Source organism: Dreissena polymorpha, chromosome 4, assembly GCF_020536995.1.
Source record: "Dreissena polymorpha isolate Duluth1 chromosome 4, UMN_Dpol_1.0, whole genome shotgun sequence".
NCBI lineage: Eukaryota > Metazoa > Mollusca > Bivalvia > Myida > Dreissenidae > Dreissena > Dreissena polymorpha.
Genome location: NC_068358.1, coordinates 125,356,379 through 125,428,467, shown reverse-complemented (window position 1 = coordinate 125,428,467; position 72,089 = coordinate 125,356,379). Strand labels below are relative to the sequence as shown.

The 72,089-nt window shown below is 35.8% G+C and overlaps 1 protein-coding gene across 3 annotated transcripts; it reads right to left on the bottom strand.

The window, feature by feature from the left end:
• Window positions 1-16,473: 16,473 nt before the first annotated feature.
• LOC127876016 (carbohydrate sulfotransferase 15-like) lies at window positions 16,474-66,069 on the bottom strand. Of its 3 annotated transcripts, none has more exons than XM_052420843.1 (8): window positions 65,889-66,069; window positions 27,121-27,867; window positions 26,728-26,938; window positions 26,104-26,217; window positions 25,101-25,260; window positions 24,396-24,549; window positions 23,704-23,851; window positions 16,474-18,430 (listed from the first exon to the last, which is right to left on the bottom strand). In XM_052420843.1, exons 2-8 carry the CDS (start codon window positions 27,178-27,180, stop codon window positions 18,216-18,218), a joined length of 1,062 nt encoding a protein of 353 aa, XP_052276803.1. In that variant the 5' UTR covers window positions 27,181-27,867; window positions 65,889-66,069; the 3' UTR covers window positions 16,474-18,215. The 3 variants fall into 3 exon arrangements, with proteins under 3 accessions (XP_052276803.1, XP_052276804.1, XP_052276802.1); XM_052420844.1 differs by lacking the exon at window positions 65,889-66,069 and adding an exon at window positions 33,453-33,514; XM_052420842.1 differs by lacking the exons at window positions 27,121-27,867; window positions 65,889-66,069 and adding an exon at window positions 42,590-43,261.
• Between the last annotated feature and the right edge of the window lie 6,020 nt (window positions 66,070-72,089).

The following is a 72,089-nucleotide window of genomic DNA, read 5'->3' as shown; positions in this document are numbered from 1 at the left end:
AATCAACCCTCTTTTTTAGAGTAACAAGTAGTCAAAATAGATAAGGACTTTAATAGATTAAGTGATTATTCGATTTAAGATATTAATATATATATTATTGAATCCAGCATAGATCCTTAACGCAGCTGTTGGTTATACAAACTGACTTTTTAAGTTAAAACATATATTTCACATTTTCAGTAAAAAAAGGATAACAATTAGCGGACGCTATGAAGTCAACTTTTTGATTAAATTGCCTTTCTTTTACAGAGCCAAAACAGAAAGTGATATACAACTGACAGTTACACATTAATCAAGAAGTTGTCAATGTATTATTACACGACAAGAAACAAGTATCTGACGATTGGAAACCTCAAAAGACAAAACTACCTTTTTACTTAACATGTTTACCATCATATAGACTAAACAGAATATAAACACTCACTTAAAAAAGGAAACATTAACCGCAGAATGATTTGACAAGCATATCATCAATATATATCGTGTTAAATCTGAAGACCACGTGGTTCCAGGACTCCGCGCCCATGCACGTGTTTTCTCCCAGATAGATGTCGGATGCACGTGCGCTCGGGTACACGCGTCGCAGCATGCCCATGTCCACCTGGATGTCCCAGCCAGTCTCGCTGCATCCCACTCGAATGGCGTCTTGAACGGTGTTACCTGAGTAAATATATTACAAGCAATCGCGCTGCAATCTACCATCATGGCGTCTTCCACGATGTTATTTGGTCAAACATATAACCACAAAATGACGACCGTCTCGCTGCATCCCGCTTGAATGGCATCTTGCAATGTGTAACTTGCACATAAATGTAATTATAAATAATTACCGCTGAACCATTCCTGGATAATGCTTTGAACATGTTTCCATTCTCAAATACCGTTTGAATCACACTATTATATTCAGTTCTTAACATTAAAACGTCAAATATATGACAACGATGCCATTACATTTCCATTTTTAAACGATGGAATATAAGTAAACGGAACATAACATATTGAATCGTTTAAAATCTTAAAGCCAGTTGAAAAGATCCATTTGCTATCACGCTGCTTTTATAAAAGAAAATCATGTGTACGTTTTTATTATTCAATTAATATGAAAGTAGAATCATTAGCTCACGAATTAGTGATTGGTCTTTATCCAACATTTAAAAAATGTTCTCTTTATATAGATTTTATTGCCCTGCAGAATGTGCCACCAAGGTCTGTATGTTGTCTGCCACCACGGACGTTCAGTTGTGTAATAATCCATTGTCGTCGTGTTGTACATGTATGATGTAATAATGGAAACAAGCAAAAGTAAACAAAATGGTTAACATTTCAGCTCCAGTTTCAGTCAACAAGTACCAAGCGGTGTATGTGAATGATTATAGTTAATGCAATTGGGCAAAAGTATTGGTGACTGATGTTCCAATCATTTTAAACGAAAACAAAATAGAAAAATTTTCATTTGTTTATTATGGAAAACGTAAACCAACAGTAAATAATCCGATATGTTACATAAAAAGTATCGTTAGCATGATAGTAACAACAAAATGGATATCACGTTTTCTTCATTGATTGTTAACGAAAACAAAATGGTAAACATTAATGTTTTATAAGTAATTAACAAGCATGCATGGTAACCAAAATGTATGTTTTAATTAAAGTTGTTCAGTTATAAATGTATGCCACTTGCTTACAACGTCAATCGGAAAAGGATTTTTTTTAATATAAATATATGTAATAATGTAATACTAATATATTTGATTCAAATAGCATATACAAAATTATTGGAATTATTGAGTAGCAATTATCATATAAATAATCATCAGGAGATAGTATGTTACCATAACAGTCCACCCCTGCATCCTCCGAGTGATCACAATTGTACACGGCCCCTAATATTCCACTGCACTGTCTGAGGCTTGATTCATACCCATTACATTCATAGTTCAACCAGATTCGACCGGAGCCTTGGCCAAAATGCGCACTGCCGTAAGCCTGTCCGTAACTAGAGAAACATTAGTTATCGTTCGGAAAATAATGTAAAACCGTAATGTAAAGCATACCGAAGACATTAACTAGAAACGCAAAAGGAGTTTATCAAGGTGTTGTTCATTATAAATTATAAACCACATGAATACTCAATCATTTTACATAGAAAAAAGTCGGATTTACTTCAATGACAAAAAATTAACACAATTCATATTTACTGTTATTCACATATTTTATATCAAAAATACAATATAACGCACTGCACACATACAATACGTCATGTTTATAGTAACAAAATAAATTTTACTGATTAACTGATATAAACTGACTGTTGTTTAATCATGTCGGTGCCTCTTTTAACAACTATAATAACCGTTTCAAAACAAAACAATGATTACAGTACACTAACATGTATTTTGTATTACCTAGCTCCCTGGTAAAAACCGAGCTGTCTGCAAATCACTGTGACTTCGTCACGGTCAAAGTAGTCATCACAAATGGTTCCCCATCGACCATGGTGGTAGACCTCGACACGTCCACTGTAATAGCTGGGACCGTTCACCAGCCGGACAGGAACTGTAGTAATGTACAAATAGCAGAGTATATTTTCTCGCCTGATTTTCTCATTATTAAAACAAACATTTCAAGCGTAGAAAATTTCATTACGCAACTTTCTCTTATCTCATAACAATTGTTTTTCTTATGTAAAATACCATAATATAAATAAATATAGCACATTTTGAGTTACATACATACCATGCAAAGCGTAGTTTAATATGTTAATATATATTTATATATATATAATATATATATATATATTTATATATATATATATTATTTATATTATGGTATTTTACATAAGAAAAACAATTGTTATGAGATAAGAGAAAGTTGCGTAATGAAATTTTCTACGCTTGAAATGTTTGTTTTAATAATGAGAAAATCAGGCGAGAAAATATACTCTGCTATTTGTACATTACTACAGTTCCTGTCCGGCTGGTGAACGGTCCCAGCTATTACAGTGGACGTGTCGAGGTCTACCACCATGGTCGATGGGGAACCATTTGTGATGACTACTTTGACCGTGACGAAGTCACAGTGATATGCAGACAGCTCGGTTTTTATATGTCTGTATATATATATATATATATATATATATATATATATATATATATATATATATATATATATATATATATATATATATACAGACAATTAAAGAGAATACTAGGTTTTTGTCGAAAATAGATATGTTTATTTAATGCGACTTAGAAAATCTTATTCATGAGCCTAGATGGTTGTTCCTGTTTTCAATTGTTCTATTCGTCCCAAAACGTACAGTTATCTATTTTCAAAACAAACGAAAAAAAGGGAATACTTTTCCAGAATGAATACGATCAACATCATTTGACGTCATGAAAATAAATAACATGTAATTGTATTGCGCGTGACAGCCTTATCCCGGAAAGGGTGAGATAAAGATTGTAATTGATTATTAATTTCTATTGTAAACATTTACAGCAGTAGTGAATAACAAATTTTTCTAATACGCGTTTTATCGATAACTATGCATTACCAAAATACAAATGTCGTTTATTTCCACTTATTATAGAGTGGGAAGTCGGATTACCCCGTTTTTCTCGTTAACCTTGTTTATGTTTCACACTTTCACATTATGCAATGACGTACCGAATGCTCCTTTAAACATTCTTTCTTCAGTAGATATACATTTAACGTTAGTTAAGTGAATATAATACAATGCTGAAAATAAAATTGCACACTTTACAGAAATTTTCGTGAATACTTTTGAATTAAGCCATCACGTTCTCGCATTCTACATGAAACGGTAAACATTTACGCTCCATTTATAGTCGACAAGTACCAAACGGTTTTTGTTCATATAACTCTTACTACTTGTGCAATGCTTAAGAAATATCGTATAAATGGCATTAGTAAATGCAGTCTAAGCAAAATCAATACATTGTGCATAAAATACACAGTGATATCGGATATTTTTTAAGGGTAATAACACAAACACGCATGTCCAAACACGCGTTCGAAAATGTTATTAGTTATAATATATAACACCTATTGAAATATCTATGTTCTTGTCTAAATTATTATGAAGCACAAAAACGAGCGGGCAGTACCGTTTATTCACATATAAAATGACTGCCCATGTTCACACATTGCTTATTTAAAGACTTTACTACATGATGAACGCGATCATGGGATTTTGAGGGATTCCATTAACGAAAGAAAGCTCAAAACTAAAAAAGTTCAACATCTCGTTCGGGAGGTTACGGTATTTCCGAATGTAAAGGGCTTAATGGAAGTACCGCAGAGCTCAATTGAAAATATATTTTGGTAACATGGTCGGAGCAACTGTTGTATTCAATGACATTCTCGAAAACTGAAAAATAGCCCGATGATCGATACGCGCGCCTCACACAAGTGCTTGAGAAATCTACATTAATCAATATCAAACTCAACAAGGAAAGTTTGTGTTAGTGAAACCGGAAAATAACTATGTTGAAAAGCGAAGGTATTACACCAACAGTTGATACCTGAAAACGGTGTTTTATTATACGCATGTATAGCACTTTCTCCGTCAGAACAATAAGATGTACAAAGAGGATGAGAAATTCCAAGTGTTTGCTGTATAGTACAGACTATACAGTCGAGTCGGATCAGAAAGGAGGTCAGTCCAACGAAAGCGTTCCACAGTGCTCTACTAAGAAATCAAGTGTTGATGCAATGGACTCAGCAAATTATCTTCGCATATTGCTATGGGATTAAATAATCGCAAAGAGAATTGACGAATAGTTAATGGTTTTGAAGGTAGATAGTCAGGGCCCCGTTTCATCAAAACATGCGATGCGATATCATAGCCGATCGCCGATCGCTGATTTTATACCTGCGATTGCAATATGTTTTAAAATGCGTTCCATCAAACATATCGCAGATTCTTGTCGGTAGTTTTGTGTGATAAGCGATAATCGCGCCCAGTTTACTATCAAAATAACGTCAAAAAACGGGCACCTGCCGATCTCGCGCCACCTGTCATATTTGACAGACGAGGCGTAAACAAGAATGGCAATACTCATTGAAAATAGAAGTGCCGCTTGGCAGCCACAGGAACAGCACTTTGAAGTCTTGTTCTGGAAGTTTTCCGCGAATTTATCGAAGAAGGATAAAGACCGAGCATTGAAAATTGTACAAACGTGAGTTAAAATTTTACATTGAAATGGTAATAATTTTCTTGTTCTTTTCACATTAAATATGGGGCCAGTTTGAAACATACTTACATTGGTATGGACACATTAACGTTTCAGAGGTATTGTGTAATGATTATCTAAATAATGTAAAGTAATAAGTTCAAATGCAGCATCACTGCCGTGCACAGAAAGAAAGGATTTGAAATTGTTTACTTTTCAGCATTGACATTCCTTGACATTTTGATAGGGAATATGCACACTAATTCCACTTGGTCATTTCTCCTCCTAAGTATAGTTGATTAATAATTACCCTGAAAAATAGAATTGATCTGTTAATGAAGTGTTTATGAATGAAAACTTATTTATTGTTATAACATCAAAGTGCATGTGCCCATGGAAAGATGTGACCATACCTTGTAATCAAATCAAACTGCATGTTCATGCGGAGTGACGTCCATTTGGAGTAACGACTGGTAACCTTTTGATAGTGTTGGCTTTGAATAGCCTGATATATTTCAATAATTTTAATAAAATTAAATAATTATTAAGGAAGGCCACTCTTTCCCGATTGCGAAATCTTGATTATGATAGTCCGCCCATTTTGGCGCCTTTTCAGTCGTTAGTTTGTAGTTATCCGAGGCGGACGTTGTTTTTTTTTGTTATAGACTTCCAAATGCAACTCTTCCTCACGCCCACCACTATTTTTTGTGAAAAATGAAAGAATATACTGAGATGTATTCATTTGTTTCATTTGAAACTTTTGCAGAATAAATTGCATAGGGGGCAACGAACGCAATGTAGAAGATGCCATGAAGAAGTGGTGTGACTGGAAGGTAAATATACCTTATATGTTTGTATAGGAAGAAGAATCCATAATGACATGGTAGTATTAACGTTTTAGAAATGAATAACTTAGCAGTACTTAAACTTCATCTTGCCGTAAAGCCAATAACAATTACTAACAACTATTCTAGACAGGCCCATGGTAGACATATAACAGGAATAACTTAAAAATTTAAGAGTCTATCATAAGAATCACTTTAAAGATATAACAAAAGTTAGAATCGTACTTATTTATGCAAACAATTACTAATTTGGTTATTTATACAAATAAAATGTTTTATGAATAGCAAGGAGCAAATATTCCTACTCTACGTATATAGATTAATCAATTTCAACAGGTGTGTCAACATAGAAAAAAACAACTTGTGACTGGTTAGGTTTTTTAGTCGAATTGTGATTATTTTAGTTTCAGAATATAAGTTCCAGCCCTACATAACCATTCCTTTTCTTTCCTTTTCACAATTTTTATACATTCAATAAGCACTTGACACATGGAATTTTTTGTTGAATAATCACTGAAAAAATCATATGATTAGCATTTAAATGCACGTACTTCAGTATATAATTTTTATGTAGTTGAAAGGAAATGCCATGTTACTATACTGTTACCGTTCAGAGGAAGGAGACCGTTTACTCATATTTTATGTCAAATTATCTTTTATTCATCTCAGAGCCGGACCATTATGAAGGGCGGGAAGAGACGGCGTTTTGTGGAGGGCTCTGGGGAGGCAGCTCTTCCCAAAAAACTGCACTTGGCAGTTGGAGAAAAAGGTAGTCATATAGTAAACATTACCAAATGCAAATACAATTATGATGCAGATCTAGAATTTGTCCGCAGTTCATATTATTATTTTATATTATTTTAATTTTGCACAAAAACAGCCTTTTTCAGAATGATGTATAGCCTTTTTCAGAATGATGTATAGTTGTTCACTTTTCCAGCTATTGTCCCTAGTGCCCAAAACAAGACTAGTAGATGTGCAAGGTCAAGGAGTCGATACTGGTCCACTCAAAAGATCCATGCAAGAAAATGGTAGGTAAAACATGCTTAAATTTCCACATTTGTTCTGTAAATCTTATATTATCAATTTAAATGGAATTCCTTTGTTTGGTATTTGACAGTCCACTTTAAATTCAAAAATAAATGTCATTCATAATATATGGCTTAACTTGGCATGGAATATGGCATACTAAAAGGGGGACAACCTCATTATATATATCATGCATGAATACAAGTCAACAGTGTAACACATGCTCATTAATTTTTCATATTTAATAGAAACACTATTATAAACATTTGACCAACTATATTTTGATTTTGTATATCAGATACCCAGAGGGGGTAATCACGTGATAGTCAAGATGGCGACGTCCACGCCGAGACATATATTTTTCGTCGTTTTAAACCCTTAACTACTCTTGTTTTATTGTTTAAGGACTCTCACTTTCCAGCCATATCAATTAAAAAGTGATTAGCGTTTATTTCGTATTTAAATTCGCTTGGTATCTCGACTTTACTCACCGCAAATATTCTTAGTGGAGCCCTAATTAGGTCATCCCGCTAAGAAATTTCGCACCGAGTAAAGTCGAGATTAAGAGCGAATATTACTATGAAATAAACGTCAGTAACTTTCTTGCTAATTTGTCTGAAAAGTTGGCGGAATTTAAATAATAATACAAGTTATTAAAGGGTATAAAACGGCGAAAAATACCGGCCTCGGCATGAACGTCGCCATCTTGATAATCACGTGATTACCCCCTCTGGATACCCAGGACCAAGGAGAGGGAAACCAACGCTCCAAACCGAACGGTATGTCCTTGTTATTTGTTAAAGTTATAAGATTTGTAACAACAAATATCACTCACCTTTAATTGACTGTTGACTGAGTCTTTATAATGAAATAATTACAATTGCCCTTGGTTTCACTGTTTAACATTAACATTATTCTGATTGCCTAGAGTCATAAAGCAAAAATGCGCAAAAACAGGTGCTCTTGCGATGTGCGATTTTCGCTGAAACGCAAAAAGGCCTCAATATTGGCGATGTGCGAATATCGCAACTCAAATCGGCTATGCGATATTTAATGAAACGCAAATTGCGAAGCGATAAGCAATGTGCGATGTTTGGGCAGCATAGTTGCGATGCGATCGTTGATGAAATGGGGCCCTGGCAGAACTTTAGACGCAAAAGCAGTTTTTACACAAGATGTTAAACAGTTCTAAGTGTTAGCTTAAGTGATTAGTTAAGGTTGGTAAGAAATGAAAAATGATGTACACATTGAAGCAAGATGAAGGAAGCATATTATAACCATTATGCATCGAAATGCTTAATAGTTAATAATTTGTGTTTTGAAATTTCCTACTATAGTTAGCATACAATTCACTATATATATATATATATATATCGCGCCATGAAAAAACCAGCACAAATGACATCAATCGCACATTCTCGGCCCTTTCCGTCAAACATCGGATAAGTACCTCGAAGGAGATAGTATGAATACACATTTCGGAAGCGGTATTGTGGTCTACCTACGCGGGCCTACGCGAATCAAAATTACATAGTAAAAACAAACATGGCCGGTTTTGCGAGTTGTTTACATTTTGCAAAGATGAAAATGGGGATTTTCTATGCTCTGAAGCCATAGCAAGTACATACTCTACAGGAATTATGGACGCCATCGTTGTTATTGTTTTTGTTGTTGTAACATTCTTAGAATGGTATCACGTGGGCGGGCTACTTTCAACCCGTATTTCTCCCGAGTCCGATTATGATAATCTGCGAGGGGTACCGAATGAAATGATATCGACGACGTCATTGGCAAATAGTCATTTTCATTACGTCATATAATTTTCTGCGAAAAATTGATTTGCATTTGTGCGTGAGATATTTATGTACATGTGTATTTGATTTCGTTTGAAATGTAAAAACTTATGGAATGGATGCCGAACTTGAGGTAAGAGCCTTTACACGATATAGATTCATTTATATTATGTTTTCGCACAATCGTCACTGACTATTCTTTTTTTCAACATTTAATTATTTAAATTGATTGAGAAACACGTCACGTATTGTTTTTCACTGGATCAGTGAATGAAAGAAACTTTGGTTGGCCGTAGAATAGTGTCAGAGAATAATTAGACTTTTAGTCTACGATATTTTTGAAAACAGTATTTATTGTGTAATAGTTCTATGTGCTGTTGTTTAAAAATTGTATGTAAGTTTATCCCATATTTAAAACATCTTTTAATGTGTGTTTATAATAATATTAATCAAAGTACTGACAGTACTGGTGTGACGATGCTTTTGAAGAGGATGGATATAAAACATCAATTTAAGTCTATCTATATCACCACAATTGTGTATGTTGATACGAACATTTGGGTACGATAAAAAATTTGGGTACGAAAATTTTGGGTACGAAAAAAATTTGGTACGAAAAAAATTTGCGTACGAAACATTTTTGGTACGAAAAAAAGTTTAGGGGTACGGGGAAGTAGTACCCGTAGGTAACTTGACCCATTGAGCGAAACTGTGAGGCGGGTCACATTCTTGTTCATTAAGTATGGCAATACCTTCATGATGATTCTCGAAAGTAGGTATGAGCACATAGCCGGACCATGTGAGCTCAATCGTATGATCACTTGACTATCCGAGTTCGCCCACGAACATATGGATAAGTTAACTAATAGCGAAATGACCTTATACATGTATATGCTGAAATCTAACAATCGAACGAAATATCAAACATGGTATGTACACTTAGGTGGTTGTGTAATTTCTGTTAGAATATCGTATTCAATATGTAAATTTTAAATGATTGTGCCCGCACTTGAGTTTGTTGCCTTGTTTGAGTCTATACGCGCCTAGGCTGCACCCAGTCTGTGTATTTGTGTTTTTCCAAGGTAATGAGTTTCTTCCGCGCTGAGGCTGCATAATGTTGGGACCCGGAGTGTGTCCAGCACTCCTACCTAATAAGATTAGATTGACGACAGTTGGGACGAATTTTGAATGATAGCTGCAATTTCCAGCTATTTGTTTTGTACTGAAATACTTTTTGATTAATATATGGTCAAATGCTGCGGGGGGGGGGGATGAGATTTTCCGGAAAAAAAACACCTGTCCGGAATGGTAACCACAAAACAGACAAAATATAACATTGCGCCGGGAGCGGGAATCGAACCGGTGTCGTAAAGGTGAAAAAGCGAATGTCCTTACCACTGCGCTAGCGGGACTGACATTTACGCAACGAAATGTTGTTATATGTATATATATATCATAGCAGTGCAGCGTTTACAATTTGCAGGTTCGAAATTGTTCGCATTCTTTAGTTTTGTGATCACGTAAAAAGTTAATATTACATGTTTTATTCGCAATTTATTTACTAAATCGAGAACAAATATCAAACAAAATAGAGAAAATATATAGTTGTTTCATTGGTCCCTAAAAATAAAATTGATGTAAAATTACTAATTTAAATTAACGTTCTGATACACTTATTGAATCTGTTTCCCCAGGATATGCTGTTCTATTAATATTTACCTTTATCAACACGAACGACAACTCTGCTAGGAGAATGTTATCAATGAAAATCAACGAGCAATCTCCTACGCAGTGGCGAATGCCAAGGGAAGTAACTGAAAAATCGAGTTATCTCAATCGGACTGGCTCGGTCTTTTACATAGGTTCCCATTGTGAAGATTTTTTTTACTGGTTATCAAACCTTAGACCTTTGATCTAGCGACCTGAAAATCAATAGGGGTCATATGCCAGTCATGATCGATGTACCTATGAAGTTTCATGATCCTAGGCCTAAGCGTTCTTGAGTTATCATCCGGAAACCATCTGGTGGACGGACCGACCGACGGACGGACCGACATGTGCAAAACAATATACCCCCTCTTCTTCGAAGGGGGACATAATAATTTATCGTTATTACTTAAGTTTCATCTATCTAGTTATTCATTAATCTGCAACGGACTTGTTTTTTAAAGTAAGGCCAGGCAAATGTTTGGATGGTAAATACATACGAATCTATGGATCAGTTATCGACACACGCCGAAATGTAGATAAAGACACATTACAATCGATAAAATCATTTCATATTCTTAGATAACCTGTGTTTTCACATCTGCCAGCTAATATCATGTTCAATATTCCGCAGTTAGTTCGGGAGAAAAATTCGGCGTTTTTTTAGCGCTGGAGCAAACAACGATTTACCGGAATGTTGAACGCTTTCTCAGTAGACATTTTAGGCGTTGGCCAGCAGACGATTCACTGAATGGAAAATCACGTCTGGTGAAAATGCAGACGTTCGTGGTGTTTTATTGTTTAACTGGAATGGCTCTTGAGGCTTTCGGACAAAACAAGAGCAGGTCAGTCTCACTAAAAGTATATACGAATTTATTTATTTTCATTACGTGGTGCGAAATTTCGTAGAAAACATATATTAGAAATGGCCGCTGCAGTACAAGCTGTAACTATTTTATGTGCTAATAGATTCAACACATGAAATTTCATAGCGAAGAAAAGCGCTTTGATTTTAAAAGAATGGTATTTCTAGACTTTCAACGAGAAGTATGGTGCTTATATTCCGCCCCCAACAATGTGGTAAAATATGTCATTTACGGATTCTCTACATTGGTTTGCTGAATTAAAGGTCGTTTCGTCTGCGATGTATCAAAACTATTTTTCTATCCACTTTGATAACGCCTAGGTTACTAGTTAAATGGAAATGATTCACATAGAACATGGCATTACACAAACCAGTTAACGACCAAGCCAATCCGAGTGCTATGATTGATATATAGAGTCGCGTTTTGAGAAAACTGGGCATAATGCATGTGCATTTGGGTCGTCCCAGATTAGCCTGTGCTATTTGTTTGTGTGTATCGCGCCATGAGAAAACCAGCACAAATGACACAATTTTTGATTTTTACTTTTTTCATTTTCGGTAAACTAATTTACATTTTCGTTAACCCATGTGACGCTTAAGTGAGCGTCATTACGTCGTAATTTTGACGCCGCGTCATATATAATTTCATTTCGTACATAATTATTTATTTGGAAATGTACGTCATTATTATTTAAAATTTCAAGGTTGTTGTTGATACCGATGACGTAAATGCATTACTGTTTGGTTATGTCATATAGTTTGTAAATATTAATTTATGTTTTTCTTCACGAAAATAAATAGCCTACCGTAGTTTGATTGCTAATTTAAATGAAATCGGAATGTTTATATATTTTTGTTATACAAACAAACGTACAGAATCCATAATACATTAACAATTACTGGTTAAATCAACCCTTAGCACAGTTAGAACAGTAAAAATGTCACATTCTGTCTAACACGCGAAGCCTTCCTGACCCCGAGCTGACAATAGAGGTCAAACGTTATCGCGCAAGTAGTCGCGCCGTTCTGCAGATAATGCAGGAGCGAGCAACTGCACTAGACGGTCGGTGTTCGTGAAGAGGAAACATGGGTTCTTCAATAAACACAAAGAGGTTTCTTCACCGTCGCTGCATGTCTTCGCCATGACAACGCCGGGGTAGGCAGACGACATACGGAAGTACTGATTTTTCCTGCAGCGGAAGGACACATTTTATAATAAATTTTATTATTTGTATTTTGCCCAAATCAGTGGGATTGTTATTAAACTATTTGCGTATAATATACAAGTACATTTTCTATCATGCAATAATTGCTACATACCATTATATGCCAGGTAGCGCATTGAAGTGTTCGCATATGAACGACTTCCAATTACGCCAGCACCACACTGGGTAACGAACTGCAGCGTTAGTGCTACTCGATCCGTCCACAACCGATGCCAAATCGACCATTGTCTCTACGTCGCTTCGTCTGTAAGCCTTTTTAACACAGGCAAACCCGCTGTCTACGTGACAACGCGCGTGACCTTAAACATAATAATAAGTCTTTATTTATTTTTTTCACAAAATAAAAAAGTGTAATGAAATATTTAAATACGCGTTAATCAATTGATAATGTATATATAGGTATATCGGTATATTTAAAGCAACAATGAAGTGGCAATTTAATAATAATTGAATTCTATTACATGCATATACAAGGACAAAAATGTAAGAACTTCCACGGTTCGAACCAATGATTAGATCAATCAAAAAAAATGTCAAGGTCACAGTGACTCGAAACAGTAAAACGGTTTCTGGATGATAACTCAAGAATGATTACGCCTAGGATCATGAAACTTCACAGGAACATTTATCATGACTGGCAGATGACACCTATTGATTTTCAGGTCATTAGTTCAAAGTTCAAGGTCACAGTGACTAAAAACAGTAAAATGGTTTCCGGATGATAACTCAAGAATGCTTAAGCCTAGGATCATGAAACTGCATAGGTACATTGACCATGACTGACAGATGACTCCTATTAATTTTCAGGTCACTAGGTCAAAGGTCAAGGTCACAGTGACTCGAAACATTAAAATGGTTTCCTGATGATATCTCAAGAATAATTAGGCCTAGGATCATGAAACTTCATAGGTACATTGATAATGACTGGCAGATGACCCCTATTGATTTTCAGGTCACTAGGCCAAAGGTCAAGGTCACAGTGACAAAAAACGTATTCACACAATGGCTGCTACTACAACTGACAGCCAATATTTTTTGTCCTGTATGTCTGTCATCTTGTCATTCTGTCCCAAAACTTTAAACTTGGTTAAAGTTTGATAACTTTTTATGTCTGTCGGTCCGTCCACCAGATGGTTTCCGGATGATAACTCAAGAATACTTACACCTAGGATCATGAAACTTCATATGAACATTGATCGTGACTGGCAGATGACCCCTATTGATTTTCAGGTCACTCGGTTAAAGGTCAAGATCACAGTGACTCGAAACAGTAAAATGGTTTCAGAATGATAACTCAAGAATGCTTAAGCCTAGGATCACGAAACTTGATTGGTACATTGATAACGACTGACAGATGACCCCTAATGCTTTTCAGGTCACTACATCAAAGGTCAAGGTCACAGCGACTTGAAACAGTAAAATGGTTTCCGGATGATAACTCAAGAATGCTTACGCCTATGATCATGAAACTTTATAGGTACATTGATCATGACTGGCAGATTACACATATTGATTTTCAGGTCACTAGGTCAAAGGTCAAGGTCACAGTGACAAAAAACGTATTCACACAATGGCTGCCACTACAACTGACAGCCCATATGGGGGGCATGCATGTTTCACAAACAGCCCTTGTTTATCTTCAAGTATTTAGCACTAAAACGTCCGAAGATCGATGAGCATAGATGAGCCATGATGGGAGGCGGAAAACTACAACGGGCGAGGCATGGTCAGTGGTGATAACCCCAAAAAAGGGTTAGGGTAAGGGTTAGGGTTAGGGGTCGGGTTAGGGTTAGGGTTGGGTTTAGGCTAACCCAAACCTTAACCCGACCCCTAACACTTACTCTAACCCTAACCCTCTAACCCCACCTTGCGCAATACGATACCATGCCTCGCCCGTTGTCGTTTTCCGCCTCCCGAGCCATGATACAATATATAATGACCCATGTAGCTACATGTGTACAGTTTATAACGTCATCATTAAAAAGCAAACTGTTAGCACAGTGGTTGATACACGCGCTTCCCACTCAGGCAAACCGATTTAATGCCCGATCCCGTGCTTTCGAGCCTGGTGAGTGGTCGCCATACCGAACAAGTTCGGTTTCCCCCTCCACAGCAACATTGAATATCTTCCAGTAAAACTAAATAGCTGGAAATTGCAGCTGTTTTTTAAAATTAATCACAACTTTCGTAGCTGTAGTTTAGTTTATTAGGTAAAAAAGCTGGGAAACACAACCGGTCCTCACGAAATTCACCCTCATGCGCGAAATAACCTCATCACTTTCAAAATACGCACACACACGCGCGCGCGCGCACACGCTCATTTAACAGCAGCTAACAGTAACCATAAGAACGACATTTGGGGGGGGGGGCTTCAAAAAACGTATTTCAATGTAGTTCTGATGTATATTCAACATACATCTTAACTATACGTTAACTTTAAGCGAACTTACTTTAAAAAGCATATTTCTTGTTTTTAAATGTATGCAATAAAGGCAAATGAGCGTATACATGTTACAGAGTTGAGCAAGACTTGAGTTTGAGTTTACGTGTGAAACTTAATACATGTATTAGTGTACGGATAATTGTAAATGCATTTTGTTCTAAACATGGCAACAAACGCAAACACGCATGATAATCAAACCGAACATACACAGCATAAATGCTTACAATCACAACGACCATATATTTTTTGCATATTCTATTTATTTTAAATGTCATATTTGCAAAAAATTAAAATTAATATACCATATGTTAAAACCTGAACAAACGTGTTTATCTGGTGGATTAAGGGCCACGTAAAGCTCAATAACTGTATGCGTATAGTAAACAATTATGCGAAAATCGCTTAAATATGGTTTATACTAATACCTATAATAAGCTATGCATTTCCTCTGCATTTGATTTTAAACAATAATATAGTGTTAGATTACAAATAATTAACATATTTTAGGACATTTTTCTGTATGATATGTCTAAACTGCTCATAAAATAGATAATTGTATAGTAAACAAGCGACGAGGTCGCACATACCATATACCGATACACCTCTCAAATGCGCGTGTTTGTAAAACATATAACATAGCACACATTAATCAGGGAAGTACATAAGAAGGCATTCACGCTGATTCAACCATGACGTTGATGAAATGCACTTTTTGTACAAACGTAAGGCACATAAATCTATATCTTAAATTGCATAAGAAATGGAGAATTGAGTACATGGTCTATCACGCTGACTAGGCATACACAAACACATACAGTAACACTTTTTGGGGGCCCAACAATATGTACTGTCGGCATAAAAAGAAATAAATCGCTTGTAAGACTAGAAATGGGAATATTTTTATTTGAAACAATAGGTTAAAACTTTGAAGCAAATATTGATGAACAAAATGTACATTTTTAAGGGTAAGCTAACTTTTTTTTGTATCTATTCATTTCTCCTTTTTTTGCAGAAATTTAAGAAATTAGAAAACACCTATTGCTTTTTGATTATGTGTGTTAATGTTTATAAATTTTACCTCTCTCTCATAATTAAACATTTCTCCCCTCTCTCTTTCACTCTTCAACAAAATAATATAGCATCGTCTCAAAATGTATTTTCTGGGAACAATATTAAGCATTAGCAAATAAATGCATTTATAACGTGTTATTGTTAGTATATACCAAAAACATGTGCTTGTACATAAATCGTAAATATATACGATACTTTGGTATGTATAACTATGTAACTTCATATGTATTAACTTGTTGTAATTGAGATGTATGTTGAAAATCAATAAAAAAAAAACAAGAAAAAAAAACAAAAAAAACTATAAACAAACCGCAGAGCAAACATGTATTCATAATATTGCAAAGCGTCCGACATAATAAATTATTGTTCTATTAACCAAATTTTAATCAATTTTTTCTCTTAAGGATTCGTTAAACATAGAAATTTAATGAAATAGTATCAGAAACTGGACCACAAAATGTGCGCCAAATTGGCACAATGGACCTCTTACGGCATTAAGTTAATGACATAAGTGTGTTTATTGTTTTAAGCAGCTACTTAGCACATTTGATTGTCTATTGTGAAGATAATGCTAAAATTTCAGATGCACAAGCTGGATTTAGAAAAGGATGTTCAAGTGTTGATGCTGTTTATATCTTGCTGTCTGTTGTGCAGCATTTTTTAAATGAAAACAAACGTTTGTGTGTTATATACGTTGATTTGCTCAAATGTTTTGATAGTATATATTGTAATGCATTATGGTTAAAAATGTATAAATCTGGTGTACAAGGTAAACTATTGAGAATAATTAAGAATATGTATGAAAATGTTAAATCTTGTGTTAAGTCGTGTACATCATATTCCGAATACTTTAGTTATGCTGTCGGTCTAAGAAAAGGCGAGGTAATGTCCCCGATTATTTTTTCACTGTTTGTAAAAGATTTGGAACTATTTTTACAAGATAGCACATTGTCTGGCCTTAATATAGACGACATAACCTTAATTTTATTGTTATTTGCGGATGACATGGCTTTTCTAGGTAAGTCACCAGAAGAAGTACAGAACCATTTAGATAACCCGTATGTCTATTGTAATACATGGGGGCTTAATGTTAATACTACAACAGCAGCAGTAGTAGTAGCAGTAATAGTAGTACTAATAGTAGTATGTTATGTTATATCAGAGCCTTGCTTGCTTTGACCAGCTATATATATGCGTACAGAATATTTACGCATGTTACGCAACATTTGATTGGCTGACTAACTCGGGATCTCTAGATGACGAAAATTCTCTCCTCTTTTATTTAATGCACTCTGCCTTTATTTACTGCACCGCTCTTTTTTTAATTGTTCGCCGCTTTTATTTAGTTTTGCACTCCTCTTTTTTCTATCTCGTTGCCACGACATAGCTAACTCGTGGCCAAGAGATAGAAAAAAGAGAAGAGCAATTTAAAAAAAGAGAAGCACCGCTCTTTTTTTAATTGTACGCCGCTTTTATTTAGTTTTGCACTCCTTTTTTTTATCTCGTGGCAACGACATAGCTAACGCGTGGCCACGAGATAGTAAAAAGAGGAGACCAATTTAAAAAAAGAGAAGTGAATGTCACCTCTATGCCACCGTACCATCGAGCCTTGTCGACCATATTCCACTCGGTATACGAGCTATGCTGACAGTATCCGTCGCGGTATGGGTAGTATTCCACGGGCTATGCCGCTTGTATCCCACTGAATGTCAGTCACTCATGGGCTATGCCGTAGTTATCTCAAGCGGCATATGGAAAGTGTCCAATATAAAAAGTATCACACGAGCTATGATGGCTGCGTCCCTCGTGGCGTATGGATAATATCCAAAGGAAAATGTCAACCGTATACCGCGCGGTATATGGATAGCATTCCGTGAGCTTTATTGAATGTATCTTAAGTCGAATATGGATAGTATGCTGATTATATATCACGCGGTGTATGGAAGATATTCCACGAGCTATGCTGAATGTTTTCAACGAGGTATATAGTTCATATCCAACGAGATATACCGACTGTATGCCGCGTACTATATTACTACTATTTCACAGTCTTTACGGAGGGAAACGAAGCGTCGCGCCACGTATATCTCTCGTCCCCTAGGAACGCTGCGAGCTGCTCATTGTAAGGCCGATAGAGCTCCATTAGAAGGCGCTTTGTTTCCGGAAGTATTTTCCCGGCCGACTTCCGCTTCTCCGACACGAAGAAGGGCGTCATGTCTGTCATATTGGCGACAACGCTGTCGCTCGGGACGCCTGAAATAGTAAATTTACACATGGCCGATTATTAAGAAGACCAGTCAAGATAACTATTTCACCGAGTTTGACTTTGGTTTCAAAAAGGGTCATTGAAGGGAACTTTTTACGGGATTATTTGTGAACATTTTTTAAAAAGTGTCTTCAATATTAATTGCTTAACTGTCATTTATTCTCATTCAATATATACGTACATAAATTATGAACGTTATTTTACGACATTTTATGCTAAGATTATCGCACTACAATATGTACGTCAATACGTGCCAGTATAAATCACACATGTGAACATATTGTCCTTTGTGTTAAAAAACGATAAATTCTCAACACATAAATAAATGTACAGCCGTCACAGATAAGATAAACATCTCATATGGTTGATTGGGAGTTTTAAAAAGCAGTCTTCATTAAAGGGACCGTCAACCACGAATGACGAAAAAAGAAAAGTTCTAAAATACCGTATTATTTTACAATTATTAGTTTATATTGATTAAAATATCACGACCGGTATATAAATTACTTGAACAAAGTTAATATTTTCAGTATATTCGGTAATACAATTTCGCGATGTGAAATCGAAAGTACATCGCGAAAATAGGTGACATAATGATATATACACATTTTAAATAACGCATAAAAAAGAAGATTGATGTGTGTGTGTGTGTGTGTGTGTGTGTGTGTGTGTGTGTGTGTGTGTGTGTGTGTGTGTGTGTGTGTGTGTGTGTGTGTGTGTGTGTGTGTGTGTGTGTGTGTGTGTGTGTGTGTGTGTGTGTGTGTGTGTGTGTGTGTGTGTGTGTGTGTGTGTGTGTTGTGTGTGTGTGTGTGTGTGTGTGTGTGTGTGTGTGTGTGTGTGTTGTGTGTGTGTGTGTGTGTGTGTGTGTGTGTGTGTGTGTGTGTTGTGTGTGTGTGTGTGTGTGTGTATTTCGATGTTTATGAGGTCCCTTCGCGCCTGAGGTTGCATTATATGAGGACCCGGAGTGTGTCCCAGCACTCCTTTCTAATCAGATTTTTAGACTCACGAAAGTTGGGACGAATTTTGAATCATAGCTGCAATTTCCAGCTATTTATTGTTTACTGAAATATTTTTAATGTTGAGGTGATCTTGTGCTGTAGGGGGAAACCTGAGTACCCGGAGGAAACCCCACCTGTCCGGTTTGGTGACCACCAACCAAAAGAAGATTGACCAATTTATATATACAATATATACTGTTCATTACGCATGCACAATTTGCATTCCTGTGTTTACCACGTGACGATGATGATCAATCTACTTGCGTTATTTATAGTTAACTGGTAGTTACCTGGTACACATACCCTGTAAAATTTTATTACCGTCTACATAAAAATATAAAAACTTAACAACTTTTTTAAAGTAATGTTATATACCAGTCGTGATATTTTAATCAATAAAAACTAATAATTGTAAAAATACGGTATTTTAGAACTTTTATTTTTTCGTCATTCGTGGTTGACAGTTCCTTTACGTTTGACGTCATAATGACGTTCATAAATTGTATGTGTAATCAATAAATAGCACGACAGCCAATATCTACGCACATCACACAATGAACGGTTGGGTAGGTAGGCATATTTCTTTCAGTAACATACAAGGCGTCACCTCACTATTCTGCACACATGCATTTCATCAAGTGCGTTCATATCGAATGTTTGGGTGTTTAGTCCGTTTATATTTTTATCAAGAAAACAAATACAACGATTTTTCCCTTACGTTCAAATCATGGCTAATGGCCATTTCCTCAAACTTGATTTGTGCATGTATCGATCCACAACAACATGGTGCAAAATATACCGATATATACACACTTACTCAGGCACGTATCCAGGGTTTTAAAAAGGGGGATGCGAATTTCTGCAATCGACGATTGTTATTGAGCAAAGAAGTAGCGAAGAGGGTATGTGCGGGAGGGGATGTTCTATCTGCAATCGGGGGCTTTGGAGGTCCTCCCCCTAGACAATTTTAAAAATGAAACGTAAACTCATGTATTCTGGTCGCTTTTTAACTGTATTTAGAAACTGAAGTTAACGAGCATGTTTATATGAAATTTAACTTTATTTGACCATACTCAGTGACTGATCGACAAGAATAGGATATAACATACATGTATTCCCCACCACGTTGTTCAATAACTACCTTTTTTCGATCAGTCATGGAAATACATAATTTTTTACGGTTGTTAACCCGACACACACACGTGCGCGCACACACTTTGTTTGCATATGCAACAACAAATTTATAGAATGTAAAATCAACAATAAGAACGGTATAAAATATATTGATTTACTGGAGTTTTGGAATCTTAATAAAATTGGTGTGTTTTACCATTCCAACATTCTACCATTCATATTTCGAGCAAATGTAATGGAAATAGTTGACTCTTTTTTAAAAAACAATTGTTTGTCTGCTACTTTGGATAGTGCCAGAGGCCTAGCATTGCTCTAAACGTGATAATAGTGTATTGAACAACAAACACTGACTAACAAAACTGGGTTTTCTCTAATGTGCATCAATACTAAAAACAAATCAAAATGGTATAACTGGTTGCTTTAATTTTTTTTTAACAATTTTTAACAAATTAGTTATCTTTTTTCTTTACGAATTTCAGAAACATATAACACTTTAGGCTTCATTAAGACCCTGTAACCACAAACTACTGGCCCTATGGTCTCAAAGTCCTTAACAATGTATACCAGGACGTTGAAGAAAAAAGATGTACTTATTTGCCCATTATATGCTCCAGATTCGTCACAGTTGATAAAATTAAACGTTGACGTCCATCTGATCATATGTTATAACGTTTTAAATTCTTTATAACAACTGCTTAAGAGTAGGAAACATTTTCTAGTGTCAAGTTTGACATAATTAAAACATTCTGGAAAGTTATGCATGTGGAGCAGAACAGATGCCATTAAGCGTTGGTAAACTACAAAAAAGTTACATTGCTTTGTAACAATGATTTGTTTTCTTGTCATTCAACATAAAAATTATCATGACTTGAGCATAACTGATATTTTTTGCTGGAAAACCGTTCAGGGGATCCGAAAATGGTTGTACGGGGATATAACAAAAAGACAACACAGTCTGTCGAAAATGCTGTATACAATGTGTTATTGTTATAAATCGTGGTATAATTCAAAGTTATTCACCAGTGATTCATTAGTCTTCGGCAATAGTCGAAGGGTATCCTTTGATTTCAGTCATTTTCGGAAGCTGACATAACATTCCGTTAACAATTATCAAAAATGTTTTTTTATAAGATTATTTATTTATTCAAGTTAATCAAAATGTTTTCCAGCCAGTTAGATAATTGTCGAAAAAGGTTATTGGACTGGGATTTCAACCTACATTAAGTAGGCTTCAACTTTTGTTATGATATCTATTACAGTTAAAGCTATAACAGACATTAATTACGATGACACAAGTTACAAAACAATCGTCGTGTATCAAGTATCGATTTTATACGGATTAGAGTGCCAGGTTAATAATTTTGCATTATACAGAAAACAAATATCTATTTGTAACAAATATTCCAATTCCATTTTGCGGGGACCGGCTTCTTAGATCTTCTCAATTTTTGCTGTCACAACTTCTGTTGATTTAAACAATTCTACGGGTACAACTTGTAAAAAAAAATCACGCGTTATCTTGAAAATGACTTAATCGAGAAATTAATTATATGGTGACCTGTCAGTTGCATATGGATACAATATTATTTTAACGCTTAAATACGAAGACTCACGAGGGTTCCTAGAAAAAAATAACCGTTTTTGAGTCCAATAAAGTTGGGTGCAACTTATAGTACAATTTTTTAACTCGTCCAAAAAAATTGGGTGCGAACGCACCCAACGCACCCATCCCTGGCTACGGGTATGAAACTGTATTTGATTATGGAGTGTGTAACTGATGTAACCGCGTGTTCTTTTAATAAGAGACAAAATCGTTAAACGCAGAACTTCCATTCTACGTCGTTGCAAAACGAATTGTTGCTTCAGTAAACTTTTCGAAACTGCCGATGCAGAAATGATAATTTTGTTTATGATACACTCCCGAGTTAAATAGTAATTTACATTTTATGTTGCTGTAAATGATTTTTTTGTAGATTGCACGTTGTCACTTTCGCGCAGTTTAAGTAGTATTCATTCGTTCACATGCAGGAAATTTCTCAAGATTTCATTGGACAATAACGAAGGTCGAGCGAGGTCAAAACCTATGTGAAAGGCACCCCGAAAACAAGTCGCCACAATAAGCAACCACAATTCAGTTATAAATTTACATGCACAGTTAGTTTAAAAATATAGTTTCAACATTTATTAGATGCTATCAAAAGCGGGGACACTCTTATACACACTAAACAACATTAGTTTTGACAAAGACCTATAGATAATATTCTATAGGTCTTTGGCTTTGATCATGCGAATACAGGCTGTCAGGTTGATACACGCGCTTAGACGACTTGGATTTATCCTCATTACCGGAGCGGGTAAGTCTTGATGTTGGTCAGTGGTCACCATACCGTACAGGTTGTGGTTACCTCTGCTGTACTTTAAAAATATATAACTATACTATATACTATATACTATAAAAAATAACTTTTAGATTAACATATTTACGTCAATGTTTTGCACCAATCTCCCGCACGACGGTTACATTACATTCACCTCTGTGTTGGGCTCAGAACGGACTATTGTTATGAAAGCGTCTCATTTATGTCATGATCATTCCAAGCGTTCATAATTGAGGTTACAGAATACTAAACAATCTCTTGCGCGACGGTTACATTGCATTCACTTCATTAAAGAAAACCATCTCATACCATGATATATTATATCAGTCTTAATTCATTATTATAAAATTGATATGTTTTTTTTATGTTAAGAAACCAACATACATACACACGTCGAAGCAATTCTTATTAACGTCACTAAAAAAAATATGTTCAATTGTTGACATTTGTGAAGTGCGTGGAATGATTCCATCTGCGTAAATGGGCAATAAATTAGTTCCAAAGAGTTGCATTAAAACTCGCAAGTTTTTGCACGATTTATCGTACATTTAAAAGTCATATTTCTTAATTTAATGCATGCGATCTTAAATATCCAATCAAATATACATTGAATGCGTTTGTTCGGTTTTACCTATTTTATAGACAAAATGGCCAGCTAAGCATTTCGCAGAGTTGTATGTGAGAGCAAGGAACGACAACTCTGCGTGGACATTGGTTTTGCACCGGTGTGCACCACACTCGAACACTCACCGACGTCTAAGAAGCGGAAGATGTCCGTGAGGGTGCCCATCATGTCCACCGTGTAATCCTCGTTCCGGAAAATCAAAATCTGTTCCCGGGGAAACACCTTTAGCCACTCCAACAGGTGCACGATGTAGAAGCTCGTCAAGATCGGGGCCTGCATTATAAATCGTCGAAACTTTATTTACAATCATTGTCGCGCGCTTTCGTTTTTTATTGCGTTCTATGTTCATTTTTTTAAATGCGTATTAGTTTAAACCTATTCATTTAAGCTCGAGTGCATCGAAAGCTCTCGAGTCCGTTTCCTGGGCCTAGAACCAGTACTTGGTGTCTTTGGGGGAGATCTAAAGAACGCTCCCACGGTTGGGATCGAACCCGTAACCTCCCGGACACTAGGCGGACATCTTATCCATTACACCACGGCGACAAATGCGTAATATTTGCATAAAAATTATTTTAACACCAATCTAGCAGCCACGAAACGAGCACCGGTATTTCATATGTTAGAAAGTAATTATCCCGATGTAAAGATATCAATTCATACACAAGCGTTCAAGTCAGTTACCTGATATTATTTAAATAAAATAAGAAATAAAAAAAACACCACATATTTCAATAAAACATGTATAGTATTTTAGCATTGAACTAAATATTCGAGAGACAATTGCCACAATTTATTAGCGAGGTGAAAATTGTCTTACCGGAAGGTTTTTGAACAAGGGCTGATCGTAAATGCAGTGACGAATGGTATGCGAGTTAGTGCAGTTATTCCATCGTTCGATGGAAATCACCACGTGTTCATGAAAACACTGTGCCGAGGTACCGTAGTGCAAATGAATATAGTGAGAGAACAACCTGAAAATTCGGATAAAATTCCGTCATAGGATGGGCAACGTCAATTAATTGGGTTTAAACTTGCCATACATGTCTTTAAATGATAATAAATGTGAATATACATTTAATAATATCCAAATATATATTGTGTGTGGGTGAAAACGTATTAAAAAGACAATGAGCTTGATTGATGTAGGATTAATACATAAAAGTACATCAAAGATTTATGTGCATTGAAAAGACATTCAAAGCCAATAAGTATATATACGGCGACCTTGCATTGAATAATATTGAGCCTCTCGGGGAAACTGGTCTGACATCACTGGTCGAGTAATAGTTACAAGACGTAAATAGTGAGTTTCCGTCCGTTACAGTGGTATGTTACAGGAGCGGTTATTTAAAAGTCGAAAAAGTCGGGTACTACACATAACTTTCTTAATATATGTAAATTTCAATGGCTTTAACCAATCATTATCGTGTCTTTGACCGCTAAGGACCGGAAAAAGGTTGCACTCTGGGGATTTCATGCTCATGCCTAAACTGATGAGAGGGCTCCCTCCAAACAACGTTACCTTTCGACGGGATCCCGCAGCATGAGTAGCAGCTTGACGTTCGGGTTGACGTGGCGGACGGCGTATGGCGTCGTCCAGAGTAGCTCGTCGGCGCCGGGTATGTTCTGTGGCGTGTTTCTATCTTCGAATCGGTCCCAGAAGTCCATGGGATCACCGTGACCTAGAGGCACATGGAAAGCATGCGTGAAAACTTGTATCTATATAATGGAAAAGCGAGTAGTCTTATATGTGTAACATTTTTAGTATTTGATGCCAATGCGAACTTAAAAGGGACCGTCAACCACAAACGACGAACAAATAAAAGTTCTTAAATACCGTGTTTGTTTTACCATTATTAGTTTATATTGATCAATATCACGACTGGTATGTTACATTACTTGAGAAAGTTGTTAAGTTTTCATATTTTCAGTATATTCGGTAATAAAATTTTACTGGGTACAGGTACCAGGTAACTACCAGTTAACTTTAAATAACGCAAGAAGATTGATATTTTATATATAAAATGATCAATCTACTTGCGTTATTTATTGTGTGTATATCGTTATGTCACCTATTTTTGCGATGTACTTTCGATTTCACATCGCGAAATTTTATTACCGAATATACTGAAAATATTAACTTTTTTTCAATTAATGTAATATACCAGTCGTGATATTTTAATCCATATACATGTGAACTAATAATTGTAAAAAATACGGTATTTTAGAACTTTTCTTTTTTCGTCGTTTGTGGTTGACGGTCCCTTTAAGGTTTTTTTGCAATAAAGGTTTTTTACAAGTTACTTGTGTCTGATTTCGGAAATAGAACATTACAGTTATAAATGAAACATTTGATATGGTTTCATGACGAATTAATAAACTATTACCTGAATGACTGCAATAAGTGAATTATTGAATGGATGAATGGATTAGATGAAATATGGAACTACTTTATTTGAATAAATGAATGAGTGAACGAGTGAATCCGTAAAATAAAGAACACACAAACAAATCAATGAACGAACCAGTAATTTTGTTATGTTTGCCTTTGGCATCTTTGGCTTGAAGTTCGGAAGACCGGAACTTATCAGTAAAATCCTTCAATGTCATTCCTTGGTTGAAAGTGCCGTTTATTTTCACTGTAAACCAAATAATTATGGGATTAACAAACACTAAATTATGGGTTATGCAATTATGCAATTTGAAGTGATAGTACTTACTCGAATTGACATTTTTGTGTATACAGACATAGTGACATTTGGCTGCATGAACTAATTTACGAGTACCCCGGTAATACATATTGATGTATTTCATTTCGTATTGAACATTCTAAAGTACGTTTCAATGGAATATGGATATATTATATTTCAAGGAAATGTTTAACATATTATTTTTAATGTACAGTAACATTGAGTCGTGCAAACGGTCCACTAACACGCTTTATTTTATCATACTCATATATCGCTTTAAAACAAAATTTCATTTGCTCAGAAATATTTGATGCTCAATATTGAAATCTTTAAATAAATTTAACAGAGAAATGCGTTTGAAGACGATCTTAATGTACTGTAGCATTTATATATTAAATAAACTAAAAGTATCTTCAAAGTGTTTAATATTACATCAAAAAAATCTCTATCGTGACTTACATATGTCAAGTCGCCTCCACGACCAGTACCAGGTTTCTTTATTCCCAACGCCTCTGTTCGGAATGATATCCGGGTGCATGTACAAACGCTTGAATACGTCGGAAGTTGCGCTTTTGCAGATCCCTATCAGGTGGAAGTATGGAAGGCAGCGGAACGTGTTGCCATCATGCCAGCATGGGTTCTTATAATCCGGTAGGAACTTCGGAGGTTTCTGCAAAGTACGATTTATATCAATATACATGTATGTAAATATTGCAAAATACTGGATAGGCGGTTGATTTTGCAATGATAATGCATCCTTTTGTAATTAACTGATAAACTCAATTAAAGATTTAGGCAGGTACTTATTATGGCAGATGGGGTAATATAAAACAAACATAATGCACTCCTTACCATACAGAGGATGTCCTCCACACCCGTTATACGGTTGGGGCCTACGCAGGGGTCCGGCATCCCCGGAAACTCTTGGCTCTCCTTTGCCCCTGATTCGAGTGGCTGCAGCCTTGTCAGGTTTCCCGGAAGCTTGGACCCTATCCGCAAGATTTCCGCCACTGTCAGAGGAACACGGTGATCAGTGTTAAGAACATTCCGGTCCGTTTGTTAAACTTTTGTCACGTCTTCTGTCTGCGACTCAAAGGTTTTGAACATAACTGTGTTAAAACCGTTTGCTTTCGTATTAGCTACATCGATGCTTTTATTGAACTTTGGCTGTTCATCCACCGATTGGTTAGTAAATGTCTTTTTGTTTCGCGTAACTTTTAATAGCACTGATATACTTTTAGCGAATTCGTCAGTATTCAATGTTCGGAACAGACCCGTCACGCCATTTTCAGTCTCTTGCCCTTGAATGTTGACCGGCCGGTAGGTCTGTATGACGACCACTGCGTCGTATTTGAAAGCAGTTTCGAATAGTGACATCAATACCAAGCAAATAAACGTGAACTTGGCGACAACCGTAAGCCGTATGTTCCGAAAGCACATTGCAGCCATCGAGGCCTGATAAGGGCGCATTGTTGCTCCAGTAACATCCATTGTTAATGGAGATTGCAAGTTTCAAAGGCTGAACCAATGCGCTGATCGGAATAGGTCAACTGGCCAGATGGTGAGAAAAATGATAGGAAGTTTGCGACGATTACAATTCTGAAAAATATATAATATGACATGAGGTTATTGTAATTAATAATGTAATTGTTTACTCTGAGCCTTAAATCCAAGCCTTTGACGTGCCATTAAAGTTGACATTCGGAACACCGAAGCTGTTGAAATTATCAGACTTTTCAATGCAAGAACAGGACATTGTATGCATATCAATTGACCTGGGCACAACGATTGATATATAAATGAGTCGCGCTCTTGGAAAAGCGGGCTTAATGCATGTGATGATACTTTACGCCAATGCATTACGCCCAGTTTCCTCAGAGACCGGCTGATTTATATTTCGAAGTTTATAAGACGGTATAGATGAAAGTTTAGAGCAAGCTTTAATGTAAGAATAAACCAGACATTAAATATACACATAAAGTAATTCACAGTTACAGTCCACAATGAAAAGTATACCACTCTGTGTACTGTGGTGTTAAAACGTTTTTTTGCGAATAATTCATTAAGGAAAACATCCTTTTATAACCTGTAAAATACGCCTAAACGTTAATATGATTATGGATCGTAGTGATCGACACCATGCTGATAGAACGGCTTATTCTACAGGCATTGTATTAAAAGACGATTTAACATTTATGAGATAATTAGATGCTGGTTTGGAAGAATGTTGAACTTGATACTTAATTATTTTGCAGAAAATATAATGAATAAATAGATAGGTTTTCATAATTAATAACTATTGGGCTACGAATATATTTGCTTTTCCAATTAATTGGACCAATTGTTTTTAAACATTTCTTTGTGACACAAGAAGTTGCCGGTAAGTATTTGAAATAAAAGCGCACCTTAGTTTTGATTTAAGCAAAACAAGTTGTGTTTTAATCAAAATTTGGACTTAAATTCAAAGTATCGGGTGATAAATTAAAAGTATGTTTTACAATGTAATAACCCATATCATAAACTGTCCATAGACATTTCGCAATGTTATAATTTTAGATTTAAAACTACAAAAAGAACGTCTTTAAATTAAGTATTACATCAATCAACTATCAATATATCAAAAGTCCTTATATATCCATTTAAATATGTGAACAATGCAGTCTACTTGATAAGATTCAAAATAGATATAAGTCACACCTTTAACTTCCAACAAACATTTATTCTGATCATGCCAACAGTCAAGACAATAAATTATTGCAAATAACTTCTTCCATCATGTATAAAATCAACCTATTTATGACGGGCAGGCCTTAAAACGCTTAGCTTTTAACGATGCGGAATTCAATACGGGTATTATCACGTGCCGACTACTTCTACGCTGAAGTAAAAAAGGTGTTAGGTTCAAAATTGGTCATGCGTTCACAAGAGAATCGTGTCTTGAAAACTAACAAAACGACCAATCCTTCAGTTATGAGTGCTGATTGATTAATCATCATGGGCGGGATAATAATTATTAACAAGATGGCCTTCTTAAAACACGTTTACCGATATTTACTCAGACAATTCAAACATGACACTACCGGCCTACTTCACTTAAATGTCCGCGTGGTATTTTAACTACACCATATATCACAGAGGACTCTAAATATGATTTACGGAACGTTTAGAAAACATGTCGTTTATTGTATAAGAAATAAAAATCCATTCATAGGCACGGAATATGTCCCCAAAAATCGGTTTGTTATTATACTAAAATGTAAATATATTATTGTAATGCACTCGTGAAACATGTGCATGTAATTAAAGGGATCTTTTCACGCTTTGGTAAATTGACAAAATTGAAAAAAGTTGTTTCAGATTCGTAAGTTTTCGTTTTAGTTATGATATTTGTGAGGAAACAGTAATACTGAACATTAACCATGCTCTAATATAGCCATTATATACATCTTTTGACGATTTTAAAACCTAAAAATTATAAAGCGTTGCAACGCGAAACGATTGAATAATTTGGAGAGTTCTGTTTTTGTCGTTAAATTTTGTGAAACTACGAAGATTGCTTATATATGGTATAAAATACGTCAAGAATGTGTACTCGGCGGAATAGCTCAGTAGGCTAAAGCGTTTTTACTTCAGGACTCTGGCAGGACTCCAGGGGTCACTGGTTCGAAACCTGCTCCGGGTAATGTTTTTTTCCTTTTTTAAAATTTTTTCTTGATTTTTTACTGGAGCTTTTACGATCCAATGTTTACATTTATCAATATAAAGCATTTAATGAATAAGTTAAAAAAATGCCAAAATCTGTGAAAAGGCCCCTTTAATATCACGTATACATAAGCACTAAACACCCGAGCAGGATTGGATTCACAGTTAAGAGTGTCACACAGGCAGTCCCTAAGAAAAACTGAACGAATAGCATGCCTCAATGTGCTATCATCAAAATGACCTTAGAAACAAGTCATTTTGTACAAATCGAATTTTTAATATAAGAATGTATGCATTTTTTTCATTAATATACGTCAACGTTTAATTGTTTCAATAGTTCGAAAATTAAAATTCATAATTCCTGTGCGAAGTTTATTAATTGACATATCCGTAGAAACTTTATACCGGGGTATCGTGACATATAATAGTAGTTTCCAATTTCAACTGTAAGACGACTCGAGTGATTGTTATCTGGCAATAATAAAGGGCATTGTTCGCAGTTTGACAATCAAAGTACTGGGGTGAAGATGCTTTTGAAGAGGATGGATATAGAAGCATCAATTTAAGTTTATCTACATCAACACAATTGTGTATGTGAGTACGAAAATTTGGGTACGAAAAAAAAATGGGTACGAAAATGTTGGGTACGAAAAAATTATGCCCCCGCAAAAATGTGGGTACGAAAACAAAGTTGGTACGAAATCAAATTTGAGAACCAAAAAAATGGGTAAGAAAATTTTTGGGTACGAAACAAAAATTGGGTACGAAACAAAAATTGGGTACGAAAATAAATTTGGGTACGAAAAAAATTGGTACGAAAAAAATAGGGTACGAACAATTTTGGGTGCAAATTTTTTTTTGCGTGGGGGGTGTGTGGGAAGTAGTACCCATGGGGAACCATTCTCCTAGCAGAGTTGTCGTTCGTGCCTCATCGTGAATGTAATGAACCGCAGTGTAAAAGACTGGTGTGGAACTAACTTGACCCATTCATCGAAACTGGGAGGCGGGTTACATTCTCGATCAAATCTAAAAATAACAGCATTTGGGGTTTTCCCAGCGTCACAGCGTTTGAAGTGCCACCTGGCAGTTTCGTGTCTGGTTCCTGTCCCGAACCTCTCAATAAATTTGAAAGAGGACGTTAACCAAGCTGTCTTTACCTTTATCAATTATAATCAGCGAGGTATGCCGATTGATAAAATTTAGCTAACTCAATCGGATTGGCTCGGTCTTTTACATAGGTCGCCATTGTGAAGAATTATTTCATGGTATGATAACTTAGTCAAGCTGCTTCGATGAAGCAGCATCGTCAAAAATAACAATTTTCAATAAATGTGTACAGTATTCTCAGACAAGAAAAACCACACTCCTGACTACAACAAAATATGTTTTGTTTCGAAAAATACGGTTTGTGTTGGTATTATGCATGCTTCTCGTATTTACCAGAGACAATCCGGCGATGGTTTAGCTCGAAAACAATGCTCTTTTTTTGTTTTGACATTTATATGCGCGGACAGGACAATCGATTGATTCCAAAAGATATGTATTTTGCGGGGATGAGATATGGAGAAGGATAGAGAAAGCACAGTGTTGGCAAAACATCAGTTTGACGGTAAAAATAATTGTTAACATCGTTAGATTGTGTGTAATGTATGTTCAATAGTTAGTCTTTATAGATTTTTTACTGTGTTTGTTTGGCTAAAATTATAGTTTTATTGTTTTGCTCATGACGCAAATGTGAGTACAACTGTAATACAATTATTCACTTTCCTGAACAGTCCATATGATGTGCTTGGTGTTGTTAGGGCTTTGTCGTTTTGCGTTTGACAAGAAATGAATGAAAACAATAAAGAACAAGAGATGTGTTCGTCAGAAACACAATGCCCCCTACTGCGCCGCTTTGAAATATTTTTTTGACCATTGACCTTGAAGGATGACCTTGACCTTGAATTTTCACCACTCAAAATGTGCAGCTTCATGAGATACACATGCATGCCAGATATCAAGTTGCTATCTTCAATATTGCAAAAGTTATGGCCAACGTTTATTCGGACGGATGAACAGACTGACATACTGACATACTGACTGACGAACAGTTCGAATGCTATATGCCACCCTACCCACCGGTACTTGAAATCATCGTTGGGTACCTTTACTCTTATTATATATATAAGGACCAAAAAATTGTTTCAAGTACCTGTGACCCTACCGGGTGCATAAAAAGGTTTGTGTAGGATTTTATGGCCTTATAAACGTAATGCCAAATGGTTTGATTGCATATCAGGATGTATTGACAACATAACTAGATGACTCACTATTCCTCCCTGTTTGACGAATGTTTTGCGTCGTTTCTGTTGTTTTTAAATTAATATGACATTTTTTATGTCACATATATATGGAACAAGTTTTTGTCGTAAATACGTTCACATGAATAACACATGATTTATTTGAAAATCAAGGGCTGAAGATATCCATTACAATGTTTTATCGAATGTTTGTTGTAAACACGGGGATCTTATTTTCTGTATTTTCAAACGAGTACTTTTGCGTTTCGGTATGATGGCTAGGTGGGGATGTCTGTTTAATGCAGCTGTTGCAAACTTTCGTCTTATTTATAATTATTATATTTGAAATCTTACGATTTAACTATACTATTTTAAAGGAGAACAGACATGGTTTAAAAAGCTGAAACATTCCAATTTTATGGGAGATTATAATGTGTTAAAGCATTTCCACGCCACAGTTCGCTTAAAACCATCGCATTTAGCGAGTATTCAGCCGATAATAATGCCGAATTTTCACACTTTGCGATCGAGTCGACATTTTTGTTCAAACCGGAAGTGACGTAGTCGTGAGACAACTTTCTTCCAATTCATAACAAAAGACTCGCTATCAGCGAGTGTCATTGTAAAGTTCGAAAAATTATGACCAGTTTTCGTATTATACATACAGGTCAGCGTTATTAAATGAAGTTCATTATTGAATTATGATTTAATCAAGACGGTTTTATAAATGACACTTTTTGAACTGATCAATTTAGTTATAACTAGAAACTTATCGTTTAATAATTTGTCTTTAAAAGTAATCTTGTTTTGAATTCATATTAATATGACGGAATTTAATTTTTTTATAGTACATAACACGAGCGTGGTGAATTTATATTTATTATATATATATATACTTAATAGTTAGGTTTTATTTCGACCAACACAGAAACAATGTTAATGATTTTATTGCAGTTGACCGTATTAATCGATGTTAACGTATAGGATTGTTCTGAAACAAATATTAAATAAGACAAACAAATTAACAAGAATGCATATTTTAACACAACGATAGAATAATACACATACACAAAGAGCAGGTGCGGCGAGTCAAAATACAATGAACGCATTATGTATAAGGACTGCGAACAATACCAAATAATACATACATATCATAATAATATGTTATTTAATAGTTACTAAAGAAAAGTGATAGTATACCTGAGAAAATCTATAATTTTCCTCCTACAAATAAAAATACGACCATCTATGACAATTGAAAGTTATGTGCACGTGCATCACGAGCAAGGGTTAGATAACGCTAATGTAAGTAAATCATGCACAAGGTTAAACGGTTAGGTTGCTTCCCCTTGACCAGAGAAATATATTCAAATTAATATTAAAAACCTAAGATTGAAATAACTAAATAGTATGCATGTTATGTGAATAATTTGTACCCTACGACATAAACACAACCTGTCTGGTATGGTGACCAACATCAAAACTTACCCGTTCCGGTAATGGGGTTTGAACCCAGGACGACTTACTGACCAGTCAGACAGCCTGTATTTACATGATTAAACTAGTGTTTTTTAAGTCTGCATAAGCATGTCCTCGTGAATTTGAATTAATATCTAAATTGTGATTGCTTGTTATGGCATTGTTTTCGGCGTGGCTTTCTACTCCAGGTTTTGACCTCTCTCGACCTTCGTTATTGTCCAATGAAATCTTGAGAATTTTTTTTTCCTGCATGTGGGAACGAATGAATATAAAAAAATAAATAAAACGACTGAACATCCAAACATTCGATCTAAACGCATTTGTTGGAATGCTTGTGGGCAGTTTAGTGGGGTGACACCTTGTATGTTACTGAAAGAAAGATACCTACCTACCCAACCGTTCATGGTGTAAAATGCGTAGAAATTGAATGCCGTGCTATTTATTGATTACACATACAGTTTATGAACGCCTTTATGGCCTCAAACTAAAGGAATACGTTTAAAAACTCCCAATACAAATATTTGATATTTATCTTATCTGTGACAGCTGTACATTTATTTATTTGTTGAAACTTGATCGTTTTCCTCTGTACAGACTGTGAAATAGTATTCGTATAGCTCGTGGAACACAGTCGGTAAATCTCTTTGGATAGTAACTATATACCGCGTTGAATACATTCAGCAAACAAGTGAAACACCTGTGGTCTCTATAATGTATATTTTATAAAAATAAATCATTACATATACAAAACTTTACCGAACTTGTTATTTTGAAGAGAAAAGTAGTGCTTCTAAAAACACAATCACTATAATCGTTTTTTAAACATGTCCGTGTCTTCTTTATCAATCATCCATGTATTTCAGTTTGCTCCCTCCATTCCAGTTTTACATACATCTAACTTACCTTTTTATTAGTTCATGTTTTGAAATAGTCCTCTTTTCTGCATTAAGAAAATGCTTATCAACAACTATAAAGCACGGTTAGTGGTAATTTAAAAGAAAAATTACATTTGGTTTAAACTTATTTATAACTACATAGTAACATATTCACAAGTTACATGACATTCACATAGGATTGGGCTGAAAGGCGAACCTTATTGGAGCCCTCTCCCGATAAATAATATATTTACGCATTACATTATGTCATGACGTCGTAGTAAATTGACAATACAAGATGCGCATTTACATTTAACTTTGTTAACATTCAAATTGTTTTCTATCGCAATTTCGCAAATAAAGGAAACAACTGTGCTCTCTATAATGTATATGTTATAAAGATACATCATTAAATATACAAAACGTTACCGAACTTACCATTTTGAAGAGAAAAGTCGTGCTTCTTTAAAAAAATACAATCACGATAATCGTTTTTTATATTTTGTAAAATTTCTGAAGACATTCACTCCCTTTGGCGGCCATATTTTCGAACGCTACGACAACCCTCGACTATTCGTAACTTTTACATGGGAACTTATGCATTCGTAGCAGGTGGTTGCATAAGATTTTTTTATGAAACGCTCGGATTTTCTTACGACGTTCTTAAGTATACTTACCTAAGAAAACGTGCGTACGAACTTTTATGAAATGGTCCCATTGTGTACTTGTCTATGTATTGTGTCGTGATAAGAGGAAAATCGTTTACATGTAATTATCTAACCAAAAATGTTTGTCGTTCTCGGTCAGCACGTTTGGAATTCGTTCCTGAACGCCTGAATAGGCTACCATTATTTGCCAGTTTGCTATATTAGCTCTTTTGAATTCAATTTTATTCCGAAAATCAGTGTGCTAAAATGTGCCATTTACAATTCGCAATGATATTTTGAAAGGCCGGCGTCATGCGTCAATGGGTCTTATGCAATATGGCGCAGCTATAGCACACCCAGCCCGCGCATCTCTCAGTCTGGTGAGGAGACACATATTTAGACCATTAAACATTGAGTGATTTTATAGCGGACAGCATCGCCTCTGACCAGACTGTGCAAATGCATAGGCCGGGCTTGAGCTACGCTGGTCGAAACGCTATAAGACCCATGGTTGCATGAAGCGTCTTTGAAAGAGTCATTTGAATGTGTCGAAAGAAGCTGTGTGTTTTATATTAACATACGATATGTTTCAATGGTGAAGAAATAAACTAATAATAAGCCATGTGAGGACACATAATATTATGATGTGATCTCCATTGGTGTATTTTTTTCTACTAATGTGTGGTTTGATTATAATAACTCACATCTTATGCGGTGAATATACGACTAAAAAGTGAAAAAAATAGTTAAACGTTGGTTTTTACTTTACTTATTTCGATACGTACATTTCAAATTTTATTTCAAAGTAAGCATTTCACCGAATACCTTTTTTTAAATATAGTTCTTGTTATATTTCGTAATTTTTACATTCGGTTTAAGCGATTAAAAAGCATTTTGTCGTTGTCTATAGTATACCTTTAGCTGATAAACTCATGTTCAACGTTTTATAAATTGAGAACTGCGAATATACCCGGTAAACCAACTTTACATTATACTATTGCGTTGTTATCATCCGTGCAGTTGAGAGTACAAGAGAGATCGCCGTTAACTGCTGAGAACAAAAAAACGTTTCAAAGTTAACACCGCTGTATTAGCAAGCACTATCAGCGAGGTTACGCAACATACGCTTTATAGTGTATTGGACTATCGATATCCCTTCATACTTGTTAATCAGCAGTGGTTTTATTTTCCCGTATCTACTAACAACCTCAGATTTTGAATGATTAAATAACGCTGACCTGTATGTATAATACGAAAACTGGTCGTTATTTTTCGAACTTTACAATGACACTCGCTGATAGCGAGTCTTTTGTTATGAATTGGATGAAAGTTGTCTCACGACAACGTTACTTCCGGTTTGAACAAAAATGTCGACTCGATCGCAAAGTGTGAAAATTCGGCATTATTATCGGCTGAATACTCGCTAAATGCGATGGTTTTAAGCGAACTATGGCGTGGAAATGTTTTAACACATTATAATCTCCCATAAAATTGGAATGTTTCAGCTTTTTTAAACCATGTCTGTTCTCCTTTAAAATAGTGTAGTTAAATCGTAAAATTTCAAATATAATAATTATAAATAAGACGAAAGTTTGCAACAGCTGCATTAAACAGACATCCACACCTAGCCAGTCACAGCATACCGAAACGCAAAAGTACTCGTTTGAAATACAGAAAATAAGATCCCCGTGTTTACCACAAACATTCGATAAAACATTGTAATGGATATCTTCAGCCCTTGATTTTCAAATAAATCATGTGTTATTCATGTGAACGTATTTACGACAAAAACTTGTTCCATATATATGTGACATAAAAAATGTCATATTAATTTAAAAACAACAGAAACGACGCAAAACATTCGTCAAACAGGGAGGAATAGTGAGTCATCTAGTTATGTTGTCAATATATCCTGATATGCAATCAAACCATTTGGCATTACGTTTATAAGGCCATAAAAACCTACACAAACCTTTTTATGCACCCGGTAGGGTGGCATATAGCATTTGAACTGTCCGTCAGTTAGTATGTCAGTCTGTCCGTCCGTCCGAAAAAAAAACTTAAACCTTGGCCATAACTTTTGCAATATTGAAGATAGCAACTTGATATTTGGCATGCATGTGTATCTCATGAAGCTGCACATTTTGAGTGGTGGAAGTTCAAGGTCAATGTCATCCTTCAAGGTCAATGGTCAAAAAAAATATTTCAAAGCGGCGCAGTAGGGGGCATTGTGTTTCTGACGAACACATCTCTTGTTCTTTATTGTTTTCATTCATTTCTTGTCAAACGCAAAACGACCAAATCCCTAACAACACCAAGCACATCATATGAACTGTTCAGGAAAGTAAATAATTGTATTACAGTTGTAAATAAAAACAATAAAACACTTATTTTAGCCAAACAAACACAGTAAAAAAATCTATAAAGTAAAGACTAACTATTGAACATACATTACACACAATCTAACGATGTTAACAATTATTTTTACCGTCAAACTGATGTTTTGCCAACATTATGCTTTCTCTATCCTTCTCCATATCTTATCCCCGCCAAATACACATCTTTCGGAATCAATCGATTGTCTTGTCCGCGCATATAAATGACAAAACAAAAAAAGAGCATTGTTTTCGAGCTAAACCATCGCCGGATTGTCTCTGGTAAATGCAAGAAGCATGCATAATACCAACACAAACCGTATTTTTCGAAACAAAACATATTTTGTTGTAGTCAGGAGTGTTGTTTTTCTTGTCTGAGTATACTGTACACATTTATTGAAAATTGTTATTTTTGACGATGCTGCTTCAGCGAAGCAGCTTGTCTAAGTTATCATACCATGAAAAAATTCTTCACAATGGCGACCTATGTAAAAGACCGAGCCAATCCGATTGAGTTAGCTAAATTTCTTGGTTCACGTCCTCTTTCAAATTTATCGAGAGGTTCGGGACAGGAACCAGACACGAAACTGCCAGGGGGCACTTCAAAACGTTGTGACGCTGGGAAAACCCAAAATGTTGTTATTTTTAGATTTGATCGAGAATGTAACCCGCTTCCCAGTTTCGTTGAATGAGTCAAGTTAGTTCCACACCAGTCTCTTACACTGCGGTTCATTACACCGATGAGGCACGAACGACAACTCTGCTAGGAGAATGGTTCCCCACGGGTACAACTTCCCCGTACCCCCCCCCCCCCAAAAAAAAAAAATTGCACCCAAAATTGTTCGTACCCTATTTTTTTCGCACTATTTTTTTTTCGTACCCAACTTTATTTTCGTACCCAAATTTTTTGTTGTACTCAATTTTTGTTTCGTACCCGATTTTTTTCTGACCCAATTTTTTTATTCTTTAATGTTATTTCGTACCCACTTTGTTTTCGTACCCACATTTTTGCGGGGGCATAATTTTTTCGTACCCAACATTTTCGTACCCTTTTTTTCGTACCCAAATTTTCGTTCCCACATACACAATTGTGTTGATGTAGATAAACTTAAATTGATGCCTTTATATCCATCCTCTTAAAAAGCATCTTCAAACCAGTACTTTGATTGTCAAACTGCGAACAATGCCCTTTATTATTGCCAGATAACAATCACTCGAGTCGTCTTACAGTTGAAATTGGAAACTACTAGTATATGTCACGATACCCCGGTATAAAGTTTCTACGGATATGGCAATTAATCAACTTCGCACAGGAATTATGAATTTTATTTCTCGAACTATTGAAACAATTAAACGTTGACGTATATTAATGAAAAGAATGCACACATTCTTATATTAAAAATTCGATTTGTACAAAATGACTTGTTTCTAAGGTCATTTTGATGATAGCACATTGAGGCATGCTATTCGTTCAGTTTTTCTTAGGGGCTGCCTGTGTGACACTCTTATCTGTGAATCCAATCCTGCTCGGGTGTTTAGTGCTTATGTATACGTGATATTAATTACATGCACATGTTTCACGAGTGCATTACAATAATATATTTACATTTTAGTATAATAACAAACCGATTTTGGGGGACACATTCCGTGCCTATAAATGGATTTTTATTTCTTATACAATGAACGACATGTTTTCTAAACGTTCCGTAAATCATAGTTAGAGTCCTTTGTGCTATATGGTGTAGTTAAAATACCACGCGGACATTTAAGTGAAGTAGGCCGGTAGTGTCATGTTTGAATTGTCTGAGTAAATATCGGTAAACGTGTTTTCAGAAGGCCATCTTGTTAATAATTATTATCCCGCCCACGATGATTAATCAATTAGCACTCATAACTGAAGGATTGGTCGTTTTGTTAGTTTTCAAAACACGATTCTCGTGTGAACGCATGACCAATTTTGAACCTAACATTTTTTTTACTTCAGCGTAGAAGTAGTCGGCACGTGATACTACCCGTATTGAATTTAAGTCCAAATTTTGATTAAAACACAACTTGTTTTGCTTAATTCAAAACTAAGGTGCGCTTTTATTTCAAATACTTACCGGCAACTTCTTTTGTCACAAAGAATTGTTTAAAAGCGATTGGTCCAATTAATTGGACAAGCAAATATATTTCGTAGCCCAATAGTTATTAATTATGAAAACCTATCTATTTATTCATTATATTTTCTGCAAAATAATTAAGTATCAAGTTCGACATTCTTCCATATCAGCATCTAATTATCTCATAAATGTTAAATCGTCTTTTAATACAATGCCTGTAGAATAAGCCGTTCTATCAGCATGGTGTTGATCACTACGATCCATAATCATATTAACGTTTAGGCGTATTTTACAGGTTATAAAAGGATGTTTTCCTTAATGAATTATTCGCAAAAAAACGTTTTAACACCACAGTACACAGAGTGGTATACTTTTCATTGTGGACTGTAACTGTGAATTACTTTATGTGTATATTTAATGTCTGGTTTATTCTTACGTTAAAGCTTGCTCTAAACTTTCATCTATACCGTCTTATAATCTTCGAAATATAAATCAGCCGGTCTCTGTGAAAACTGGGCGTAATGCATTGGCGTAAAGTATCATCATATGCATTAAGCCCGGTTTTCCAACAGCGTGACTCATTTATATATCAATCGTTGTGCCCAGGTCAATTGATATGCATACAATGTCATGTTCTTGCATTGAAAAGTCTGATAATTTCAACAGCTTCGGTGTTCCGAATGTCAACTTTAATGGCACGTCAAAGGCTTGGATTTAAGGCTCAGAGTAAACAATTACATTATTAATTACAATAACCTCATGTCATATTATATATTTTTCAGAATTGTAATCGTCGCAAACTTCCTATCATTTTTCTCACCATCTGGCCGGTTGACCTATTCCGATCAGCTCATTGGTTCAGCCTTTGAAACTTGCAATCTCCATTAACAATGGATGTAACTGGAGAAACAATGCGCCCTTAATAGGCCTCGATGGCTGCAATGTGCTTTCGGAACATACGGCTTACGGTTGTCGCCAAGTTCACGTTTATTTGCTTGGTATTGATGTCACTATTCGAAACTGCTTTCAAATACGACGCAGTGGTCGTCATACAGACCTACCGGCCGGTCAACATTCAAGGGCAAGAGACTGAAAATGGCGCGACGGGTCTGTTCCGAACATTGAATACTGACGAATTCGCTTAAAGTATATCAGTGCTATTAAAAGTTACGCGAAACAAAAAGACATTTACTAACCAATCGGTGGATGAACAGCCAAAGTTCAATAAAAGCATCGATGTAGCTAATACGAAAGCAAACGGTTTTAACACAGTTATGTTCAAAACCTTTGAGTCGCAGACAGAAGACGTGACAAAAGTTTAACAAACGGACCGGAATGTTCTTAACACTGATCACCGTGTTCCTCTGACAGTGGCGGAAATCTTGCGGATAGGGTCCAAGCTTCCGGGAAACCTGACAAGGCTGCAGCCACTCGAATCGGGGGTTAAGGAGAGCCAAGAGTTTCCGGGGATGCCGGACCCATTTATTTTCCGATCTTTTTGAAACTTGGTCAAAAGATTTGTCCTTATGATATCTTGGATGAGTTCGAAAACGGTTTTGGTGGCTTAAAAAAAAGGCCACTAGGGGCGGGGTATTTTTCCTAATATGGCTATATATCATGCTTTAGTAAAACCTTGTTAACACTCTAGAGGCCACATACTTTCATAATTAACAATTGTCAATTAACCTAATGGTTCTTGTAATCCGGTGGGAACTATGGGTGTTTCTGCAAAGTACGGTTTTGATGAATAAACATGTAATAAGTATTGAAAAATATGGTTGGCGAGTGTATATTTGTATGCCCCCGAAGGAGGGCATATAGTCATCGGACCGTCCGTCCGTCTTTCCGTCACACTTTGCGTTTAGGTTTCGCGTTTAGGTTTCGAAAAAAATGCTCATAACTTGTATGTCGCTTCAGATAGCAAAATGGTATTTGGCATGCATGTGTATCTCATGGAGCTTTACATTTTGAGTGGTGAAAGGTCAAGGTCATCCTTCAAGGTCAATGGTCAAAAAAACAAATTCAAGGGAAGTAATAAGCTTCAAAGGGAGATGATTATCTGTACCTGCAAAATGATGAAAAAAATAATAAAATAAATCAAAGCGGCGCAATAGGGGGCATTGTTTTTCTGACAAACACATCTCTTGTTCAAAATAAGAAAGGGGAAGGTGATAATGTTATATTGAAATTATTTTTTTAAATTAAAGTGCGCATTGCAACATATGAGGCGGCGAGTTTTTTTTATGGGATGGGTGATGGTGAGTGTTTAATTGACAATTAATGTTCATTAAAGTATGAATAGCAAAAAATTGGACAGAGACTATAACCTTGCAAAATAACAAAGGAGGTGTTGGCTTGAGTTTTATTGAAAATTGTTAATTATTGAAGTATGAATCGCAAAATATGGCGCAGCGAGTGTAATATTGCAACATGAGGAAGGAAGTTGTGGCGAATGTGCATACATGTATTGCAATATAAGGTAGTGTAAGGTGGCCAGCGTTGTTTTAACAATTAATAATGATTGTAGACCTTTTTGCAAAAATGGACGGGCGAGTGCATATATTACAAGATAAGGGGGTAGGGGCAACTGTGTATGTTAAAAAATGATTGGTGAAAAAAGTACCTGTTACAAATCATGGGTTGACCAGTTGACGTTTTTGAAAATCAAGGTCGGCGGGTGTAAATTTTGCAAAGTAAGGAGTGACGACAGTTCATGTATGAAAAATATTAAATGGGCGGTTGATATTACAATGCTACTGCATTCTTTTGTGGTTAATGGATTGAACTCAATATATGAGTTCGATATGGACTTGTAAGGGTAGGTGGGGTAATATAAAACAAACATAATGGACTTCTTACCATACATAGGATGTCCTCCACACCCGTAATACGGTTGGGGCCTACGCAGGGGTCCGGCATCCCCGGAAACTCTGGGCTCTCCTTCACCATCGGTGCAAGTGGCTGCAGACTCGTCAGGTTTCCCGGTAGCTTGGACCCTATCCGCAAGATTTCCGCCATAGTCAGAGTAACCCGGGGATCAGTGCAAAGAAAATTCCGGTCCGGTTGTTTAACTGTCGTCACGTCTTCTGTACGATTTTTCTTTTGATGCGACTCGGTGGTTTTAACCATTACTGTTTTTATACCGTTTGCTTTCGAATCAGCTAAATCAATGCTTTTATTGAACTTTGGCTGTTCACCCACCGATAGGTTAGTAAAGTTATTATTGTTTAGCGTAACATTTAATAGCACTGATACACCTTTAGCGAATTCGCCAGTCTTCAATGATCGTAACACATCCACCACGCCTTGAATGTTGACCGGTCGGTAGGTCTGTATGACGACGACTGCGTCGTATTTGAACGCAATTCCGAATAGTGACATCAATACCAAGCAAATAAACGTGAACTTGAAGACTTCCGTAAGCCTTATGTTCCGGAAGCACATTGCAGCCATCGAGGCCTGATGAGGGCGCATTGTGGCTCCAGTAGCATCCATTGTAAATGGAGACTGCAAGTTTCGAAGGCAAAATGAGCTGATCGGAATAGGTTAACCGGCAAAATGAGAAAATGATGGGAAGTTTGCGACGATTACAATTCTGAAAAATATATAGTATGACTTGAGGTTATTGTAATTAATAATGTAATTGTTTACTCTGAGCCTTAAATCCAACCCTTTAACGTGCTATTAAAGTTGACATTCGGAACAGTAAAGTTGTTTAAATAAGCAGACTTTTCAACAAGAGGGCTTGAAAGGCCCAAAGTCGCTCACCTGAGATTTAAAGGAACTGACCTGTTCTGTGCAGCCCAAGATGTCATTAGAACAATATGTTCTTACCAACTTTCACGAATAGTGAACACCCTGGCAGCCACGTTTTTCAACAGACCAGAACCATTTTCATACGCAGCCAAGATATCATTTAAACAAATATACTGACAAAGTTTCACGAAGATTCATAAGTCCATATGAGGAAAAATGCCCCGCCCACTGGTTGCCATGTTTTCAAGCAACTGGAACCACTTTCGAACTTGTCTAAAATATCATTGGGACAAATCTTTAGACAAATTTTCATGATGATCGTACAATAAATATGGCTTCCAGAGTGTAAACAAGGTTTAACTATAGCTATATAAGGAAAAATACCACGCCCCCTTGGCGGCCATGTTTTTCAACCAACCGGAACCATTTTCAAATTCATCCAAGATAATCATTAGGACAAATCTTCTGACCAAGTTTCATGAAGATCGGAAAATAAATGTGGCCTCTAGAGTGTTAACAAGGTTTTACTAAATCCATATATTAAGGAAAAATTCCCCGCCCCCTGGCAATGTTTTTCAACCAACCAGCATCATTTTTTAACTCGTCCATGATATAATTGGGATGAATCTTCTGACCAAGTTTCATGAAGATCTGACAATAAATGTGGCCTCTAGAGTGTTAACAAGATTTTACTATGGCCATATATAGTCATATTAGGAAAAATGCCCCGCCCCTTGGCAGCCATGTTTTTCAAGCAAACGTGCCCATTTTCGATCTCATCCAAGATATCATTGAGACCAATCTTCTGACCGAATTGCATGAAGATTAAACTATAAATGTGGCCTCTAGAGTGTTCACAAGGGTTCACTATAGCCATATATAGCCATATAAGGAAAATGCCTCGCCCCTTGTCTGCCATGTTTTTCAAGCAACCGTAACCATTTTCAAATTCATTCAAGATATCATTGAGACCAATCTTCTGACCAAATTTCATGAAGATTGAACAATAAATGTGGCCTCTAGAGTGTTCACAAGGTTTTACTATAGCCATACATAGCCATATAAGGAAAATGCCCCGCCCCTTGGCAGCCATGTTTTTCAAGCAAACTTAACCATTTTCGATCTAATCTAAGATATCATTGACACCAATCTTCTGACTAAATTTCATGAAGATTTGACAATAAATGTGGCCTCTAGAGTGTTAACAAGGTTTTACTATAGCCATATACGGAAAATTGCCTCGCCCCCTAGCGGCCATGTTTTTTCACCGATCTGGACCATTTTCAAACTCGTCCGAGATATCAATGAAATCAATGTTTTGACCAAGTTTTATGATGATTGGGCAAAACTTGTGACGTCTAGAGTGTTCACAAGGTTTCTCTTTAACCATAGAAGGAATACTGCCCCGCCCCCTGGCGGCCATGTTTTTCAACCGACCGGAACCATTTTTGAACTCAACCAACATATCATTTAGACAAACATTTTGACAAAGTTACATGAAGATTGGGCATCAAATGTGACTTCTACAGTATTCACAAGGTTTTTCTTTTTTTGACCTAATGACCTAGTTTTTGACCCAGTATGACCCAGTTTCGAACTTACTCGAGGTATCAATGGGACAAATGTTCTGACCAAATTTCATGAAGATCAGACGATAAATGTGGCCTCTAGAGTGTTTACAAGGCAAAATGTTGACGACGCAGGCCGATGGACAAAAGGCGATCACAAAAGCTCACCATGAGCACGTTGTGCTCAGGTGAGCTAAAAATGCAAGAACATGAATGCATATTAATTGACCTGGGCACAACGATTGATATATAAATGAGTCGCGCATTGGGAAAACCGGGCTTAATTCATGTTATGACACTTCACGCCCATGAATTACGCCCAGTTTTCTCAGAGAAAGGCTGATTTATATTTCGAAGTTTATATGACGATATACATATAATGCCCAAATACCAGGAGAGTAAGCGAAAAGACAGAAATAGCAGTGGAAATAGTGGCAGTGTAACGAACAATAGTAAACAATGTAAACAAAGAGGGCCGTCTGATGATCTGGACCTGGACACATCACTTAGTGGTTTGCTTAGCCAAGTTAATTCTGTATTATATGAAAGTGATTCATGCCTTAGGCAATCGGCGGATACATATGAGGTTTTTGTTAGTGGCGGTGATAGTGACGTTCGTAACAGAATGACGAGCGCTGGGGTTAAACCCTGCTTCAACGCACTGACAGAGACCATTCAACTACTCGTCCAGCGGGTTTGTTCAATTTAGAAGAAACTAGACTGTATTCAATCGCTGGAGAAAAAGGTGACGGACTTCGAAAAGGAAATAAGAAAGGTATGGGTCGCTATCGAAGACCGGGCTAAGGCCACGGAAGAGCGGGTAATCCGTTAAGAAGATAGGGTAGAGCTGGTCGATATGGGTTCTACCCTGATGTCAACCCGGGTCAGCGAGCTGGAAAGGCAACGAGACGAACTGCATGAGGAGGTGACATACCTCCAATCGCAGTCAATGAGGAATAACCTTATATTTACGAGCATTCCAGAAGACAATTCGACCGGAAATTAGTCCGCAGAAGTGTCAGAACAGAAACTGAGAGACCACCTGAAGTCAGCCCTGAAGCTCTCAACAGAAAAGGTGGATGCAATCCGGTTTGATCGAGTGCATCGGTCACCTGGCCACCCGATTTCCGGGAAAAAAAAACAAGAAACATTGTGGCGTATTTCACATTTTTCCAGGAACGAGAACTAGTGAGAAAGGAGTGGAAGCAGCTGAAGGGTGCGAGATACTCAATGTTCGAACAATTCCCGAAGGCGGTAGCAGACAAGCGCCGGAAACTTGTTAAGTCAATGAAGGACGATAGAGACAAGGGGAAACGTGCCTGGCTGGTTTATGATACTTTATACGTGGACGGCCAACCGGTCAGGGAATAGGGGGACGTTAAGGGTGAGCTGTCTATTCTCTCATGGAACATTCATGGACTTTCTAAGGAGAAACAACAATCTAATGAATTTGTAAATATTATTGCTAATACCGACATTTACTTTCTTTATGAATCCTGGACCAACTGTAAAAGTAATATTTCCTTAAATGGTTACATTTCACACAATTTATATAGAAAGTTTCAAAATCGTAAAGCAAGAAGAAAAAGTGGAGGTATTATTTTGTTATATAAAGATAATTTAAAAGATGGCATCAAAATTGTTAAAAATCATCATGAAACCATTATTTGGTCTATTAAATTAGATCACCTGTTTTTTAATACTGTTGAAGATGTGTATTTGTGCGGGGCATATATTTGGGGAGAGGAATCGCCGGCCAATAATTTTGTTAACATTGATTTGTTTGATACTATTCAACATGATATTTCTGTATTTAATTCACTTGGGTGTGTAATTATATGTGGCGATTTAAACAGCAGAGTTGGTATAAAATGTGATTTTATTCCTTATGATTATTTAAATAATTCATTTGACGACCCTGACTATGTCCCTGATTGTACCCCCTTTCGGGCCTCGGCCTCGGCCGATAATGTTCAAAATAGTAATGGTGTTAAATTGATAGATCTTTGCAAATCTTCTTCTTTACGTATTGTTAATGGTCGAGTTTTTAATACAAGTAACTACACGTTTTGTTCGAATAACGGTTGTTCTGTTATAGACTATCTTTTCATGAATTAACGCAACTTTTCACTTATCAATGATTTTACTATTGAACCATTATATGAATGGAGTGACCACGCACCGTTGCGTTTTTCATTATTATGCCCAAAACCTGTTCAGAAAGATAATCCACAGTGCGAATTCAAATACAAATGGAACGAGGCAAACGCAGAGCGCTTTCGTATAGGCATTATAGGATTTTTACCGCGTTTTAACAATATTACCCAAAATATTGATATCTCTTGCAGGGAATCTATAAATAAAACTGTTGAAAAGTTTTCTGAAACTATTAGGGCCGTGGCTAATCTGTTGTTTTCTAAGTGCTTTTTTGTCAATAACAAACCTTTTTTCTCAAAGGACGCTGTTCTAAAACACGCAGATTGGTTTAATTTAGAATGTCATTCTGCGCGATAATCATATATGCAAGCACTACGCATTTTCAACTCGGAACAAAATAGCGCAAATAGGGTACTCCTAATAGAACGTAAATCATCTTCAAGAAAATCGTAAGGAAATGTAAAAATGCCAGTTATAAACAAAAAATGAAAGAAATTTAAGATCTAAAACGATGTAAACCCACAGAATTCTGGAAATACTTTAAAAGTAAGCGAAAACCAGACTATGCTGGTATTTCTATTTATGCATTTAAAGAACACTTTGCTTATTTGAGTAATGATTTATCTAACTGCTACAACGAAGACGCGGAATATTTTTGTACACATCGTGATTTTAATAATTTATCCACATGTAATACTGAATTTGACCAGCCTATTACCGTAAGTGAAATTCACAGTGCAGTTAAATCGCTCAAGCGTAACAAATACGAATACGAATATTTATTTGCAGTCAAAGGCCACCAGCCCATAATACAGACAGTGTAATTGCATTATTATATAAAATGAACTGAGTAGTTAAAAAATACAAAGTCATATGATGCAACACACACATGCACTTTTCTATAACAAATACTGCTATACATTATAATTTCAAAAATTTTAAATATCAAAATTCAAGTATAAACATATTTACAAGGTAAGCCACAGATTATGATTCATTATCTATGCCAAACAATATAATTATGCAGTTTTTTAACCAAAACATGGTTTACCTAATAATGAAATACCTATGACAAGTTAGCATGCACAAAGCGCCTGGCAATTATCAATTATTAAACGAGTATTTCGTGGAATGTATTGATATCCTTGCTAGTCATTTATGTGATCTTTTTAACGGTATTTTAAATTCAGGTTACTACCCAAACAGCTGGATTGAAGGCTTAATAATTCCGTTACATAAAAAAAAGCCACAAAGATGATGTTAATAATCACCGTGGTATTACTCTCGTTAGTTGCCTGTCTAAGCTATTTACCACAGTCTTGAATAAACGTATAGAAAATTTCTGCTCGGACAATAACAGTATTTCGGATGCGCAATTGAGATTTCGTAAAGGGCGTTCAACAGCAGACCCAATTTTTATTTTACAATCTCTTGTTAAAAAATATCTCAATCAAAATATGAGGCTCTATGTAATATACGTGGACATGATGAAATGCTTTGATTCTATTTATAGAAATGCACTGTGGTTAAAAATGTTTAAAACTGGTATTGATGGAAAACTACTTAGAATTGTTAAAGACATGTACCAAAAAGTTAAATCTTGTGTTAAATTATGATCTTCTTATTCTGAATACTTTAATTACGCTATTGGTTTACGCCAAGGAGAGATTATGTCACCTCTATTATTTTCATTATTTGTTGAAGATTTAGAGCTTTATTTGCAGGCTTAAGTATTGATGACTTAATTGTGATTTTGTTGTTGTTTGCTGATGATATGGCTATTATAGGTACAACTCCTGATGAAACTCAGAAATATTGAGATCTTTTGTATTCATATTGCTGTACGTGGGGTCTAACTGTAAATATAACAAAAACGAAAATAATTGTCTTTCGGAAACGTGGGGCGCTATTAGCAAACGAAAAATGGACCTATTATAGCCAACCAATTGAAGTTGTTGATGATTTTAATTACCTAGGTACTGTATTTAATTACACTGGAAACTTTTGTTAAAACATTGAACACCTCAATGGAAAGGCGTTAAAAGCTTTACATGTTCTAGTTTGCAAATGCAACGACTTTGACCTTTCGGCCAAACTATTTTGCCAACTATTCGATGCATTTGTAACACCCATACTTAATTATTCTTGTGAAGTTTGGGGTTATACCAAATCAAAGGAAATAGAAAGAATTTACCTTAAATTTTGTAAACAACTATTATGAGTTAACAACAATACGTGTTCTGATGCAGTCTATGGTGAGCTGGGCAGATATCCACTTAATATCCATATATACATTAGAATAATTAAATATTGGTTTAAAATCAAAGACAGTGATAATATTATATTAAATGTTGTTTATAACGAGGCTCTCAAAGATTGTATTAACGGGAAAAGAAATTGGGTTACAAATGTAAAACATCTCCTAAATGATTATGGGTTCGAATACGTGTTCGAAAATTATCAGTATATTAACAAAAACGTTTTCTTGGCTGAATTTAAATGCCGAGTCATAGATTGTTTTAAACAAGATTGGTTACGCTCGCTTGAAAGTCCTGTTTTAACGTTGTACAAAGAATTTAAATTAACGTTTGAATATGAAAAATACCTAGATGTTTTACCTTAAAGTCTCAGATTTTACTTCTGTAGATTAAGAATGTCTAGTCACCCACTAAGAATCCAAACGGGTAGGTTTAGTACTAATCGAATTGCTAGGGAAGAAAGATATTGCATTTGTTGTAGCTCACGTGATATAGAGGACGAATATCATTGTATGTTAATATGCCCTTGTTATAACGATATCTGGAAAAAAATACATAAAACCTTATTATTTCAAGCGACCATCAGTGTATAAATTCCTAAGCCTAATGAGACTATGTAAAAAAGAAGAAGCTATTAAGTTATCTGTTTTTGTTAACGAAGCAATGTTGATCAGAAAGTCCATATTGAATGCTGTTCAGAATACAAATACGACAAACTGAGTGTCGTTATCCGCCGATTCTATTGTATGTTTGTTTGTGCAATTGTTTGTTTAATGGTATGTATATAATATTTTATATCAAATCTGCATAACTACTTCTAATATAATAAGCATAATGCTCAATACCTATGTATAGCTTTATGTTATTTATTTTTTAGAAACTCTATTGTTAACTTTATTGTACGGAACTAAAAATGTATCTCTATAAATGTGTAACAGACATGTTTCATTATACATGTTGCTGCCTGATATAACCAGTGCAATATATGTTGGCTATTTCCTTCTATTAAATAGCATAACAGCGCAAATTATATACTTAAAATGACTAATTTGTATTTAGTCCATTTTCATATATGTTAACAGCATAATAGCCATTTCGCATATTTTTTTGTTGTAAAATGTGATCACCGTTTTTGAGGTATTCCCACTACTGTCATGTATTATGTTTTATATATGTTCATTACTAAATTCTGTATTATCACTTACTTTTCACATGACCTATTGATAGATCTATTATAGTATGGTTAACACTGACGATGTACAATGTACAAGTCGTAATAAATATCTGTTCTGTTATGTTCTGTTCTGTGACACAAGAAGTTGCCGGTACGTATTAGAAACACAAGCGCACCTTATATTCGAATCAAAGCCAAACACGTTGTGTTTTAATCAAAATTTGGACTCAAATTCAAAATATCGCGTGTTAAGTTAACAGTTTGTTCTAATACTAGATTTGCGACACCTTAAGGGTTTTGCGGGATGGAATGAGTGGGGAGATCAAATCAAATTGAAAACCGATTATTTAGAGAAAAAAAAATTGTTACGAAAAAATTTAGTTACGAAAAACCAATTGGGTACGAAATTGAATTTGAGTATGAAAAAAAAATGATACCAACAAAAAAATGGGTACAAAAAAATGGGAACGAAAAAATATTGGGTTCGAAAAAAAAATGATTAAAAAATGTGGGTACGAAATATATTTGGGTTAGAAAAAATATTTGGGTACGAAAAAATTATGCAAAAAAATGTGGGAACAAAATAAAATTTGGGCACGAAAAAGAATTTGGGTACGAAAACAAAAATTGTACGAAAAAAATTTGATTACGAAAAAATATGTGGATACGAAAAAAATACAAAGTTGAGTACAATTTTTTTTAGTACGAACACAAAAAATAGGGTACGAAAAAAAAAGGGTACGATTTTTTGGGGGGTACTAACAGATTTCGGTACGAAAAAAATTGGGTACGAAAAAAATGTGGGTAGAAAAAAAAAACAAATTAGAGTACGAAAACAAATTAGAGTACGAAAAAAAATAGAGTACGAAAAAAATTAGGGTACGAAAAACTATTTGGGTACAAAAAAATGGGTACGTATAAAATTTGGGTACGAAAAAATTTGGTACAAACAAAATTGGGGTACGAAATGAAAGGGTACAAAAAACATTTGGGTACGAAAATAAAATTGGGTACGAAACACATTTGAGTACGCAATAAATGGGTACGAAAAAAAATGGGTACGAAAAAATTTGGGTACGAAAAAAAATTGGTACCAAAAAAATTGGTACGAAAAAAATTTGGGTACGAAAAATTTGGGTACGAAAAACATTTTGGTGCGAAATTAAATGGGTACGAAAAAAAAATTGAGTACGAAAAAAATTAGGTTAAAAAAAAATTGTGTACGAAAAAATGTGGGTACGAAATAAAAATTGAGTAAGAAAAAATATGGGTACGAAATATTTTGGGTACGAAAATTTTTATTTAAAATCAAATTTGAATTGTCTCCTGGGGGTGAATTGTCTTGGGGTTGCTATTCACGCTACATGTACTTCCGGCCAAGCCACCCGTGTTTATAGTGATTGCGCAATAAAAAACACCACTTTTTCGTCATTTTATCAAAAACTGGATTTTTCCCAGACATAACGAATACGCCAACAGGTAGATCGCATTCAGGTCCGTATTCACCAACCACCTAAGTATTATGGATAAAATTTCCTTCGTCAAGCCAAAAATATTACTATATTTAGAACATGACGTTGAAAAGTGCTCGCAAAATGGCGGAATGTTATTAGCGGACAAATGTGTTGATAAGAAAAATCTTAATATTACTTGTAGATGATGATTAAATAATATAAAAAGTGCATAATGTAAGAGGTTTACGCTTCCGGCATCTGTCGAAACAGCTGTCACAAAATATCTGTATCGATTTTATGCTGTTGTCGTCGATCTCTTAATCAACAACAAACATGTACACAAATTTGAAAAAAAACACGGAAGTTTATAATATTTCTTACACAAATTCCTTTAAGCAAACAACGCAGACCCTAATGAGACGCCGCATCATGCGGCGTTTCATCTGGGTCTACGCTGTTTGCCAAGGCCTTTGTTCTAGGCGCTAGGCATAAATGGATTAAGGAGAGCGAGCAGCCTAATACATCTGAATACATATGTTGTATTTACCGCACAAATATTTCATAATATTTCAACGGCACATTGTTCTATCAGTTTTATTTGCAATTCGTAAGTACGTCAAAGGATGCAACAAGTCCGCCTTCATTTGCAATAAAAACACAACATTATGTTCAGCAATTGGTCAATTTTTAAGTATGGCACAAACACATATCATGTTAGACATATAAACATGATTGCTATCGCATATGGTTTAGTCTATATGCATCCACAATCAAAATCCGTATTTAAATGCAGCTTTTATATCCCTAAATTGTTAATAGCAAAACAATATATATATATATATATATATATATATATATATATATATATATATATATATATATATATATATATATATATATATATATATATCGTGTCATATGATTTGTAGAAAGCTGAGAGATCCGGGAAAGGCCGCACGTTAATATGAGTATTCGTAATGGGTGTTTATCGAAAGGTAAAATCTAATTTATTATTCACTGGCATGTAAACATAGTTTCGGTTTTCGAGACATGTTTTGTGTTTGTGCACGTACCGTAATGCTTGATTTACAGGCCTTTACAAGGTATGGATAGTAAACAGAGCACACATGCATAGGCGTGAAATACCGGCAATACGAAGCAGGTAAACTTTTGACGAGGACGCTACCAAATTTTATCAATACACCCCATACAATTTGTATGGCAGTTAATTAATTCTGAATTAAATCCAGCATACAAAACCCTGGATCTTTTTTTTATATATTTACGTTTCATTATGGCGCCAAACTGTTGAATGTAGAGCATTATTTAACAGCGCAAAATCATAAATATATATGCTATTTCAAAATGACTTGTTGTTTGTGCAAATATCGGAACGCTGAGCACGCAAGGATTGTCCATGCAAGCTATTCAATAGAAAAAAATGTTGTTGTTTTTTCGCCAGAAAACAAAGGCTCGTTAGAAAAAAACAATAATTTTAAATGATATTTTAAAGAAGGTTTTAGAAAACTTAAACAATCGGACGGTGTATATAAATAAAATATTTTAAACAATAATGAACATTTTTATAATTATAACCTTAACATTTTAAGAGCAAATGATTGCACCCACATGTAATATTTCCTTTTGAATGTATGTGAAATTTTGATGCAATTTTATACAATATATGAGTTGATAAGTTTATTTCAATAGTTGGGTAATAAAATTTACGCTAGTGTTTTGGACATTTAAAAAAATCGGTAAGTGGAACCGCATAGCAAATAACAAGCACATACCTTTTTGCATCCTACGTGTGCTATTCAAACTAATTTGATAAATCTTTACAAAACATAACGTACCTACGCCCAGATAATATACATGTCAAATTTCAGCAAACGTGTTTAACCAGTTTTCAAGAGCCACAAATCGCGGCTATAATCCGGAGCTTAACGAATTTAAGTCGCCATTATCATTCGTTCAATTGAACGTCATCAATAGATGACGTCAATATATATCAATATATCACTCATTTCATACTATAGTTGCGACACCTTAAGGGTTTCGCGTGATGGAATGAGTGGAGAGAGCAAATCAAATTGAAAATCTATTATTTCTAAAAAAAAATTGTACGAACAAATATGTGGGTACGAAAAAAAAATTGGGTACGAACAAAATAAGGGTACAAAAAACTATTTGGGTTCGAAAAAATGGGTACTAATAAAAAATTAGGTACAAGAAAATTTGGGTACGAAAAAAATTTGAGTACGAACAAATGGGTACGAACAAAATTTGGGTACGAACAAATTTGTGTACGAAAAAAAAATGGGTAGGAAAAAAAGTGGGTGGGAATAAAAAAAAAATTGGTTACGAAAATAAATAAGAGAACAAAAAAATAAAGGGAACGAAAAAACTTTGGGTACGAAAAACTATTTGGGTACGAAAAATATTGGTACGAATAAAAATTTGGGTACGAAACAAATTTGGGTACGAAAACAACTGTAACGTAAAAAATTGGGTACGAAAAAAATTTGGTACAAACAACATTTTTGTACAAATAAGATGGGTACGAAAAAAAAAATGGGTACAAACAAATTTGGGTACGAAAAACATTTGGGTGCGAAAAAAATAAGGGTACAAAATACTATTTGGGTACGAAAAAATGGGTACGAATAAAAAATAAAGTACAACAAAATTTGGGTACGAAAAAAAATTAGTACGAACAAATGGGTACGAAAAAAAATTGGGTACGAACAAATTTGGGTACGAACAAATTTGTGTACGAAAAAAAAATGGGTAGGAAAAAAAGTGGGTGGGAATAAAAAAAATTGGTGACGAAAATAAATTAAAGTACGAAAAAATATAGGGAACGAAAAAAATTTGGGTACGAAAAACTATTTTGGTTAGAAAAATATGGGTACGAATAAAAATTTGGGTACGAAACAAATTTGGGTACGAAAACAATGGGTACGGAAAAAAATTGGGTACGAAAAAAAATGGGTACAAAACACCTTTTTATACGAAAAAGATGAGTACGAAAAAAATGGGTACGAACAAATTTGGGTACGAAAAACATTAAGGTGCGAAAAAAATGGGTACCAACAAAATGTGGGTACCACAAAAATTGGGAACGGAAAACATTTGGTACGAAAAAAATGGGTACGAATAAAAATGTGGGTACGAACAAATTTGGGTACGAACAAATTTGGGTACGAAAAAAATGGGGACGAAACAAATTGGGTACGAAAAAAAATGGGTACGAACAACTTTTTGGGTACGAAAAAAAATGTGTACGAATAAAAATTTGGGAACGAAAAAATTTGGGTACGAACAAAAATGGGTACGAAAAAAATGGGTACGAAAAAAAAATGGGTACGAAAAAAAATTGTGTACGAAACATTTTGGTACGAAAAACATGGGTACGATTTTTTTTGGGTACGAACAAATTTGGGTATGAAAAAACATGGGTACGAAAAACATTGGGTACGAAAAAAATTGGGTACGAAGAAAAATTTGGGTACTAACAAATAAGGGTACGAAAAACATTTGGGTTCGAAAAAAATGGGTACAAAAAAACTTGGGTACGAAAATCATTTGGGTACGAAAAAAATGGGTACAAAAAAGAAATTGGGTACGAAAAAATTTGGGTTCGAAAACATTTGGGTACGAAAATAATGGGTACGAAAAAAGAAAAAAAAATGGTTACGAAATATTTTGGGAACGAATTTTTTTATTTAAAATCAAATTTGAATTGTCTAGCGCGTGAATTGTCTCCTGTGGTGGATTGTCTTGAGGTTGCTATTAACGTTACATGTACTTCCGGCCAAGCCACGTGTTTATAGCGACTGCGCAATAAAAAAGACCACCTTTTCATCATTTTATCAAATACTGGATTTTTCCACCAGGAGCTTAAAGGGGCCTTTTCACAGATTTTGGCATGTTTTGAAGATTGTCATTAAATGCTTTATATTGATAAATGTAAACATTAAATTTTAAAAGCTCCAGTAAAAATCAAAATTAAAATTTAAAAAAGGAAAAAAAAAGTAGCCCGCAGCAGGGCTCGAACCAGTGACCCCCGGAATCCTGAAGTAAAAACGCACTAGCCAACTGAGCTATCCTGCCAAGCATACATATTATGCGTATTTAATACCTTGTATAAGCAATCTTCGTAGTTTCACAAATTTAAACGACAACAACAGAACTCTCCAAATTATTCAATCGTTTCGCTTTGCAACGCTTTATAATTTTTAGGTTTTTAAATCGTCAAAAGATGCATATAATGGCTATATTAGACCATGGCAAATGTTCAGTAATACTGTTTTCTCACAAATATCATAACTAAACCGAAAATTTGCGAATCTGAAACAACTTTGTTTCAATTTTGTCAATTTACCAAACCGTGAAAAGATCCCTTTAACGAATTTTAGTCGCCATTATCATTCGTTCAATTGAACGTCATCAAATGATGACGTCAATACATCACTCATTCCATATGTAATAACCCATATTGTAAACTGTTCATAGACATTCAGCAATGCATTGGCTGACGTCAGACAAGGTATATTTCTATTTTTGACGATGCTGCGAAGCAGCTCGTCTAAGTTTTCATACTATGAAAAAATTCTTCACAACGGCGACCTATGTAAAAGACCGAGCCAGTCCGATTGAGATAGCTCGATTTTTCTAATCGGCATACCTCACTGACTATCATTGATAAATGTATAGGAAGCTCAGCTATAAATGGGACAGCATATCCCGGGAAAAAGATTTAATAATAGTTTGAAAACGTTAATTTCAAATCAGTTATATTCAATCCATTATATGTTTATAGATCAATGAAACAACTATGCATTTTCTGTATTGTATTTGACATTTGTCGCGATTCAGTAAATAAAGTGCGAATTAAAACGTGTATAATTAACTTTCAACGCGATCATGAGTGTAGAGAAAACGAATTATTTCGAACCTGCCATTTGTAAACGTTGTAGCGACTATGGTATATAAACAGCATAATAGCGTATGACATCTGTGAAACTCGCTCTTATGCGTGCTTTCTCATTTTGCATATTTAATAAACTTTTCAAACAGAAATTACAGAACTCACGTATTCAAGTGCTCTTACGACTATGTGCTCATACCTACTGTCGGGAATCATCATGAAATTATTGCCGTACTTAACGAACAAACAGAGAAAAAAACAATAATCAAAAGAGCAAAAATATATGTCCATGCACATGGGCATGTGAAATCACGTCCGTACACATAGCATCATTAACTTAGGAAAGGAAACAACGAAATATAAAGTTTGGTATGATATACATGTGAAATTAAAGAGCATGGTGTAATTAAAGAGCATGTCAAGTTTTGAATTTATATGCTGGAACGTAATGGTATAACCCACAAACATTTTACTGTAACAGAACGTTATTAAGATAGGTGGTACAGCAAAATACACGTCGAATATCTTTTTAGAGATGTTTCTTGTTATATTTGATCGAGAATGTAACCCGCGGTTACTACTTCCCCGTACCCCCAATTTTGTTTCCGTATCCTACATTTTTCGTACCCAATTTTTTCGTGCCCAAATTTTTTCTCGTACCCCAATTTTTTTTTCGTACCCAATTTTTTTGCGTACCCATTTTTTTTTCGTAACCAAATCTTTTTTCGTACCCAATTTTTTTGGCATAATTTTTGTACCCAAAATTTTCGTACCCATTATTTTTCCTACCCAAAATTTTCGTACCCACATACACAATTGTGGTGATGTAGATAAACTTATATACATGCTTTTATATCAATCCTCTTCAAAATCCTCTTCAAAAGCATCGTCACACCAGTACTGTCAGTACTTTGGTTTAACTTGCCAAGGCATAACGTAAAACCTATTAATTTATTAACAGTACTTTGGTATAGAGAAACTAGCTACTAGATTGTACCTAACAGTGGTTGCCCACTCATGTCATAATTTTAGATTTACAACTACATTTATTTATTTAAACATATTTTATTTCCAAAATAGTTACACAACTACAGAACATATATAGAAATACAACTGTTTTGAAAAAAGGGTAGGACCTAAAGTTCTAACAACATTATTGGTGGTCTTTCCCTGTTCTGTTATTTACATTGCATATATTCGTGACGATAGCGTGATTTTGTAAAGCTGTAAGTTACATGGTCAAGATAACATTTGTATTAAGAGAGCAAAATACAAGTGCGCAAGTAAAATACAAAAGAAAATCATGGTTTGTAAAGCATTGGAAATAAAACATACAGTACAACCTTGAGATTGTGAAGTCCTGTCCAGAAGAATAAACATAACTATGCGCTACAACAACATTATGAAAAACGCTTTGTCGTCTAAATAAATATCTGAACATTTTTAAATATGAAGCAGTTGGTGTCATTATCTAACATGTCATTACCAAAAAGCATTGTATTGCAATTTATTTGTTCAATTGCGTGTAGGGTTTCAAAAAGAGTAGTACGTTGTTCAGAAAAGCGTGGACAAATAAAAAAGAAATGATACACTGATTCAACTTCTCCACATACGCATAAAGGTGAAGGTTCTAAGTGATTGATGAACAAGTGCAATTTCAAATCGCTACAGTTATTCCTTAGTCGAGCATGTAAAATGGACGATTTTCTATCACCAGTATGAAAATATAAAGGAGTTTCGACATTTGGGAGAAATAATTGTTTCAATTTAATTTTGAATCTTGATAGAGAATCTAACAGTCTTATGTCGCGAGGTAAGTTGTTCCATAGATCGATAGCCGACGGGATAAATGAGCGTGAGTAAAGTTCCGTCCTTCTAGTAACGATTACATAATCATTTGCGTTCCTCAGGTTCCTAGCAGATTGTTGATAGACAGTTGCTGGTAGTAAATTTTGTAAGTAGTCTGGACATAAGCCATTGTGAATTTTGTACATATGTATAAGTTTTAGATACTTCCTACGCTCGGCTAAACTATGCCAGTTGATTTCTGAATACAAGTTAGACAAAGAAACAGATTTTGTGAGACCTGTGACTATTCTTGCCGCTTCATTTTGTATTTTATTTAACATTTCTTTTTCGTAAAGAGCACATCCGTCCCAAACGACACATGCATACTCAAGTAGTGGTCGTAGGTGGGAAATATAAATTTGATTTAATGTTTTTCTTGAGACTGTGTATTTAATTTTTCGCATAATTCCAAGTATTTTCGATGACGATTTTACTATATTAGTGATATGCTCGTGCCATTTGCCGTTTGAGCTGAGTGTAAGACCGAGGTGTTTGTGGTTTTCTACAAAATTGACCGGTACATTATTAAATAAAACATGTGGTTGGGGAACAGCATGGTGTGATGAAAACAACATAGCCACGGTTTTATGTGGATTAAAATCTACAAGCCATTGTTTTGCCCAGTTACTTATAACTTGTAGGTCACGGTTCAGAACAATTTCAATGTTATATATATTTGAGGTAGTACATGAGAGGGAAGTGTCATCGGCAAAAAGGCGGGCAGAACATTGAAGGTGCTTGACTATGTCGTTTACATAAACAAGAAAAAATAATGGGCCTAGAACAGATCCCTGTGGAACACCGGCATTAAGCTCTAACGTTTGAGATATTGATGCTCCAACCACGACTTTTTGAGTGCGACTCCCTAGATAACTTTTTATCCAATTAAGTAAATTATCATCAAATCCATTTTGTTTAAGTTTGAAGAGTAGTCCTGTGTGCCAGACGCGGTCGAACGCTTTAGAAATATCACAGAAAACCATGCATGTGAGTTTCTTTTCATCAATACCTTTCGTTATTTGATCAAAAATGTCGATTAATTGAGCGACTGTGGAGTGACCTTTTAAGAAGCCCGACTGGTTGGAGTATATAAGTTTGTTAGCAAGAAGGTGGTTGTATAAATGTTTATAAACTATCCTCTCCATCAGCTTGCCTACGCAACTTAACAATGAGATAGGACGGTAGTTGGAAGGATTATTCGGTTCTCCCTTTTTAAATAGAGGCATTACAATCGCTTCTTTCCATTGGGCAGGATATGTACTTTCGTTAAGTGATTTGTTAAAGAGGATACACAAAGGCTCAGCAATAGAATTACACGTTTTTTTAAGGACAATATGACTTATAAGGTCACCACCGACGGCTTTATTGGTCATTAAGCATTTAATAACATCTATAATTTCCGATTCTGATATGGACAGGTTATATAATTTTGCGTTAGAGATATCTGAGAATTGTGGAAGAACACCGGTTGAGTCATTCAACGACGCAATAGAGGCAAAGTATCTGTTTAAACAGTTTAACTTGTCGGTATCTGACAAATGTACAATAAGATTGCCGTCAGAGTCCGTTGACTGTAAAGGTGGTATCGAATTCGGATGAGAATTTGTTTTTATTAGTTGCTTTAGTGTTTTCCAATATTTTTTTGGATTTGAAGTATTTAGTTCATCAAGAGATGTTTCTAGGTTAGAATAAAACTGTTCTTTCGCATGTTTTATCATGTTATTAACCTTATTTCGAAATTGTTTATATTTGTTCCAGTTAGCAGAAGTAGGATTGTCTATGGATATGTGTTTTTGTCTATCTCGTTTACGAGCCATTGTTCTAATAGAAGAATCATACCATGGTTTGTCATTAGGGCGCACTGTGACAAGTTTGTTTGGAATGCAAAGTTTCATCAGTTCGATAAGTTTGTTCGTAAACATAACAGTTGCTTCATTAACATTAGAATCATGGATAAATTCCCAGTTTGTACATGTAATAAGATTGTTTAGTCGATCGAAATCGGCATATTTATACAACCAAATGTTTCGTTGAATCGGTTTGCTGTTTATTAAAGGAATTGAAACATGAATGGCAGTAGCATGATGGTCACTAACAGTTTGAGGGATAACTATTACTTCACTGTTCAAGCATGAAACGGTATCCGAGATCAATATCGGATCAATTAGTGTAGCAGTATTTGCGGTGACCCTGGTCGCTTGAGCGATAACGTTGTGCATATTATACAGGGAAACTGATTGAGAGAGGCGAGCATTGGGTTTAAATTGGTCTTCGTTTATGTCCCCAAGCATGATGACGTTCTTGTTTAAATCAAGCGCTTTATCAATCATGATTTCAAAATCATTCCAAAAAGTAACATCAGAATTAGGCGGCCGGTAAAAGCAACAAACCAGAGTATTGAAATTATGTAATTTAACTTCTAGCCAAACTGTGTGTAAACGGGGATTTTCGAGGTCGAGAATACGCCTCGATAATAATGATTGTTTTACATAAACAATTAGTCCGCTTGAATGACTCGAGAAATCCTTTCGAAATAATTCGTGATAAAAATCATCAATTAAGATCTGCTCGTCGGTGATAACCTCGGTTAAATGGGTTTCCGTAAAACACATTATGTCAAAATTAAGTAAATTATCTTTGATAAATTCAAGTTTGTTACGCAACGATCTTATGTTAAGGTGAAGTAGATCCAAGGTACCGTTATAAGGGCCTGGATTAGGTTCGACATCACCGGACAGAAGTAAAATAAAACAAATAATATCAGCGCATACAACAATAATCGCACATGCTAACAACGAATTTAGGTATTTGTACGTTGTTAACTGCGATAATCTTTGAAGACTCAACAAAAATGTAATCAATACATAATTAAAATCATAATTGATAGTATACTTATGACGACAAATCCTTACACTTGAATTAAAAATTCCAACAGCCATTCTGTATTGAGTAACGTCATTACCCATTGGGTAGTAATGTTAACAATACAGGGGGTTTAAACCAACCAGGCTGTAGAACAAGATAAGTTGGCAGCGACATAGCCTTAATAAATGAATTGGACAGGACTGAGAAAAAAACATAACAAACTAGAAAAATGGTAATTGGAAAGCAAAATGAGATGTTGAAAAATAAAATGAGCTTTGATAAACAACACAACATCATACGAGATAAATGAAAAAGCGGATGGTTGCAGCATAGTAGTGCTCAATATGTATGTTCAATACATTGGACATTTAGTAATAATATGGTGCTTTTAAGCTGAAGAGTTTCATAACAAGGTAAGTCACAACGAGTCATGAATTTGACAAGTCGACTAGCTGCAAGATAAATAGTTCGATTAGAATTACATCAGCAAAAGAAAAGTGCAAATAAATGACCTTTCAGAACGCGGTATTTTCGTTTAAAATTTAAATTGGTTCCATAATGACTAAGTCATTTGGACAAAAGCAATTTGGACACATTTGGATATCACACCAGGGAAGGTTAATCCATGAGTTTAATTTTAAATCATTCTAGATTCGGCTGTGGTTGTCTCCCGTTTTGGATTATAATTACTTGCTAGAGTGCGAAGTGTTTACCGGTGAGCTGGCCATAAAGCCAGTGACATACTGACATAAATTAAAGTAGACGCTACAAAATTTAATTGTAATGACAAAAGGAGTGATTGCGTAAAAATAACCCTATGGGTGTTAGCAAATACATCTCATTTAAATGGGAAACGTGAACAGCGTGACAATACTGTATAAAGCTTATTAGTACAAAAACAAGTAGGGTAAAACGTGCTCACTGCAGAAAAGACTTGCACGGATAGCAGGAAGAGTTTAAATAGTGAAAAACCTTGCACATAATCAATTTGGTTTCACCATTTCCTGTGTAATCAATTAAGGTGAACTCTAAGTAATTATTTGTAATGACAAAAGGAGTGGTTGCGTAAAAATAATCTTACGGATGAAAGCAAATATATCTCAATTCAATAGGAAACATGAACAGCGTGACAATACTATTCAAGGCTTAATAGTACAACAACAAGAAGGGTTAAACGTGCTCACTGCAGAAAAAACGTGCACGGATAGCAAGAAGAGTTTTGACATGTACAACACAGCACAAAGGCACATAAGCTACAAGTTTATGAAAGACAAAACAAAAAGAAAATAACACTGCGTAGATGGCCATAATACTTATCAGACATGGAGTAAAATATCTGTGTTTGTAATTCAAGCATATATATATATATATATATATATATATATATATATATATATATATATATATATATATATATATATATATATATATATATATATATATACATTCTTATTTCAAAAGAAAAAGAAAAAAAAACCTGCTCATATTCAATTTGGTCTTATCATTCCCTGTGTAATAAGCATACTAGTAAATTGTTAATGAAATAACGTCTTAGTAATAAGACTTTGCAATAAAAAAGTATAAAATAGTACTAGCTAATTACTAATACCGCGACTCCAGGTCACGCTCACTGTCAATTCTGTGGATCTTGGAGTCTGCGTCTCTAACAAGGATGTTGCCATCGGACGACCAGGCCCCAATGAAAGTACCATTTTTCACGAGTTGTCTAGCTTTAAAAAGCATCGAACTTCGTCTTCGCGTAAGGTCTTCGTTAATGAACGTGTTTGGGTACCCCTTGTCTTTTAGCAACGCGCGGGATCTGTAGACTTTCTGCCTTGCCCGGTAAGTGGCAAATTTAACGATGACATCACGCGGTTTCCGGGGGTTCGGCTTTCCAACTCTATGGGACCGGTCGATGTCGCCTAGGACGATATCACTGCCGACGGCTTTAACAATTTGTAACACAATCTCGTCAGTATTTTCCGATGGGAGTTCTTTAATACCCGAAATACGGATTGAGTTTCTTCGAGAGTATTGTTCTAGGTGGTCTGTTGTGGTCTCGAGTGAACATAACTTAGACTTTAGATCAGCGTTTTCTTTAGCGAGGTCCTCATTTGCCTTTTCTAGAGACTCCAATTTGCATGTTAGTTTTGAGAAAACACTGTTAGCAATTTGTTCCACCATTGACTCAATTTGTGTTTTAAACGTAGATACCAGGAGAGAAGATATTTGTGCCATTGATTCGTCAGATAGCACTATGGTTGGTATAGAACTTGTAGAGGAACCTGACGAGGCCTCAGTTGCTGTCTTGGGCGGTGACATAACTACTTCTGCGTATGAGGCGCGTTTATGGTCCGTAACTAATTCAGAGTCAGGTGAACTGAGGATACGTTTAGCTTGCCTTTGACGAACTGGTGTATCCAGTGGCATTTGACTGTTAACAGCAGTACTATTCGACTTAAATTGTGGAGCAGGATATACAAGTAGAATAGTTCTTATGCTAATTTACACAACCATACCTCTAGTGATCGAGTCCGCTTTATTCCAAATATATGGTACTAGTCCCAACTTTGTCACACTCAAAAACAAACACGCACTAAAGCAAGCACAGACACTTGGCACAGACAATAAACACAGTTTAGCACGTACACTTGCACGCACTCTTGCCCATGATCAAGTTCAATATTAAGCAGCGTCATATATCTTCAGCAGATGTAGACAGAGGTTATATGATTGCTTCAAATGACATTCAAATAACATTCACTTTCACATTCAAATAACGCACAATAAAGCTATAAAATTAGCATAACTCGCGACGCTGCAATTATTTTCGCCTATTGCATGTATTTATGATCATTTATATCTTATTGTATCGATATCTGAAGGGACATAGAAGTTATGCGCATTTTTCAAAACCTAAACGCAGATTTCGAAACATAAACACGGACCCTATCTTCAAGGTCAAGGTCACAGTGGTCAAAATTTTTGTGCGTATGGAAACGCATTGTCCATATACACATGCATACCAAATATGAAGGTTATATCTCAAGGGCCATAGAAGTTATGAGCATTTTTCGAAACCTCAACGCAGATTTCGAAACCTAAACGCGGACCCTAAGTTCAAGGTCACGGTCACGGGGGTAAAATTTTGTGTGCGTATGGAAAGGCCTTGTCTATAAACACATGCATACCAAACATGAAGGTTATATCTCAAGGGACATAGAAGTTATGAGCATTTTGTTTAAACCTTAACGCAGATTTCAAAACCTAAACGCGGACCCTAAGTTCAAGGTCAAGGTCACAGGGGTAAAAAAAAAATGTGCGTATGGAAAGGCCTTGTCCATATACACATGCATACCAAATATGAAGGTTATATCTCAAGGGACATAGAAGTTATGGGCATTTTTCGAAACCTAAACGCAGATTTGGAAACCTAAACGCGGACCCTAAGTTCAAGGTCAAGGTCACAGGGGTAAAAATTTGTGTGCGTATGGAAAGGCCTTGTCCATATACACATGCATACCAAATATGAAGGTTATATCTCAAGGGACATAGTAGTTATGAGAATTTTTTTTAACCTAAACGCAGATTTCGAAACCTAAAAGCGGACCCTAAGTTCAAGGTCAAGGTCACAGGGGTTAAAATTGTTGTGCGTATGGAAAGGCCTTGTCCATTTACACATGCATACCTAATATGAAGGTTATATCTCAAGGGACATAGAAGTTATGAGCATTTTTCGAAACCTAAACGCAAAGTGTGACGGAAAGACGGACAGACAGACAGACGGACAGTCCAATCACTATCGAAGAAAAGGGGGCATAAAAACTGACAAGTGTATCTTCGGTCACAAACAAACCTTTTTGCGCTTTGAGTTTATTACAATATTTTTAATAAGTAACATTTAAATGTTCTATTTTATTGATTGTTACATTGTGTTTTTTTTTCGGCCACGGCTACTTTAATGTAACACGGATCGACTGCAATTAACTGTCGCTTTTAATCCAATTTATTACGTTTTCAAGATTAAACCCAAACCCAAAATATGAAGCAAATGTTTGTAAGCAATTTCAAATCATACATTATTTGAATTATTCTAAAATTAAAGCAAGTTACACGTACAAAATATGTGTTTAAATAAAACATACATGCATCAAAGAGATTAAAATCCATTCATCTATAACTGACGATCCTTGTTATATCCATTTAACTGTGTGAACAAGTCTTGTTAATTAGATTCAGAAATATATATAAGTCACACCTTTAACTACCATCAAAAATTTATTACGATCCTATCAACAGTTAAGAAATTAAATTATCGCAAATATTTTTCCCATCATTTATAAAATCAACCTACTTATGACGGGCAGGCCTTGGTACGCTTAGCTTATAACGAAGCGGAATTCAATAAGTAGGCGGACAACTACAACGGGCGAGGCATGGTAATGGTATGCGCATGCGTCAACGAGGTAAATTCAATAGGTATTATCACGTGCCGACTTTGTTTACGCGGTTGTCATAAAGCTATTAGGTTTCAAATTGGTCATGCCTTCACAATAGAATCGTGTCTTTAAATTTATATTGGGCTATTTTTAACAAAACAAACACTCCTTCGGTCATGAGTGTTGATTGATTACATATCAACATGCGCGAATTTTGCAGATGATATTTATTAAAAAAGGGCCTTCTGAAAAAACATTTACCGATATTTACTCAGTCAATTCAAACATGACGCTACTTGCCTTAAATGTCCGCGTGGTGTTTAAAATACACCATATGCCACAGACGACATTGCATCAGGCTAAATATAATTAACGGAACGTTTAGAAAACATTTTGTTAATTACATAGAACCTAGAGGCACTGATTATGTTCCCGAAAATCGGTGTCTTTATATACTTAAATGTAAATATATTATTGAAATGCACTCGTGAAACATGTGCATGTAATGAATTTGACGTATAAATAAGCACTAAAATATTTGCTGACAATATCTGAACAACCTAAACACCCAGGCAGGCTTGGATTCACCAATTGCACTCGTGAAACATGTGCATGTAATGAACATCACGTACAAATAAGCACTAAAATATTTGTTGACAATACCTGAACACCCTTAAAGGGATCTTTTCATGGTTTGGTAAATTGACAAAATTGAAAAAAGTTGTTTCAGATTCGCACATTTTCGGTTTAGGTATGATATTTGTGAGGAAACAGTGTTGCTGAACATTTGCCATGGTCTAATATAGCCATTATATGCATCTTTTGACGATTTAAAAACCTAAAAATTATAAAGCGTTGCAACGCGAAATGATTGAATAATATGGAGAGTTCTGTTGATGTCGTTTAAATTTGTGAAACTACGAAGATTGCTTATATAACGTATAAAATACGCATGTTATGAACGCTTGGCAGGATAGCTCAGTTGGCTAATGAGTTTTTACTTCAGGATTCCTGTGGTCACTGGTTCGAACCCTGCTGCGGTCTACTTTTTTTTTCCTTTTTTAAATTTTATTTTTGATTTTTTACTAGAGCTTTAAAATTTAATGTTTACATTAAACAATATAAAGCATTAATAACAAATTTCAAAACATGCCAAAATCTGTTAAAAGGCCCCTTTAACACCCGAGAAGGATTGCATTCACCAATTAGATTGTCCCCCTTGCAGCCCTTTTAAAATTGGCACAAATAGCATGCTTCAAAATGTAATCATCAACATAACCTAAGAAACAAGTCCTATTGTACACATGTACAAATTGTTTTTTAATTATAAGAATGTGTGCATTCTTTTCATTAATGTACTACATCGTTTAATTGTTTCAATATTTTGAGAATTGAAATTCATAATTCCTGATCGAAGTTTATTAATTGCCATATCCGTAGAAACTTTATACCGGGCTATTGTGACATAAAGTTTTCAACTTCAACTGTAAGACGACTCGAGCGATTGTTATCTGGCAATAATATTAAAGGGCCTTGTCCGCAGTTTGACAAAATTGACAATTTTCAATGTATGTGTATGGTGTACTCAGACAAGAAAAACAACACTCTTTACTACGACAAAATAAGTTTCGTTTTGGAAAATTCGGTTTGATTTGGTATTGTGCATGCTACTCGTATTTTCCAGAGACAATCCGGCGATGGTTTAGCTCGAAAGAATGCACGTTTTTGTTTTGTTTTGCCATTTATATGCGGGGTAAATTGATTAATTCCGCAAGATTTATATTTGACGGGGACAAGATATGGAGAAGGATAGAGAGAGCACAACGATGGCAAACAACATCAGTTTGATGGAAAAAAAATGCTGGGCATCGTTAAATTGTGTGAAATGTATGTTTAATAGTTAGTGTTTACTTTATAGCTTATTTTGCTGTGTTTGTTTGGCTAAAGTTATTGTTTAATTGTTTTGCTTATGATGCAAATGTGAGTTAATACAACTGTTCACTAACCTTAACAGTCCATTTAATGTGCATGGTGTTGTTAGGGATTTGTCGTTTTGCGTTTAACATTACTCTGCATTGAATGTTTATAAAAACATATGGATAAGCTTCCCATGAACATACAAGGATCGCCCAACGGGGAATTATATTGTCCTGAACGGCAACAATACAAAAATAATCATAAGCATAAAATAAAAAGCAAATTTGTTGGATATGGTGGAATATCGAGTTAATTTCACTCGTGCTCAAAGAGGACATTAGGGGACACGACTCGTATGACCAGTTGCAAATTATTTGAGAGGAGACGGGCGCCGCCAAGATTGCTTTCAGTCCAATGAAAGGGAATGGAATGGACAAAAAAACACAACAGATTTCAAATCCGGATAGGTCGGCGCCCGGAATAACAACGACCGCACACTCCACCGCCGGTCTCCAGGGTGGATGCGACAAGTTTGCTACTGGAGCTAATCCATCGATCAAGTCGTCGACTAAGGGAACAACAATGCGTGTTGCAAGGTCCATTAACTGACGCACGAGCTGAAGCGCTACCGCTGGGACATCATCGGACTAGCCGAGATTTGGTGGATAGGATTCGGAGAAACAAACAGATGAAGAGCATAAGATATGGTTCAGCGGTGAGTATTTTATACATCGCCACGGGGTTGCTTTCATCGTTAGGAAGGAGGTAGTCAACAGCGTAATGAGTTACACCCCTGTTTCTAGCAGACTCATTTCCATCCATTTATCAGCGACTCCTCACAACATCACAATCATTCAGGTCTTAGCACCAACAGCTGACTACAAAGACGAGGAGATTGGACAGTTATATGAATAATTAGAGTGCACCAGTCAAGGTCCCCAATAAAGACAGCCTCATAGTCCAAGGCGATTCGAACGCAAAAGTTGGACCAGACGCATAGCAAGACTGGTCAAGGACAGTAGATAGAATTACGTTAGGAGAGACCAACGAAACTGATTTCTGGACTTCTTGAGTTCGCCAGAAGCAATCAACTCACCCTGTCCAACACGCTGCATCCACACAAACCTGGCATGCTCCAAACGGGCAAGTACCAAATCAGATCGATTTCATACTGGCGCCGTTAAGGTTCAAGTCCAGCATGACTTTGTGCTTATCACCATTAAGCTGAAGGTAAAGATCAAGCGCATCTCAAAATTAGATTTGACTTAGTGAAATTGAAAGATCCAGTGACAGCAGAGGTATTTCAATCGCAGATAGTTCGCAAGTTTGCAGCCTGCACACCTTAGACAATAACATCGACACAATTAGCTACAACATCAAGGATGTCCTACTGTCATCGGCCGATGGATGAAGCGCTTGGGAGAGATAGATGGAAGTACAAACCATGTTTGACGACCGACATCATGGACTTATGTTACCAAAGAAGAGAGCTGAGTCATGAGAAGTACACCAGCATCGACTCTAGAACATATTCGTAAAACGCGAACAGGGAGGTAAGGAAGATGTAAAATGCCATGCAGAAATGGATTGAGGAACAATGAATCATCATTGACAAAGAGATAACCGCAAGCCGCAATAAGAAGGCCTACAACACCCTCAAGGCCCTCACGAAGACCAGTCCGCGCAAGACCAGTTCTATATAAAACAAAAACGGGAATCACCTTACCGAGAGTGCCGCTGTCCTAAAAAGAAGGAGTGAATACAAATGCACGGCACTGACCTCTACAATGATCTGCTTCAACCGGACTCCAGTCTACTTAAGAAAGATCCAGGACCAGAAGCGGTCGACGAAAGTCCGCCCATACTTAAGGCAGAAGTTTAGGCGGAAGTGGAGGAGGCAGTGCGTAATCTTAAGTCAAGATCTCCTGGAACGGACAACGTCCCTTCCGAGCTGATTAAGGAAGTGGAAGATGTAACGACTGCAGCATTTACGGCACTATGCAAAAAGATCTAGGGAGAGTTAAAGTAGCCAAGGAAAGGACCCAGTCACTGATCATACCCCTTCCCAAAAGCTTAACCTCAAGTTGTGCGAGAATTAACGCACCATCATCCTAATCAGTCATTCAAGCAAAGTCATGCAACGCATCATCTCTAATCGATTGAAAAGTAAGAGTGAAAAATTGCAAGCCGAAGAGCAGGCTGGGCGGAGCACAGTGGAACAGATCTTCAACTTCGGAATCATCATTAAGAAACACATGCAACAACAACGAAACCTCTTCCATAACTTCATTGACTTTAAGAAAGCTTTCGACCGCATGTAGCATGATGGCCTATGGCATATAATCAGAGGATTCAACATTGACGAAGCAGAAGGACTGGTGCAAGTCATTCAAGAACTTTACGCAACGCAGTGCAGTACTTCTCAACGGACAGCAGGGGGGGACTTCTTCAGGACACCAGTGGACGTTCGTCAGGTATGTCTGCTCTCCCTATCGTCCTGTTTAACTTTTTCCTTGAGAACAAAATACAGAAGATTATCCATGACCTCATCTATCTATCGGTGGAAGACCCATCTCCATCTTGAGATTCGCTGATGGCATTGACCTCATGGGTGGCACCAGTAGTAAACTTCAAAATTTCACCGACAAACTCTATGAAATAGCAAGATCATATGGGATGTAGGTCAGCACGTAGAAGTTAAGATCATGGTGCACAGCACGAACAACACCAGTTCAGACATCACCATGAACGGCGAGAAGCTAGAAGAAGTGACCAGCTTCAAGTACTTTTGCGCAACCCTGTCACAGGATAGTACTAGTACCACTGAAATCCGAATAAGACTGCAGCAACGGCCAGACTCAGCAGGTTGTTGGCATGCAGTTATATCAGCTTCCCAACCAAGTACAGTCTCTTAAGTTTACATTCGCCGTCCTCATCTTACTCTACGGCAACGAGACCTGGACGCCTCACGCAGACACAGAACGCATAATACAGGAAGTGAACATAAAAGTCTCTGGCGACTGCTCCGTATCTCCTATAAGGAGCACAGGACCCACGAGTACGTCCAAACATGACTTAAACACTTGTTGGTCCCCAGGATGATGATGATAATGATGATGATGATGGTGATGATGATGATGATGATGATGATGATGATGATGATGATGATGATGATGATGTTGATGATGATGATGATGATGATGATGATGATGATGATGATGATGATGATGATGATGATGATGATGATGATGATGATGATGATGATGATGATGATAATGATGATGATGATTATTATGACCATGATGATGATGATGATGATGATGATGATGATGATGATGATGATGATGATGATGATGATGATGATGATGATGATGGTGATGATGATGATGATGATGATGATGATGATGATGATGATGATGATGATGATGATGATGATGATGATGATGACGACGACGACGACGACGGTGACGGTGACGATGACGATGACGATGATGATGATGATGATGATGATGATGATGATGATGATGATGATGATGATGATGATGATGATGATGACAGTCAATAATTAATAACACCTGAGTGCTTTAATATATAAATGCATGTTTCAATACCAGAGTGAATCGGGCGCATTTAAACGTTTCGCTTACGGAAGAAATCAGCTACACGGGATTCGCTATTGACGTTCACTGCAGCTATGGTGTATAGTATTAAATAATAAGGCGTTAACCGGAAGGAGAACGCATATATTATAACGAATTAATACACAAGAACGAAAAAAACAACACGATTGTTTTGTAAGTTGTTTTGTATTTCCATATAATAATTGAATGATAATGGAACAAAATATTTTGGTATGAATCCCCTTTCTTCCGAAAATAAATACACAGACATAAAAGTGCCGGAATGTAGCTGAAATTAAGTTGTTTCAAACCAAACTATTCACATAATAGCATATTACCGCTTAAATATCTCAATACATAAATCTGTGAA

Coding starts and splice junctions, on each gene's coding strand:
- LOC127876016 (XM_052420842.1), bottom strand. CDS start 43,225: ATGGATGCTACTGGAGCCACAATGCGCCCTCATCAGGCCTCGATGGCT. Junction 24,550..25,100: donor CTGCGGGATCCCGTCGAAAG/GTAACGTTGTTT, acceptor CCGAATTTTCAG/GTTGTTCTCTCACTATATTC. Junction 18,431..23,703: donor CTTCCGCTTCTTAGACGTCG/GTGAGTGTTCGA, acceptor TTACTATTTCAG/GCGTCCCGAGCGACAGCGTT.